At 41.1% G+C, this 60,948-nt stretch overlaps 6 protein-coding genes across 7 annotated transcripts; 3 read left to right on the forward strand and 3 right to left on the reverse strand.

Moving 5' to 3' along the window:
- Positions 1-25,051: 25,051 nt before the first annotated feature.
- On the forward strand, positions 25,052-26,909 carry LOC18052914 (L-ascorbate oxidase homolog). The gene is made up of 2 exons (XM_006445477.2): positions 25,052-26,455; positions 26,571-26,909. The coding sequence occupies exons 1-2, from the start codon at positions 25,074-25,076 to the stop codon at positions 26,872-26,874; spliced, it is 1,686 nt and encodes a 561-aa protein (XP_006445540.1). The 5' UTR covers positions 25,052-25,073; the 3' UTR covers positions 26,875-26,909.
- Positions 26,910-31,695: 4,786 nt separating this feature from the next.
- On the forward strand, positions 31,696-35,530 carry LOC18053612 (ketol-acid reductoisomerase, chloroplastic). The gene is made up of 11 exons (XM_006445478.2): positions 31,696-32,119; positions 32,194-32,483; positions 32,563-32,655; positions 32,802-32,867; positions 33,002-33,142; positions 33,432-33,659; positions 33,760-33,877; positions 33,956-34,095; positions 34,245-34,412; positions 34,557-34,712; positions 34,915-35,530. Exons 2-11 carry the CDS (start codon positions 32,211-32,213, stop codon positions 35,281-35,283), a joined length of 1,752 nt encoding a protein of 583 aa, XP_006445541.1. The 5' UTR covers positions 31,696-32,119; positions 32,194-32,210; the 3' UTR covers positions 35,284-35,530.
- A 2,282-nt stretch (positions 35,531-37,812) lies between these two features.
- LOC18053286 (gibberellic acid methyltransferase 2) lies at positions 37,813-39,992 on the reverse strand. 2 transcript variants are annotated; one of them, XM_024191788.1, is made up of 3 exons: positions 39,980-39,992; positions 39,075-39,883; positions 37,813-38,175 (listed from the first exon to the last, which is right to left on the reverse strand). In XM_024191788.1, exons 1-3 carry the CDS (start codon positions 39,990-39,992, stop codon positions 37,813-37,815), a joined length of 1,185 nt encoding a protein of 394 aa, XP_024047556.1. The 2 variants fall into 2 exon arrangements, with proteins under 2 accessions (XP_024047556.1, XP_024047557.1); XM_024191789.1 differs by lacking the exon at positions 39,980-39,992 and having other exon boundaries at positions 38,162-38,183; positions 39,073-39,860.
- Positions 39,993-43,861: 3,869 nt separating this feature from the next.
- On the reverse strand, positions 43,862-48,896 carry LOC18050429 (transcription factor Pur-alpha 1). Its single transcript, XM_006445481.2, has 5 exons — positions 48,269-48,896; positions 48,147-48,194; positions 44,657-44,797; positions 44,279-44,521; positions 43,862-44,146 (listed from the first exon to the last, which is right to left on the reverse strand). The coding sequence occupies exons 1-5, from the start codon at positions 48,584-48,586 to the stop codon at positions 43,994-43,996; spliced, it is 903 nt and encodes a 300-aa protein (XP_006445544.1). The 5' UTR covers positions 48,587-48,896; the 3' UTR covers positions 43,862-43,993.
- Positions 48,897-49,365: 469 nt separating this feature from the next.
- LOC18050430 (pentatricopeptide repeat-containing protein At5g56310) lies at positions 49,366-57,362 on the forward strand. The gene is made up of 3 exons (XM_024191149.1): positions 49,366-51,382; positions 54,276-54,360; positions 57,305-57,362. The coding sequence occupies exon 1, from the start codon at positions 49,405-49,407 to the stop codon at positions 51,097-51,099; it is 1,695 nt and encodes a 564-aa protein (XP_024046917.1). The 5' UTR covers positions 49,366-49,404; the 3' UTR covers positions 51,100-51,382; positions 54,276-54,360; positions 57,305-57,362.
- On the reverse strand, positions 52,082-58,882 carry LOC18050431 (kinesin-like protein KIN-14T). The gene is made up of 12 exons (XM_006445483.2): positions 58,606-58,882; positions 57,992-58,263; positions 57,809-57,892; positions 57,359-57,526; positions 57,108-57,214; positions 56,639-56,817; positions 56,133-56,294; positions 55,689-55,904; positions 55,285-55,322; positions 54,832-54,959; positions 52,752-54,237; positions 52,082-52,606 (listed from the first exon to the last, which is right to left on the reverse strand). The coding sequence occupies exons 2-12, from the start codon at positions 58,206-58,208 to the stop codon at positions 52,491-52,493; spliced, it is 2,901 nt and encodes a 966-aa protein (XP_006445546.1). The 5' UTR covers positions 58,209-58,263; positions 58,606-58,882; the 3' UTR covers positions 52,082-52,490.
- Between the last annotated feature and the right edge of the window lie 2,066 nt (positions 58,883-60,948).

Consider the following 60,948-nt stretch of genomic DNA (forward strand, 5'->3'; position numbering starts at 1 on the left):
GATGCGGAGACATTAGATGAGAAAGAGGAGGAAAGAAGATGATCACAAAAGAAGGAAAGCACAATCAGAAATGACACAAGTCCTATTGCGGATGTTAGAGCAACCAATGCTGCAGCAATCTGGGAGAAACAAGGGAGAAAATATAGGCGCGGGTCAGCAATGAAATTACAATTTGCATGTTTCCTAATTAAAACACAGGCACGCGCATGGACGTTGTTTTGGAAAACCTAATTTGCAAATATATAAAGGAGGCATGCACCACATAAAAACGGCGATGGAATTAACATTCAAAAATAATTAAAAAGGCAAGAAGAATATCAAGATTAAGGAGGGCTATTCGGCATCATTGAAGCACCAAGGAGGATCCTTAGACTTTCATCGTGCTCAACTCATATTATCTTTCTTCCTTTGATTGATTGGATGTATTCTGCGATCAATATATTTATGTTTATTTTTCTCATTCAGAATATGAACTGAATTTACTTGTAGTTGAGTGACAAATAATCCAATGGGTTCTTGACTGTTCTTATATGATGTTATGATAATGTTGTAGCATTATACTCTAATAGTTTTTGTGATATAATTGTTATTTCGGTTGACCACCCATTTATTAGTTTCAGTTAAGATAGAGCAGCAAAAGGGCATGTCTTAGCGGACATAATTAGAGTATTACTTGTTCTTAACTTGAGTTTCCTGGATTAGGTTATCTTAAATCCCATAAGGGCAAAGCTTGAAATTATGATTTGTGATATCCTAGACATAGGTGTTCACCTTGTAGGGTAGAGAGATTAAAGATCATAAAGCCATACATTAAATTTATGAGCAACTGGTCATTGTTAGTAGATTTAAAGGTATGAGATTTCGAACATGCGATAGCTGTGGATGCAGATTTGTTCTGCCCAGTGCTGCAGCACTTATCATAACAACCAGTGCTAATTCGGTAATCAACAGTCACCCCATTAGGAGAATTTGATCATTCAACTACTATATTCTCAATTGAACCTTGGACACATTTAATTAAGTTTATTTTATTTTGATATTGCTTTAATTCCCATCTCTCACAATTATTATTTACGATAGAATTATTTGGCAATTGTTTGTTTCGGACTTTAGTTGACGTGCATTATTGTGATTGCTTTAACATTTTGAGTAACATCAATCCCTATGGAGACGATCTTGAACACTCATCACTTTATTACTTGTTGTGTATACTTGCACATTGGCATTGATAATAATTGATTATACAAATCAACCAACAAACCCCACCCAAAAATAAGCGCCCGAAGGTCGGGGAGCCAAATGGCCCTAGGGGCCCCATGACGGATGGGCTATAGCCTTGGTGTGGGACGCGGGCGAAGTCCGTCCGCCGATCTGGGAATGGGGCGAGGATTTAGGAGGGGTCTTGAGGTGCATTTTTAAGATTCGTGGGCATAGCCGCACCTAAAAATAAGTGCCCGAAGGTCGGGGTGCCAAAAGGCCCCAGCGGAAAAAGGCACCAAGACGGGAAGCCTATAGCCTTGGTGGAGGGCGCGGGCGAAGTTCGTCCGCCGGACTCGGAATGGGGCGAGGCTTTGTGAGGGGCCTCAGGGTCCATTTCTAAGAGTCGTGGGCACAGTCGTGCCCAAAAATAATCACCCAAAGGTCGGGGGGCCAAAAGGCCCCAGCGGAAAAAAGCCCCAAGACGGGTGGGCTATTGCCTTGGTGGGGGGTGCGGGCGAAGTTCGTCCGACGGACTTGGAATGGACCAAGGCTTCGCGAGGGGCCTCGGTGTGCCAGCGGGTAGTTGTGGGCATAGCCGCACCCAAAAATAAGCACCTGACGGTTGGGGTGCCAAAAGGCCCCAGGGGCCTTTAGACGGGTGGGTTATAGCCTTGGCGGGGTACGCGGGCGATGTTCATCCGCCGAACTCGGAATGGGGCCAGGCTTTGCGAGGGGCCTCGGGGTGTATTTCTAAGAGTTTTGGGTACAGCCGCACTCAAAAATAAGCGTCCAAAGGTCTAGGTGCCAAAAGGCCCCAGGGGCCCCGAGACGGGTGGGCTATAGCCTTGGTGGGGGGGACGCGCGAAGTTCATCCGCCGGACTCGGAATGGGCCGAGGCTTTATGAGGGGTCTTGGGGTGCATTTCTAAGAGTTGTGGGCATAGCCTGACCCAAAAATACATCCCCAAAGGTCGGGTTGCCAAAAGGCCCCATGGGCCCCAAGACGGGTGGGCTACAGCCTTGGTGGGGGGCGCTGGACTCAGAATGGGGTGAGGCTTTGCTAGGATCCTCGGAGTGCAATTCTAAAAGTCACGGGCATAGCCCAGCCTAGAATTAGTGCCCGAAGGTTAGGGCGCCAAAAGGCCCCAAGGGCCTCGAGACGGGTAGGCTATAGCCTTGGTGGGGGGCGCGGGCAAAGTTCTTCCGCCGGACTCGGAATGGGGCGAGGCTTTGCAAGGGTCCTCGGGGTGCAATTTTAAGAGTCGCGGGCATAGCCTAGCCCAAAATTAGTGCCCGAAGGTCGGGGTGCCAAAAGACCCCTTCTAAAAAAGGCCCCGAGATGGGTGGGCTATAGCCTTGGTGGGGGGGCAGACGAAGTTCGTCCACTGGTCTCGGAATGGGATGAGGATTTGCGAGGGGTCTCATAGTGGAATTCTATCTGTCACGGGAACAGCCCAGCCCAATATTAGAGCCCAAAGGTTGGGGCACCAAAATGCCCCAGTGGCCCCAAGAAGGGTGGGTTATAGCCTTGGCAGGGGCCGCGGGCGAAGTTCGTCTGCCGAACACGAAATGGGGCGAGGCTCTGCGAGGGGCCTTGTGGTGCAATTCTAAGAGTGGCGTGCACAGCCCAGCACAAAATTAGTGCCCGTAGGTCGGGCCGCCAAAAGGCCCTAGGGGCCCCGAGACGGGTGGCCATATGATACAGGTGGGCTATGGCCTTGGTGGGGACCGATGGCGATGTTCATCCGCCGGACTCGGAATGGGGCGAAGCTCTACTGGGGGCCTCATGGTACAATTCTAAGAGTCGCGGGCACAACCAAGCCCAAAATTAGTGCCCAAAGGTCGGGGCACCGAAAGGCCCCAGGGGCCACGAGATGGGTGGGCTATAGCCTTGGTGGGGGGCGCAGGCGAAGTTCATCCGCCGGACTCGGAATGGGGTGAGGCTTTGGGAGGGGCCTCAGGGTGCAATTCTAAGAGTCACAGGCACAACCCAGCCCAAAATTAGCGCCTGATGGTCCGAACACCGAAAGGCCCAATGGGCCCCGAGACGGGTGGGCTATAGCCTTGGTGGGGGGCGCGGGCGAAGTTCATCCGCTGGACTCAGAATGGGGCGAGGCTTTGCGAGGGGCCTCGGGGTGCAATTCTAAGATTCGTGGGTGTTGTGCAAATTTTAATGTACTCGCAAGCGCACGAATCTATTGTAGTATAGATCAATGGTGACGAGTGTCGATCCCACGAGGAGGTGGATTTTAATTATGTGTAGAATTAGTTTTGTAAATGGGTGGTCGGATTTGTGGTGGAAATGATTTGGAATATGCTAAAACTTAAAATAAAATGGCGAGAATAAATTCTAAAATTGGAATTGAAATGACAAGAATAAATTGAAGAGAATTCTATTGAGATGACGTACTTGGGCATCTGGATCCGTATCAACATGCATCATGGGCTAAATAATCCGTATTAATGCCAATTAAATCATGAGGGGGGAATCCACACCTCATGAACCACGCTCTAATGAATATGGTGCTAAGGGCTTACTTTGCCAAATAATAATAACCTTATACTAGAGTGCCGGTGAAACCAAGGCGGTACTAGACAAGATTAGTATTATTTGTCGACGAGAAGTCAAAACATCCACAAAAATTAGAGGGGAAGAGAAAATAAATTTACCAAATTAAGCCCATGACACATGTTGAGACTTCACCTTCAACCCAAGCTTGAAAGAAAATTAGCCACTCATAATTGAACTAAGGGCAAAATGGAAATTTATTAAAATACGAAGAAAATACAAGATGGAGAAGGAATTACAGAAAATAGAGTCCAAAAATGGATTCAGATGTATCAAATTAGGGGGGGAGGCCCCCTTTTTATAGATACATTGAGTAAATTGTGGCCATCGAATTAAAAACAGTTTGGACGCTCAGGATTTCACCACGTCATCAGTCAATAGTACGCGGTTTGACCACGTGGATGAACAGTAACACGGTTTGACCCGGGTGAACAGTGACGCGGTTTGGTTGAAAATAATCTTGTGTGATGCATGTACCGTACGCGAGATTTTTGGTCCACTGATATGCTGCCACGTCACCATCAACAGTACATAAGAATTTTAGTCCAACAGGATCGTGACACCTCATCAGTCAATGCCACATCATCGGTCAATGCCACGTCATCAATCCGTCTATGTGAACAGTGCCGTGAACAGTAACGTATACAGTACCGTACATGTGAACAGGCCATTTTTTATTTTATGCTCCTCCTAAGGTTTTCGACCGTCCTGAGTTCAAAAGTGATGTCCGTTTTGCCATCTGATCTCTCGTTTATTGTGAAATGACTACGATGCCCCTAAAATACATAAAATACTTAATTAAAATAAAACACACAGAATTAAATCAAAAGAAGGTTAAATTCATAAAAGTAAAGGTGTTAGTAAAACTTGTAGTGTAAAATGATGATTTTCTCCTTTATAAATATACATTTTCTAACACTCAACAGTGGGCACAGCCCTTCCCAAAACTAGCACCTGAAGGTCGGGGCGCCGAAAGGCCCAAGGGGCCCTAAGACGGGTGGGCTATAGCCCTAGTGGGGGGCGCGAGCAAAGTTCTTTCATCGGACTCGGAATGGTGCGAGGCTGTGCGAGAGGTCTTGGGGTGCATTTCTAAGAGTCTCGGGCACAGCCCCACCCAAAATTAGTGCCCAAAGGTCGGGCCGTGAAACGGCCCTAGGTGCCCCGAAACGGGTGGGCTATAGCCTTTGTGGGGGGCACGGGCGAAGTTTGTCCGCTGGACTGGGAATGGGATGAGGCTTTCCGAGGGGCCTCGGGGTGAATTTCTAAGTGTCGCGGGCACAGCCCCACCCAAAATTAGTGCCCGAAGGTCAGCGCGGACGATAGCCTTGGTGGGGGGCGCGCGCAAAGTTCATCCGCCAGACTCAGAATGGAGCCAGGCTTTAAGCGGGGCCTCGGTGTGCCCACGGAGAGTCAAGGGCACAGTTGCGCCCAAAATTAAGCACCCGAAGGAGGGGTGCCAAAGGGTCCCAGCGGAAAAAGGCCCCGAGACGGGTGGGCTATAGCCTTGGTGGGGGGCGCTGGCAAAGTTCGTCCGCCGAACTCAGAATTGGGCGTGGCTATGGGAGGGCCCTTGGGGTGCATTTCCAAGAGTCGCGGGCACAGTCCCACCCAAAATTAGTGCCCGAAGATCGGGGCGCCAAAAGACCCTAGGGGCCCCGAGATAGGTGGGCTATAGCCTTGGTGGGGGGTACGGGCGAAGTTCGTCCACCGAACTCGGAATGGGGTGAGGCTTTGTGATGGTCCTCGAGGTATAATTCTAAGAGTGACGGGCATAGGGCAGCCCAAAATTAGTGCCCGAAGGGCGGGGAGCCAAAAGGCCCCAGGGGCCCCGAGACGGGTGGGCTATAGCCTTGGTGGGGGACGCTGGTGAAGTTCTTCCGCCGGACTCAGAATGGGGCGAGGCTTTGTGAGGGTCCTCGGGGTGCCAAAAGGCCCCAGGGGCCCCGAGATGGGTGGGCTATAGCCTTGGTGGGGGGCGCGGGCGAAGTTGATCTTCCAGACTCGGAATTGAGCCAGGCTTTAAGCGGGGCCTCGGTGTGCCAACGGAGAGTCGCAGGCACAGCCACACCCAAAAATAAGTGCCCGAAGGTCGGGGTGCCAAAAGACCCCTGCGGAAAAAGGCCCCGAGACGGGTGGGCTATAGCCTTGGTGGGGGGCGCTGGCGAAGTTCATCTGCCGGACTTGGAATGGTGTAAGGCTTTGCGAGGGATTTCAGGGTATGATTCTAGAAGTCGCAGACACAGCCCAGCCCAAAATTAGTCCCGAAGTTTGGGGCACAAAAGGCCCCAGGGGCCCCGAGACGGGTGGGCTATAGCCTTGGCAGGGGGCTCAGGCGAAGTTCGTCCGCCGGACTCGAAATGGGACGAGGCTTTGTGAGGAGCCTCGGGATGCATTTCTAATAGTCACAGACATAGCCCCACTTAAAATTAGTGCCTGAAGGTCGGTGCGCCAAATGGCCCCAGGATCCCCAAGACGGGTAGCCTTGGTGGGGGGCGCGGGCGAAGTTCGTCCGCCGGACTCGGAATGGGGCGAGGCTTTGTAAGGGGCCTCAGGGTGCATTTCTAAGAGTCATGGGCATAGCCCCACCCAAAATTAGTGCTCGATGGTCGAGGTGCCAAAAGGCCCCAGGGGCCCCGAGATGGGTGGGCTATAGCCTTGGTGGGGGGCGCGGGCGAAGTTGATCTTCCGGACTCGGAATTGAGCCAGGCTTTAAGCGGGGCCTCGATGCGCCAACGGAGAGTCGCAGGCACAGCCATGCCCAAAAATAAGTGCCCGAAGGTCGGGGTGCCAAAAGACCCCTGCGGAAAAAGGCCCCGAGACGGGTGGGCTATAGCCTTGGTGGGGGGCGCTGGCGAAGTTCGTCTGCCGGACTCAGAATGGTGCAAGGCTTTGCGAGGGATTTCAGGGTGCGATTCTAGGAGTCACAGACACAGCCCAGCCCAAAATTAGTGCCCGAAGTTTGGGGCACAAAAGGCCCCAGGGGCCCCGAGACAGGTGGGCTATAGCCTTGGCAGGGGGCGCAGGCGAAGTTCGTCCGCCGGACTCGGGATGGGGCGAGTGATAACTCTAGGAAATAAGAGTTATTACATCCTTTCTAGACTTAAATCAAGATCACTTGAAGATCAAATAAGGTGTTTTTATTACATTTTGGTTATATTTTGCATAAACATTCATTTTAGTTGAGTCTTAATAAGTTTTGCTTAAATCAAAGTAATTTGTGTTAAAAGTAGGTGTATAATTTTAGATTTTCAGAAAGTCTTGATTCATGAGGGGATGTTGAGACATTAGATGAGCAAATGGAGGAAAGAAGACAAACGCAAAAGAACTAAAGCACAATCGGGAATAGTGCAATGTGGTTGTGGATGTTAAAGCAATCTTTGTTAAAGCAATCTGGGAACAATGCGGTGAAAATTTAGGTGCAGGTCAGCCACAGAATCGTAATCTACATATTTCCTAATTTAACACATGTACGCCCATGGACTTTTATTTTTACCCTAGTTTGCAGTATAAAATGGAGGAGTGCACCACATAGAAAGGTGGCAAGGGAATTATCAGTAGAATAATTACAAAGGAAGAAAAAGAAGATCATAATTGGGGAGTGTTGTTTCAACAACATTGAAGAATCGTGCAGAATTATTTGGATTTGTCTTTCATCGTTCTCAACTTATAATTATCTTCTTCCTTTAATTGTTTTAATGTATCCTGTGATCAATATATTTATGTTTATTTTTCTCATTCAGAATATGAACTAGACTTGTTTGTAGTTAAGTAACAAGCAATCCAATGGGTTCTTGACTGTTCTTATGTGTTGTTATGTCATTGTTGTAGCATTTTACTTAGGGATGGCAAAATCCTCCACAGGTTTGGGGCCCCATGGAGCCCCACCCTAAATGGGAAAAATTTTGAATAATTTTTGGGGAATGGGGTGGGGAGTGGGGGAAAATAATCCCCAAATTCTTAATGGGGTGGGGTTTGGTTTTGTACTCCCCACCCCACTCCCACCCCAATCCCCATTATATATAAATATGTTTCTAATTCTTATTTAATAATTTTTATTTTATCAATTATAATGTTAATTAATATTTTTTTTTAATTTTTATGCAATATAAACAAGATATGAATGAAAGAAAATCCTATAATATTTTTCAACTCTGAAACATTGTTATATTTTCTTTTCTCTTTAAGGTGTTACGCTCTTTAAATATTTTTCACTTTTATTATCATTTTAAGATATTGTTTTAAACTTTTAGATATTTTTTTAAAAGAATTTAAATACTTTATAATATGATGATTTTATTTTAAGTCTCTAATTTTTAACTTACTAAAATAATATATTTATACATATTATAAAATAGATAAATGGGGAATGGGGTGGGGATGGGGAAATCATTCCCCACATGGGGATTCACCATCCCCACCCCACTAAATTTATTGGGGAATGGGGTGGGGAATGGAGGCAAAAATTTCTAACGGGGTGGGGAATGGGATAGGCCTCCCCACCCCCACCCCACCCCATTGCCATCCCTAATTTTACTCTATTAGCTTTTATGAATATAACTGTTATTTCGGTTGACCACCTATTTAATAGTTTCAGTTAAGATAGAGCAGCAAAAGGGCATGTCTTAGCAGATATTATTAGAGTATTACTTGATCTTAAGTTAAGTTTCCTGGATTAAGTTATCTCGAATCCCATAAGGACAATACTTGAAGTTAAGATTTGTGACACACTAGACATAGGTGTTCACCTTGTAGGGTGGAGAGACTAAAGATCATAATACCATACCATAAGTAGATTAGTGACTGGTCATTGTTAATAGATTTAAGGGTATGAGACTTCAAATATGCGATACCTGAGGATGCAAATAAGTTCGTCTGCCGGGCTCAGAATGGGATGACCCTTTGTGAGGGGACTTAGGGTGCATTTCTATGAGGTTTGGACATAGGCACGGCAAAAAATAATGCCCGAAGGTCGGGGCGCCAAAATGCCCCAGGGGCCCCGAGACGGGTGGGCTATATCCTTGGTGTGGGGAGTGGGCGAAGTTCGTCCGCTGGACTCAGAATGGGGTGAAGCTTTGCGAGGGGCCTCCGGTTGCATTTCTAAGACCTTTGGACACAATCCCGCTTAAAAATACTACCTGAAGATCGGGGCGCCAAAAGGCCCCATGGGCCCCGAGACGGGTGGGCTATATCCTTGGTGGGGGGAGCAGGCAAAGTTCATCCGCCGGGCTTGGAATGGGCAGAGCCCTTGCAGGGGGCTCAGGGTGCATTTTTAAGACCTTTTGACATAGGCACACCCAAAAATACTGCCCGAAGTTTGGGGCGCCAAAAGGCCCCAAGGGGCCCTGAGACAGGTGGGCTATTGCCTTGGTGGGGGAAGCGGGGGAAGTTCTTCCTCCAGACTCGGAATGGGGTGAGACTTTGCGAGGGGCATCGGGGTATATTTCTAAGGCCATCAAACATAGCCCTGCATAAAAACAATGCCCGAAGGTTGGGGCGCCAGAAGGCCCTAGGGGCCGCGAGATGGGTGGTCTATAGCCTTGGTGGGGGGAGCGGGCGAAGTTCGTCCGCCGGGCTCGGAATAGGCCGATCCTTTGCGAGCGGCCTCAAGGTGCATTTCTAAGACCTTCAAACATAGGCCTGCCCAAATATATTGCCCGAAGTTCGGGGCGCCAAAAGGATCCAGCGGCCCCAAGATGGGTGGGCTATAGTCTTGGTGGGCGGAGCGGGCGAAGTTCGTCCGCCGGACACGAAATGGGGCGAGATTTTGCGAGGGGTCTTGGGGTGCATTTCTAAGAGTCATAGGTAGAGTCTCTCCCAAAATTATTGCCTGAAGGTCGGGACACCACAAGGCCCCATGGGCCCTGAGACGGGTGGGATATAGCCTTGGTAGGGGCACGGGCGAAGTTCGTCCGCCGGACTCGGAATGGGGCGAGCCTTTGTGTGGGGCCCTAGTGTACCCGCGGGGAGTCGTGAGTTAAACCACGATCAGAAATAGCATCCTGAAGGTCAGGGTGCCAATGGCCCCAGGGGCCCCGAGACGGGTGGGCAATAGCCTTGTGGGGGGCGTGGGCGATGTTCGTCCGCCAGACTCAGAATGGGGCGAGCCTTTGTGAGGGGCCTCGGGGTGCATTTCTAAGACCATCAGGCACAGCCCCACCCAAAAATACTGACCCGAAGGTCGGGGTGCCAAAAGGCCCCAGGGGCCCCGAGACAGGTGGGCTATAGCCGTGGTTGGGGGCGCGGGCGAAGTTCATCCACCGGACTCGGAATGGGCCGAGGCTTTGCGAGGGTCCTCGGGGTTCATTTCTATGAGTCATGGGCTATGCCCCACCCAAAATTAATGCCCAAAGATCGGGGCGCCAAAAGGCCCCAAGGGCCCCGAGACGAGTGCGCTATAGCCTTGGTGGGGGGTGCGGTCGAAGTTCGTCCGCCAGAGTCAGAATGGGATGAGACTTTTCAAGGGGCCTCGGGGCACATTTCTAAGACCTTCAGACATAGGCCTGCCCAAAATTAGTGCCCGAAGGTTGGGGCGCCAAAAGGCCCCAAGGGCCCCGAGACAGGTGGGCTATAGCCTTAGTGGAGGGCGCAGCCAAGTTCATCCACTGGACTCATAATGGGGTGAGGCTTTGCGAGGGGCCTCAAGGTGCCCGCGGTGAGTGATGGGCACAGACCCGTCCAAAAATACTGCCCAAAGGTTGGGGTGCCAAAAGGCCCCAGCGGCCCCGAGACGGGTGGGCTATATAGCCTTGGTGGGAAGAGCGGGCGAGCTTCGTCCGCCAGACTTGGAATAGGATGAGGCTTTGTGAGGGGCCGCTAGGTGCATTTCTAAGAGACTCAGGAAGAGGCCCACCCAGAATTAGTACCCGAAGGTCGGGGCACCAAAAGGCCTCAGGGGCCCCGAGACGGGTGGGCTATAGCCATGGTTGGGGGAGCAGGCGAAGTTCGTCCGCCGGACTCGGAATGGTGTGACACATTACGAGGGGCCTCTGGGTGAATTTCTAAGTGTCACAGACCAAGTCCCGCCCACAACTACCACCCGAGGGGCGCCAAAAGGCCCCAGGGGCCCCGAGACGGGTTGTCTATAGCCTTGGTGGGGGCGCGGGCGAAGTTCGTCCGCCGGACTCAGAATGGGGCGAGGCATTGCGAGGGACCTTGGAGTGCCTATAGTGAGTAGCGGGCATAGCCCCGCCCAAAACTACTACCCCGAAGGTCGGTGCGCCGAAAGGCCCCAAGGGCCCCGAGACGGGTGGGATATAGCCTTGGTGCGGGGAGTAGACAAAGTTCGTCCGCCAGACTCAGAATGGTGTGAGGTTTTGCGAGGGGCCTCAAGGTGAATTTCTAAGAGTCATGGACAGAGCCCCATCCACAATTAGTGCCCGAAGTTCGCAGAGCCAAATGGCCCTAGCGACCCCGAGACGAGTGGGCCATAGCCTTGGTAGGGGGCGCGGGAGAAGTTCGTCCGCCGGACTCGGAATGGGGTGAGGCTTGGCAAAGGGCCTCAGGGTGCATTTCTAAGAGTCGCGGGCACAGCCCTGCCCAAAAATACTGCCCTGTAGGTCGGGGCACAAAAAGGCCCAAGGAGCCTTGAGACGGGTGGGCTATAGCCTTGATAGGGGGCGCGGGCGAAGTTCGTCCGCCGGACTCAGAATGGGGCGAGATTTTGCGAGGGGCCTCAGTGTGCCTTTAGGGTGACACGGACAAAGTCTCGACCACAAATAGTGCCCGAAGGTCGGGGTGCCAACGGCCCCTGGGGCTCCAAGACGGGTGGGCTATAGCCTTGGTGGGGGGGGGGGCGAAGTTCGTCCGCAGGACTCGAAATGGGGCAAGGCTTTATGAGGGACTTCGGTGTGCCCTCAAGGAGTTGCGGGCACAGCCACGCCCAAAAATAGTGCCCGAAGGTCCGGGTGCCAAAAGGCCCCAGCGGAAAAAGGCCCCGAGAGGGGTGGGCTGTGGCCTTGGTGGGGGGCGTGGGCGAAGTTTTCCGCCGGACTTGGAATGGGTCAAGGCTTTGTGAGGGGATCGGTGTGCCTGTAGGGAGTCGGAGGCAGTGCCTCACCCAAAAATTTCACCCGAACGTCGGGGTGCCGAAAGGCCCCAGGCGCCCCGAGACGGGTGGGCTATAGTCTTGGCGGGGGGCGCGGGCGAGGTTCATTCACCGGGCTCTGAATGGGGTGAGGCTTTGCAAGGGGCATCCGTGTGCCAGTGGGGAGTCGCGGGCACAGCCACGCCAAGAAATAGTGCCCCAAGGTCGGGGTGCCAAAATGCCCCACCGGAAAAAGGCCCCTAGACAGGTGGGCTATAGCCTTGGTGGGGGGCACGGGCGAAGTTCGTCCGCTGGACTTGGAATTGGGTGAGGCATTGTGAGGGCCTCAGTGTGCCAGTGGGGAGTCACGGGCACATCCGCTGCCAAAAATTACCCCCGAAGGTTGGGGTGCCAATAGGCCCCAGGGGCCCCGAGATGGGTGGGGGGCGCGGGGGAAGTTCGTCCGCCAGACTCGGAATGGGGAAACGCTTTGTGAGGGGCATCGGTGTGCCCATGGGGATTCGTACGCACAACCGCGCCAAGAAATAGTACCCCAAGGTCGGGGTGCCAAAATGCCCCAACGGAAAAAGGCCCCGAGACGGGTGGGCTATAGCCTTGGTGGGGGGCGCGGGCGAAGTTCGTCTGCCAGACTCGGAATCGGACAAGGATTTGCGAGGCACCTCGGCGTGCCCACGAGGAGTTGGTACAGAGCCCCGTCCAAATATAAGTGCCCGAAGGTCGAGGTACCAAAAGGCCCCAGCGGAAAAAGACCCCGAGCCGAGTGGGCTATAGCCTTGGTGCGGGGCGCGGGAGAAGGGTGTCCGCCAGACTTGGAATGGGGTAAGGCTTTGCGAGGGACCTCAGTGTGCCCATAGAGAGTCGTAGGCATAGCCGCACCCAAAAATAGTGCCCCAAGGTCGGGGTGCTAAAAAGGCCCCAGGGGCACCAAACAGGTGGGTTATAGCCTTCATGGGGGGCGTGGCCGAAGTTCGTCTGCTGGACTCAGAATGGGGTGAGCGTTTGCAAGGAGCCTCAGTGTGCCCATGGGGAGTCACGGGAACAGCCGCACCCAAAAATAGTGCCCGAAGGTCGGTGAGCCAAAAGGCCCCAGGGGCCCCGAGACGGGTGGGCTATAGCCTTGGTGGGGGGCGCGGGCGAAATTCGTCCACCGGACTCAGAATGGGGAGAGGATTTGTGAGGGGCCTTGGCGTGCCCATAGGGAGTCTCAGCACGCCCCTAGGGAGTCACCTGTAGAGCCCCACCCAACTATTAGTGCCCAAAGGTCGGGGTTCCAAAAGGCCTCGAGCCAGGTGGGCTATAGCCTTGGTGCGGGGCATGGGCAAAGGGTGTCCGCCGGGCTCGGAATGTGGCAAAGCTTTGTGAGGGGCCTCAGTGTGCCCATGGGAAGTCACAGGCACAGCCGCACCCAAAAGTAGTGCCCCAAGGTCTGGGTGCCAAAAAGGCCCAAGGGGACCTCAGACGGGTGGGTTATAGCCTTGGTGCGGGGCAAGGGCAAAGTTCATCTACTGGACTCAGAATGGGGCGAGGCTTTGCATGGAACCTCAGTGTGCCCGCCGGGAGTCATGGGAACAGCCAAGTACAAAAATCATGCCCGAAGGTCGGGGTGCCAAAAGGCCCCAGGGGCCCCGAGACGGGTGGGCTATAGCCTTGGAGGGGGTGCAGGCGATGTTCGTCCGCTGGACTCGGAATGGAATGAGGCTTTGTGAGGGGACTTAGTGTGCCCGTAGGGAGTTGCGGCCAAAGCCGCGGACAAAAATAGTGCCCCAAGGTCGGGGTGCCAAAAAGGCCCCAGGGGCCCCCAGACGGGTAGGGTATAGCCTTGCTGGGGGGCGAGGGAGAAGTTCGTCCGTCGGGATCCGAATGGGGCGAAGATTTGTGAGGGGCCTCAGTGTACCCATGGGGAGTCGTGGCCAAAGCGTCACCCAAAAATAGTACCCAACGGTTGGGGAGCCGAAAGGCCCCAGGGGCCCCAAGACGGGTGGGCAATAGCCTTGGTGGGGGGGGCGGGCGAAGTTCGTCCGTTGGTCTCTGAATGGGTCGAGGATTTATGAGGGACCTCAGTGTGCCCCGTGGGGAGTCATGGGCACAGCCGAACCCAAAAATAATACCCCAAGGTCGGGATGCCAAAAAGGCCCCAGGGGCCCCCAGACGGGTGGGCTATCGCCTTGGTGGGGGGCGCGGGCGAAGTTCATCCGCTGGACTCAGAATGGGGTGAGGATTTGTGAGGGGCCTCAATGTGCCTGTGGGGAGTCATGGGCAGTATTGCGCCCCAAAATAGCACCCAAAGGTTGGGGTACCAAAAGGCCCCAGGGGCCCCGAGACGGGTGAGCTATTGCCTTGGTGGAGGGCGCGGGCGAAGTTCGTCCGCCGGACTCCAAATGGGGGAGGCTTTCCAAGGGGCCTCAATGTGCCCGAGGTGAGTCACGGGCACTACCGCGCCCAGAAATAGTGCCCCAAGGTCAGGGTGTAAAAAAGGCCCCATGGGCCCCCAGACGGGTGGGATATAGCCTTGGTGGGGGGCGCAGGCGAAGTTCGTCCGCCGAACTTCGAATGGGGCGAGGCTTTACCAGGGCCCTCGGTATGCCCACGGGGAGTCACGAGCAGAGGCGTGCAAAAAATAGGGCCCGATGGTCGGGGTGCCAAAAGCCCTCAGGGGCCTCAAGACGGGTGGGCTATAGCCTTGGGGGAGGCGCAGGCGAAGTTCGTCCGCCGGGCTCCGAATGAGGCAAGGATTTGCGAGGGGCCTCGGTGTGCCTGCGGGGAACAATTCTAAAAGTCCAGGGCACAGCACCGCCCAAAAATAATGCCCGGAAGGTCGGGGTGCCAAAAGGCCCCCGAAGCCCCAAGACGGTTGGTCATAGACTTGGTGGGTGGCGCGGGGGAAGTTCGTCCGCTGGACTCGGAATGGGGCGAGGCTTTGAGAGGGGCCTCAGGGTGCATTTCCAATAGTCGTGGGCAGAACCCCGTCCAAAATTAGTGCCCAAAGGTCGGGGCGCCAAAAGGCCCCAGGGGCCCCGAGATGGGTGGGCATAGCCTTGGTGGGGGGGCGCAGGCGAAGTTCATCCGCCGGACTTGGAATGGGGTGAGGCTTTACGAGGAGCCACGGTGTACCCGCGGGGAGTCGTGGACAAAGCCGCAACCAAAAATATTCGGGGTGCCAATGTCCCCATGAGCCCGAGACAGGTAGGCTATAACCTCTGTGGGGGTCGCGGGCGAAGTTCGCCATCCGGACTCGGAAAGGGTCGAAGCTTTGCGAGGGGCCTCGGGGTGCATTTCTAAGAGTCGCAGGCTGAGCCCCACCCAAAATTAGTGCCCGAAGGTCGGGGCACCAAAAGGCCCCAGGGGCCCCGAGATGGGTGGGCTATATCCTTGGTAGGGGGCGCGGGCGAAGTTTGTCTGCCGAACTCGGAATGGGGCAAGGCTTTCCGAGGGACCTCGGGGTGCATTTCTAAGAGTCACGGGCTTAGCCCCGCCCAAAAATACTGCCCCGAAGGTCGGGGCGCCAATGGCCTCTTGTGCCCCAAGACAGGTGGGCATAGCCTTGGTGGGTGGCACGGGCGAAGTTCGTCCGCCGGGCTCGGAATGGGGTGAGGCTTTGCGAGAGGCCTCAGTGTGCCCGCAGGGAGTTGCAGGCACAGCCGTGACCAAAAATAGTGCCCTGATGGTCGGGGCGCCAATAGGCCCCAGGGGTCTAGAGACGTTTGGACTATAGCCTTCGTGGGGGGCGCAGGCGAAGTTCATCCGCCGAACTCATAATGGGGCGAGGCTTCACGAGGGGCCTCGGGGTACATTTCTAAGAGTCACGGGCTGAGCCCCACCCAAAATTAGTTCCCGAAGGTCGGGGCGTAAAAAGGCCCCATGGGCCCCGAGATGGGTGGGCTATATAGCCTTGGTACGGGGTGCGGGTGAAGTTTGTCCACCAAACTCAGAATGGGGGGAGGATTTGCGAGGAACCTCGGGGTGCATTTCTAAGAGTCACGGGCTTAGCCCCGCCTAAAAATACTACCCCGAAGGTCAGGGTGCCAATGGCCTCTTGTGCCCCGAGACGGGTGGGCATAGCCTTGGTGGGTGGCACGGGCGATGTTCGTCCGCCGGGCTCGGAATGGGGCGAGGCTTTGCGAGGGGCCTCAGTGTGCCCGCAGGGAGTCGCAGGCACAGCCGCGACCAAAAATAGTGCCCCGATGGTTGGGGCGCCAAAAGGCCCCAGGGGCCCCGAGACGGGTGGGCTATAGTCTTGGTGGGGGCCGCGGGCGAAGTTCATCCACCGGACTCCGAATGGGGCGAGGCTTTATGGGGGGCCTTTTTATGGGCGACGCAAGGCTGCCATAAAAACATGAGTCATTTCGAAGCCTTAGAGAATTGTTTTGGCTGAATTTTTTTAAAATATTCCAAGAAAAATCTTTTTTCTATATAATTTTTTACTAAATTCCCAAAAAACTTTCGGACCCTTCCTGCGGCGGTGGGGCACTACTTGTGAGCACTCTTGCCGACCCAAGGGATTTCCAAGGGGAGAAACAATAGGTTACTTTTGGAGAAAAGCCCAACTCATCCCCTCAGGCCCCAAGGCCAAAGGCTATAACACACTCGTTTTGGCCTTTCCTCAGTTGCCGCCTTAGGGCTACCTTGGAACTTTGACCCGGCCCACTGCAAGCGCCCTCTTACGGGCGTCAGAAGGCCACCATAAAACATAGTAGTCGTTTCAGAGCACCGGAGTCATTTTGGCGTAATTTTTTAAAAAATTCCAAGAAAATCTGATTTTTTTCTGCAAAATTTTGGAATAAATTAACAAAAAACTATCAAAGGCTCCCCGAAGCGGTGGGGCACTTCTTGCGAGCACTCTCACCAACCAAAGGGATGTCCCATGGGAGAAAAATAGGTTACTTTTAGAGAGAAATTCAACTCCTCCCCTCAGGCCCCAAGGCCAATGGCTATAGCACACTCGTTTTGGTTATTTCTTATAGGCCCCCCTATGACTGCCATAGAACTTTGACCTAGCCTTCTACAAGCACCTTCACACGAGCAACGTGAGTCAGCAAGAAAAAAAAAAAAGGACACGTTTCGAAGCCCCATTGTGGTTTTTTGTGAAATATTTTCTAAAAATTATAAGAAAATTCAATTTTGTCTACATAATTTTGCCCCAGCCATCTGCACGTGCCTTTTTATGGGTGACGTGAGGCCATCGGATAAAACGGTAGTAATTTTGGAGCCTCGGAGTCGTTTTAGCTGAATTTGTTTCTAAAATTCCAAAAAAAAATTGATTTTTGCTGTAAAATTTTGAAATAAATTCCTAAAAGATTATCAAAGCCTCACTGCTCGAGAGCGCTCTCGCGCAGCCCAAGGGATTTCCTGGGGGAGAAAAAAATGTTACTTTTGGAGAGAAACTCAACTCCTCCCTTTAGGCCCCAAGATCAAAGACTATAGGACGCACGTTTTGGCCTTTCCTCAAGACCACCCTAGGGCTGACTTAGGACATTGACCCAGCCTTCTGTACGCACCCTCTTACAGGCAACGCGAGGCTGCCAGAAAAAACAACAGTCATGGGCTTAGCCCCGCCTAAAAATACTACCCCGAAGGTCAGGGTGCCAATGGCCTCTTGTGCCCCGAGACGGGTGGGCATAGCCTTGGTGGGTGGCACGGGCGATGTTCGTCCGCCGGGCTCGGAATGGGGCGAGGCTTTGCGAGGGGCCTCAGTGTGCCCGCAGGGAGTCGCAGGCACAGCCGCGACCAAAAATAGTGCCCCGATGGTTGGGGCGCCAAAAGGCCCCAGGGGCCCCGAGACGGGTGGGCTATAGTCTTGGTGGGGGCCGCGGGCGAAGTTCATCCACCGGACTCCGAATGGGGCGAGGCTTTATGGGGGGCCTTTTTATGGGCGACGCAAGGCTGCCATAAAAACATGAGTCATTTCGAAGCCTTAGAGAATTGTTTTGGCTGAATTTTTTTAAAATATTCCAAGAAAAATCTTTTTTCTATATAATTTTTTACTAAATTCCCAAAAAACTTTCGGACCCTTCCTGCGGCGGTGGGGCACTACTTGTGAGCACTCTTGCCGACCCAAGGGATTTCCAAGGGGAGAAACAATAGGTTACTTTTGGAGAAAAGCCCAACTCATCCCCTCAGGCCCCAAGGCCAAAGGCTATAACACACTCGTTTTGGCCTTTCCTCAGTTGCCGCCTTAGGGCTACCTTGGAACTTTGACCCGGCCCACTGCAAGCGCCCTCTTACGGGCGTCAGAAGGCCACCATAAAACATAGTAGTCGTTTCAGAGCACCGGAGTCATTTTGGCGTAATTTTTTAAAAAATTCCAAGAAAATCTGATTTTTTTCTGCAAAATTTTGGAATAAATTAACAAAAAACTATCAAAGGCTCCCCGAAGCGGTGGGGCACTTCTTGCGAGCACTCTCACCAACCAAAGGGATGTCCCATGGGAGAAAAATAGGTTACTTTTAGAGAGAAATTCAACTCCTCCCCTCAGGCCCCAAGGCCAATGGCTATAGCACACTCGTTTTGGTTATTTCTTATAGGCCCCCCTATGACTGCCATAGAACTTTGACCTAGCCTTCTACAAGCACCTTCACACGAGCAACGTGAGTCAGCAAGAAAAAAAAAAAAGGACACGTTTCGAAGCCCCATTGTGGTTTTTTGTGAAATATTTTCTAAAAATTATAAGAAAATTCAATTTTGTCTACATAATTTTGCCCCAGCCATCTGCACGTGCCTTTTTATGGGTGACGTGAGGCCATCGGATAAAACGGTAGTAATTTTGGAGCCTCGGAGTCGTTTTAGCTGAATTTGTTTCTAAAATTCCAAAAAAAAAATTGATTTTTTCTGTAAAATTTTGAAATAAATTCCTAAAAGATTATCAAAGCCTCACTGCTCGAGAGCGCTCTCGCGCAGCCCAAGGGATTTCCTGGGGGAGAAAAAAATGTTACTTTTGGAGAGAAACTCAACTCCTCCCTTTTGGCCCCAAGATCAAAGACTATAGGACGCACGTTTTGGCCTTTCCTCAAGACCACCCTAGGGCTGACTTAGGACATTGACCCAGCCTTCTGTACGCGCCCTCTTACAGGCAACGCGAGGCTGCCAGAAAAAACAACAGTCATTTCAGAGCCCCGAAGTCATTTTGGTGGAATTTTTCTCAAATTCCAAGAAAATCGATTTTTCAGTATAATTTTGGAATAAATTCCCCAAAAAAAATCAAAGTCTCCCCGCAGCGATGAGGCATTGCTTGGGAGCACTACTGGGGAGCACTCCTGCCGACCCAAGGGATGTCCTGGGGGAGATAAATCAAGTTACTTTTGGAGAGAAACCCAACTCTTCCCCTTAGGCCCCAATGCCAAAGGTTATAGCACACTCATTTTGCTCTTTCCTCATTGGCACCCCTAGTGCTGCCTTTAAACTTTGACCCAACCTTCTGTACACACCTTTCCACACGTGACGAGAGGCCACCAGAGAAAAACAGGACTCGTTTTAGAGCCTCGGAGATCTTTCTGGTGGAATTTTTTCTAAAAATTTTCAAGAAAAACTTATTTTTTTCTACATAATTTTAGAATAAATTCCCAAAAAACTATAAGAGCCTCCCGGCAACAATGGAGTACTGCTTGGGAGCACTTTCACCGGCTCAAGGGATGTGCTAGGGGAGAAAAAAAGGTTACTTTTGGAGAAAAACCAAACTCCTCCCCTCAGGCCCCAATGCCAAAGGTTAAAGCACACTTGTTTTGGCCTTTCTTCATGGGCCTCCCAGGGCTACCTTGGAACTTTAACCTAGCCTTCTACACATACCTTCCTACAGGTGACACAAGGGCGCCAGAAAAAAAAAAAAAAAAGACTCGTTTCAAAGTCCCGAAGTAGAATTTTTCAAAAAAAATTTCAAGAAAAACTTATTTTTTCTACATAATTCTAGAATAAATTCCCAAAAAACTATCAGAGCCTCACCACAGCGGTGAGGCACTACTTAAGAGCACTCCCGCCGGCCTAAGGGATGTCCCACGGGAGGTAACAGGGTTATTTTTGGAGAGAAACCCAAATCCTCCCCTCATGCCCCAAGGCCAAAGGCAATAGCACACTCATTTTGGTCATTCCTCATCGGCAACTCTAAGGCTGCCTTGGAACATTGACCCAGCCATATGCCCATGCCTTCTGACAAGAGACGGGAGGCTGCCATAAAAAAATAAGAGTGGTTTCGGAGCCTTGGAGTAGTTTTGGCGGAATGTTTTCTAAAGTTCCAAGAAAAACAAATTTTTTTCTCATAATTCTAGATTAAATTCCCAAAAACCTATGAGAGCCTCACTGCGACGGGGAGGCACTACTTGCGAGAACTCCCGCCAGGTGAAGGGATGTCCCAGGCGAGAAAAAAAGGGTTCCTTTCGAAGAGAAACCCAACTCCTCTCCTCAAGCCCCTAGTCCAAAGGTCATAGCACACTCGTTTTAGTTTTTCCTCGTGGGCCCCCGTAGGACTTCCTTGGAACTTTGACCCGGCCTTCTGTTCGCGCCTTTAGACGGGTGATACGAAGCCACAATAAAGAAATATAAGTCATCTCGGAGCCCTGGAGTGGTTTTGGCATAATTGTTTCTAAAATTCCAAGAAAATTTGATTTTTTCTACATAATTTTGGAATAAATTCCCAAAAACTAGCATAGCCTCCCTGCGGCTGTTGGGCACTGCTTAGGAACACTCCTACCGGCCCAAGGGATGTCCTATGGAAGAAAAAAAGTGTTACTATTGTAGAGAAACCCAATTCCTCCCCTCAAACCCCAAGGCCAAAGGCATAGCACACTCGTTCTGCCTTTCCTCATGGGCCCCCTTAGGGCTGCCTTGGAACTTTGACCCGACTTTCTACACACACCTTTCCACGTACGACACAATGCCACCAAAAAAAAACGAGAGTCGTTTTGGAGCCCTGGAGTGGTTTTGGCCGATTTTTTTTAACATTCTAAGAAAATTCCCAAACAACTATCAGGGCCTCCCAGCGGCAGTGGCGCACCGCCTGGGAGCACTCCCGCTAGCCCAAGGGAGCAAAACCGAGTTGTTTTTGTAGAAAAACCCAACTTCTCCCCTCGGGCCCCAAGGCCAATGGCTATAGCACACCCAGCCTTCAGCACACGCTTTCCAACCAGCGACACGATGCCGCACGAAACGACGGGAGTTCTTTTGGAACCACATACTGGTTTTGGCAGAAATTTTTTCCAAAATTCCTAGAAAAACTAGTTGTTTTGCCTAATTTTAAAATAAATTTTAAAAAAACTATTAGGGCCTCCGAATGAAGATCGCGCACCACCTGAGAGCACTCCCGTCGACCCAAAGGATGTCCTAAGGGAGAGAAACCAGGTTCCCTTTGCACAAAAACCCAACTCCTCCCCTCGAGCCCCAAGGCCAAAGCCTATAGCACACCGGTTTCGGCCTTTCCTTATGGGCCTCCGTAGGGCTGCCTTGGAACTTTCACCTGGCATTTTGCAGGTGCCTTTCCATGGGCGACGCGATGCCGCCGAAAAAGACGGGATTCCTTTTGGATCCTTTGAGTGGTTTCAGCATAATTGTTTCCAAAATTCCCAGAAAAATTGATTTTTTCTGCCTAATTTTTATTGTCAAAAAACGCCTCTAGTGGTGATGATGCACCGCAGGGAGCACTCCCGGCGGCCTAAAAGATGTCTCAAGAGAGAGAAACTAGGTTGCTTTAGGAGAAAAACCCTACTCCTCCCCTCAAGCCCCAAGGCCAAAGGCTATAACACACCGGTTTTGCCTGTTTCTCATGCGCCTCCCTACAGCTGCCTTGAAATTTTGACCCGGCCTTCTTCATGGGCCTTCTCCTTGGTGATGCGATGCCACCGAAAGAGGCGGGAGTCCTTTTGGAGCCCCGGAGTGGTTTTGGCGGAATTTTTTTAAAATTCCAAGAAAAACTGATTTTTTTTGCCAAATTTCGAAATAAATTTCCAAAAGAACTATCAGGGCCTCCCAGCTAGGAGTGGGCAAAACCGAACCGGAACTGAATAAAAATTTGGTTCAATTCGATTTTTTTTTATTCCAATTCGATTTTTTTATTTTAAAAATTCGAATATAGAAATACTGAATTGAACCATTTAGGGTTATTTTAAAAAACCCGAACAAAATCGATAATATCATTCAAGTCCCTCCTTTTAAAAAATTTTAGTATGACACAATATTTAGAAAATATTTGCATATAGAAATTATGTTATGGCCTAGTATGTTTTGTAAACTTTTCAAAAGGGCCCTTGACCAAAAGTCAACAAGGAAAGATAACATTTTGATCCCTATTTTTTTGATAAATTATATTATGGTGCAAAAACTTATTTTATTTTATTTACGTTTTGAGCCAAAAGTTTTTATATTAAAAACAATAACGATGATTCTAAAAATTATTCAGTTTAGTCCAAAATTTTGTAATTTTTTTTTGGCATATGCAAATTCGTAATTTCTTTTTGTTGATTATATATTGATTATAATAGACCTTGTGTGCAAGTTAATATGAACCGCAAAACAAATTTGTTAATCCAATCCGTTAAGTGAACCGTTATCGAAAAATCAAAACTGAACCTGAACTGAACCTGAATCGAACCGAAACCAAACTCAGACTGAAAAACTGAAACCATCGATTCGGTTTGGTTTCTATTTTCTCTAAAAACCGAATGGATATTTTAAATTTAGGACCCGACCCGAACCGAAATTGAAAATTTATCCCGAAATCGAACCGAACCAATGCCCACCCCTACCCCCAACAGCAGTGGCGCACTGCCTGGGAGCACTCCCGGTGGCTCAAGGGATTGTCTCAAGGGAGAGAAACTGGGTTGGTTTTAGAGAAAAACCCAACTCCTCCCCTCGAGTCCCAAGGCCAAAGGCTATACCGCACCAGTTTTGGCCTTTCCTCATAGGCCTACCTGTGGCTGCCTTGGAACTTTAATAGGCCTTCTGTATGCGCCTCCTACAGGCGACGCGATGCTACCAGAAAACACAGGAGTCCTTTTGGAGCCCCAAAGTGGTTTTGGCGGAATTTTTTCCCAAATTCCTAGAAAATATGGTTTTTTCTGCCTAATTTCAGAATAAATTCCCAAAAACTATCAGGGCCTCCCAACGACGATGGCGGACCCTTTTGGCAAACTCTTTCTGGTCTAAGAGATGTCCCAGGGTAGAGAAACCAGGTTGTTTTTGGAGAAAAACCGGGTTGCTTTGGCCTTTCCCTATGTGCTTCCCTGGGGCCACCTTGGAACTTTGACTCGGCCTTCTGGACACACCTTGCACCTAGCAACACGATGCCGCAGGAAAAGACTGAAGTCCTTTTGGAGCACCAGGGTGGTTTTGGTGGAATTTTTTCCAAAATTCCTAGAAAAATCAGTTTTTTCTACCTAATTTTGGAATAAATTCACAAACTATCAGGGCCTCTCGATGGCGATGGCGCACCACCTGGCAGCACTCCTGCCGACCCAAAGGATGTCCCAAGGGAGAGAAATTGTGCTCCCTTTGGACAAAAACCCAACTCCTCCCCTTGGGCCCCAAGAACAAAGGCTATAGCACACTGATTTTGGCCTTTCCTCATGGCCTTTCCTCTTTTTTTATATAATTTCTATATCATCTAGTTTGTTGCGTGCACCAAATTTCAATTATTATGGCCAACAAATACTAATGAAATTTCAAGTAGAGATAAGTAACAGAGAAGCATATGGACTAAAAAAATAATATATAATTTGCTATTATGGTATTTGTAAGGTTATACTTTTTGGTTATAAATTGATTATTTATTATTTTAATTTTCACTTGAAAAAAATTCTTTGTATATAATGTTATACTTGTCAAAATATTTATTGTAGGGTAACTTTGAAGCCGATATCTTTAATCTACGTCTGGAAGCATTTGAAGAAGATAATGAAAGACAAGTTCAAATGAACTTTCATGACAACTAGAAATGGCATTTAAATTCATCAATAATTACCAAGAACCAAGACAATTAGTAATCCTTTTCAATTTTCTCTTTAAACTATTTTAGGCATTTGATATTTTTAATTTTGTTAGTTGAATTTATTTGATTATATTGTAAATTTTTAATCTACTTTTGTTTATTTAATTTTATAATTATTTGTTCATTTGTACATTCTTACTCATCAGTGCTTGTAGTTTTTTTATTGTTGTTATTAATATTGACAAAATAATTGCCAAAATAAACATTTTGGTCATGAAATTTAATTTGATATAACAAATGAGATTTTGTAATGATAAAAAAAAGTAAGTCACCTACAATCTTAGTAAAAAATACAAGACTATAGTGATTACAACTGAGACAAAGAAAAAAGCCATTGATTCTAACAATTGGGAACAATTAGTTATCATCACTAAAAGTAACATCCAATGACTAGAAATATTGTTACGAATATGTTTTCAAAGCATTATTTTGTCCTTTTTTATTATTATTTATGACTCTTAAAACTTTAATTTGAGATGAAATGTTTAGTCATAAAAAAATATTTTTTTCAATGACGAAAATAATTTTGGTCGCTAAAATCTTTTAAGACGGTCTTTCTACGACTAACAAGTGACGATTTGTCGTAAAAAATATAAGGTGACAAATTTATTATCTTTAGTGACTAAATATTTTGTAATAAGATATCATTTTTCTTGTAATCATATTATTGTTTTATTTTTTAGAAGTATGATGAGCACCAACCAAATTATTTTTGTTTGCGCTCAAACTACTAAAAGTGCCATAGATATTATTATATTTTGATATTTATTTCTAGAATAATTGTAAAGTAAAAACATGTGTACAAATAATATTATACAAGTTAATGTGGCATATGATTAAAGAAAATAAAAAAAATGTGAATCCAAACATATTTTAATTTAATCAATAATCACATACCACATCAATTTATATAAAAAAAAATTACATTAAAGTATTTGTGGCTTCATCCGAAATAAGAGGAGTGAGGAAATGAAAGGTAGAATTTGGTTTACGCGGTAAAATCGATAGCAAAAGAAATTAGAGGAAGGGCGCAATGCCAGTAGACATTTTCGGTTGTTCAAAAGATTTTTAAGCTAATTAAAGGAAAGAGAGGATGAGATGAAGGCTAGTTACTCAATGAGGTGGCGGTGAAAGAAGCCAAAAAAATCTTCTTCCCTTCTGCTAGGGAAGAATAGACATTAATTAGATAACAAGTTTTGAAATTAAGGGAAAAGGCCAGAAGTTAAAGTCATTTTTTGTAGGAATTAACAAAAAGCAAATAAACAGATCATAAATAATTAAGAGAGAGAGAGAGAGATGGTTGCTACTAGGTTGATGATGCTGCTAATTTGCTTTTTGGCAGCAGCAACATCAGGACTAGTTGAAGCTGGAAGTCCTACTTTCTTCTTCACTTGGAACGTCACCTATGGCACCATCTCTCCATTGGGAATTCCCCAACAAGGCATTCTTATTAACGGCCAATTTCCTGGACCAAATATTAACTCCACCACAAATGATAATCTCGTCATAAATGTGTTTAATAAACTTGATGAGCCTTTCCTTCTTACATGGCCTGGCATTCAACACAAAAAGAATTCTTGGCAAGATGGAGTCCTTGGGACTAACTGCCCTATCCCTCCAGGAAAGAATTACACTTACTATCTTCAGGTCAAGGATCAAATTGGTAGCTACATCTACCATCCATCAACAGGATTTCACAGGGCAGCTGGTGGCTTTGGTGGCCTCTGTATTCACAGCCGTTCTGTAGTTCCCGTTCCTTACAACCGTTTTGTTGAGGATGACTTTACTCTTCTTATTGGTGACTGGTACACCAGGAGTCATGTTGAACTGGGGAAGCAATTGGATAGTGGTAAACTTCTTGGGAAGCCAGATGGCGTTCTCATTAATGGGAAATCAGGCAGGCTTGATTACGACAGTGATGGCAAGGGTGATAATGAGCCGCTTTTCACCATGAAAGCCGGCAAGGTTTACAAGTACAGGATCTGCAATGTTGGAGTCAAGACCTCTCTCAACTTTAGGATACAGGGTCACACGATGAAATTGGTTGAAATGGAGGGTTCCCACGTTGTTCAAAATGAATACGAATCTCTTGATGTTCATGTTGGGCAGTGCTTTACAGTGCTTGTGACAGCAAATCAGGATCCGAAGGACTATTACTTGATAGCTTCTACACGATTTACAAGGACAGTGATCACAACAACAGCTATCGTTCGTTATTCTGATAGTAAGGGCTTAGCTTCACCCGATCTTCCCAAAGCTCCTGTTGGTTGGGATTGGTCTTTGAATCAATTCCGTTCATTCCGCTGGAACTTGACTGCCAGTGCCGCCAGGCCAAACCCTCAAGGTTCATTCCACTATGGAGGCATCCCTATTAATCGGACAATCAGGCTCGCTAACACAGCCCACCTGGTGAATGGAAAGGTCCGCTTCGCCGTTAATGGAGTTTCATACGTCAATTCAGAAACCCCATTGAAGTTTGCGGAGTATTATGGAATTCCAGAGGAGGTTTTCAAATACAATGTAATCAGTGACAAGCCCGCAGATGAGATAGAAAATGTTACATTACAGCCGAATGTCATGGATGCGACCTACAAAGCCTTCATGGAGATCGTCTTGGAGAACCGCCAGAACACAATGCAGTCTTGGATCTTGGATGGTTATGCATTCTTTGCTGTCGGGTAAGTTTCTAATTAATTTTGTTGTTTAAGATAAAAATTAAAATGTTAGATCGATAAATCATCTATATATGCGACTTCAAGGAATTTATTAATTAATTGTGCAATATAAATACAGCATGGAGCCTGGAACTTGGAATCCTGATAAAAGGAAGAGCTACAATCTGATAGACGCAGTGAGCAGGTATACAATTCAGGTGTTCCCCAATTGCTGGGCAGCTATATTAGTGTCAATGGATAATGCCGGAATGTGGAACTTGAGATCAAATATCTGGGAGAGAAATTACTTGGGCCAACAGCTCTATCTCAGTGTTAGACTGCATAAACGGTCTCTCAGAGATGAGTACAACATGCCCGACAATGCTCTGCTTTGTGGCATCGTAGCTAATATGTCCAAGCCTACACCTTACAGCCTTCAATGATATATTCAACACATCTTTATTTTAATAAAATGAGAATGCACTAATAAACTAACAAAAATTAAATTTCAATATAAAACACAGTTTTCATGATACTGTTTGATTATCATAATCACGAGGAGATAGTTCGAAATTAAATAACTCTTTCAAATTCCAATCTTTTCAATCTTTTATGTCATTAACTTGAAGACAGTATAACAATTATTTTAATTTAATATATAGTATCCGCTTTAGTTTCCAGAATATGCTGGCTTGTTTAATTTTCTATCTTCTTCTTGCTAATTAATACTATGGAGCGCAATCATCTTAATTATTTAATACTTCCAGTTCATACAACATTTGTGTATATACATTTGGGAATTGAAAAGGTATACTGAAAACGTGGAAAAGATACAGCAAATTAATTATTTTCCTTAGGAAAGTAATAATTCATGTAAATTATATACCGCCAAACGGATTTTTGGATTGTTTGGATTTTCAAACTTAAGCCTATACCCTAGGCTTTTACTGGTTCACAGTTTTATTTATGTCCTGGCATGGAAATGCAACCTCTAATTTTGCAATAACATATATAACCTTTTTTAAATTTATAAAAATTAGGAGATGAGTAAGACTCAAATTAGTTAATTTTTAAGTACCCTATCTTACCCAAGATTTTAACTCAGGTGATCAACCATACAAAACTTCTTGAAAATCACTCGACTAAGAACTAAGAACTAGAGACTATAAAATTTATTAACTTCAAATGTTCATTAATCACGACTCTAGAGTAGAATAAGAATTTTTATTGTTAGCCAATTTAAAACATCTCTTTGTATTTATAACAACTTTTTCAATAGTCTTTCCAAGTAGATTTTCTACAAGTAGGTTTTTAACAAAAGAAAAAAAAAATATTGTTTGGTCCTCATTAAGAATTTTATTAGAAATTTCGAAATTGCTTCAATAAAAAAGTTTAGGGTAGACTCTCCTTTAATTCCTAAGGTTTGAATCAATTGCCTAATTAGTCCCAAAATTCCTAAAAATTACACAAATATAGCTATTGTATATCGATTTTCATTTAAATCTATGCAATAATTATTTTTTATTTTTTCATTAAAATCTGCATTTTCATTAAATTTTGTTTTATTTTTAAGGTCTATAAGGCATAAATATCATTTCACTACTACAAAAATGCAAAACAATGACCCAAATATTGGGCTTGATTGATCAAAATTAAGGGTTGGTTTATAATAGCCCACTAAAATTAAAGTTAAGTTTATCCCATTAAAAAAAAAAAAGTTTTGTTTGATTTGTGGGCTGGTTCGTAGAGAGAGCAGTGAGAAACTTAAAGGAGAAATTTTAAGAATTATTTCTATTCTCTATTACCATTCCATTATCGGAGAGAGAATAATGAGAAACTTAAAGGATTATCTAGGAGAACATATAGATTCGGAAGGCCAACCATACAACCCTAGAGAGTAATTCAGCGTTATGGATTCAAGTACGCTTTCATATAATTTTGCTATTAATTCTTGGTGATAGTCCTGAGTTTATAGGTGATGATTTTCACCAAAAGATTTCTTGTCCCAACAACTAGCTCAATAGAAAGTTAGGCAACATACTTGAAAAAGTAGAGTATTCTAGACTATTTAAGGTCGACTATTCTTGCCTCTTTACTTGACTTACTTGAAAAAGTCGAGAATTTTTCAAACAATTTCTTATTTTAATTGCAGTCGAGTATTCCCGACTATTTACCCGACTAACATGAAAAAATCGAGAATTTATGCTGAATTATTAATTGTGTATGGTTTGGTTAAAGTCAAGTATTCTTAACTATTTACCCGACTTCAAGGATATGGGTTCAATTTTATGAAGATTTAGTTGTGCTTATTTTTTTATTTTCTCTAGTTTTTTTTATGTGTAAAATTTAAGAGTGTTATAATTTCGAGCCATGGGGGGTCCCTTTTTCTGTTGCTTTTTTTATTTAAAAATTAAAATAATGAAAAGAAAACATTAAATAATGAAAAGAGAACCAAAAGTAACGAAAAGGAAATGATAAAATAAAAAAGTTATGACAAAAAGTTAAAATCGCCATTATCCCTCAAACTAACGAACTCATATCTGCATTTGCAATAACAGAAGAAAACTGAAGTAAAATCAACGGTCATTATCCGAATATTTGCATTCAGTGATCTGAATGTGGTACCAAAGACTATGCCAACAACGTTGATGAAATTGTAGCCAGATAATTGGTAACTTTCACTTTCTCATTACATTAAAATAAAATTAACTTTTGGTTGTGTTCTATATATTTAAATTGCTAGAATTTCTTTAAGTTTAAATTGTTAGAAAGTGAAGGATTAAATTTGTAAAAATTCTTGGATTCGTGCGTTTTATATGTTTAAACTGTTATGAATTTTTATGATTTTTTTTGTTTGAATTGATAAAAAGTAATGGATTAAATTTATAATAATTTCTGGATGTGTTTTATATATTTAAATTGTTAGGATTTTTTTAATTTTAATTGCTAGAAATAATGGAATAAATTATAAAAATTTTGGATGCGTTTTATATATTTAAATTGTTAGGATTTTTTAATTTAAATTGTTAGAAAGTAATGGATTAAATTTATAACAATTTCAAGATGTGTTTAATATATTTAAATTGTTAGAATTTTTTTAATTTAGATAGCTGGAAATAATGGAATAAATTTATAAAAATTAGTGGATGTGTTTTGTATATTTAAATTGTTAGGATTTTTGTTATCGGACAAAAATGTAATAAAAATTTATAATTACTTATTCTTAATACAAATGTTAATTATTTTGTAGAAATGGAGAATTTGGAAAATGGGCATGCATTTGAAGAGTTACAAGAAACAGGAGCCAACAATGCAATTGGAATTGTACATCGAAAAAATATGAGCCAATAGTTGGAATGTTATTTGATAGTAATGAAGAAATGTTTGCATTTTACAAAGCCTATGGTAAACAAGAGGGGTTTCCAGTGAAGGTTCGAAGTACTAAAAAATGGACTGATGGGATTGTTAAATATGCGACATTTGCGACTAATGGAATTGTCAAATATGCGACATTTGCGTGTGGCCGTAACGGCAAGTCAGAAAGTAAATCAACTAATGCATATTTTCCCTTTTCGCATGTTTCCACAATAAATTTTGTACTTTCTAAAGTATTGGATGTCTCTGGCAATTTTTCATGCATTTGTTTGTCCTCATTGTATGTTGTTTCGGCATCCAACAAAGATTTATAAGATTGATAAGCATTCCCTTTGAATTTATTTACTTGCTTCTGGCATTTAGGCCAAGAATTATATATGCTCGGCTTTTGTCCTTTGAAAACAACATAACAGTTTTGAGTAGGCATTTGGTTTCTACATTGGAAAAATTCAGATCAAATATAATATGCCCAAATTACTTCTTGCATTCCTAATCCTAATTATATGCAAAATGCAAAATATTAGTAAGAACTATGTTCCTTAAAATTAGTAATAAATTTAAATTTCTAAGCATGCATCTCAAGATCCTATTAATATAGAATTGCTAGAGTGAAAAGTTCAGTAACTATCCTCTTAATATGTATAAACAAAACAAATCATCACTAATTACTTCTTAATAGGTATAAATTGATCAATATCAGCATTTAAATTAAACATTATGGAAAATGCAAAACTAATATTGAAATAAAATATTATGTAAAAATTCAGTGCATTTTAGAGCCAAAAATTCAATGCATTTAAGCATTAATATAATATTTTCCAAATCAACTTATCACACAAAAATAATCACAAATCACGTAATTAATATACATACATACATACATACATATGTGTGTGTGTGTGTGTGTGTGTGTGTCCACACTAGTTGAATGGACCGGTTGGGCTGAAGCAAGTTGATATGGGTTAAGTGGAAATTTGGGTGATGAGGAATTTGTGTTAGGGGTTGGTGACGTGTTGTTCCATTTCGTAAAAAATGATGTACTGTTTGACCTCTTCAGCACGCGCTTCATAAGCGCGAGCTAATGCAAACGCCTCCATCAAAGAAGAAGGCCGAGCAAAAAGCAACTCACGACGAATATTGGGTTTCAATCCCGTGATAAAGAAACTGATCAAAAGTGGTTCTGAGATTCCAGTCACTCGATTCATTAAATCTTCAAAAGCAGTTTGAAATTCTACCATTGTTGTGGTTTGGGTTAATTTGGACAAATTTCCTTGAGGATCTTCATAGAGGGAGGCACCAAAGCGATGTTTAAGATTCTGCAAAAATTCTTCTAAGTTATAAGCAGGCTATTCATCTTCATCCATTGATACCACGCTGCCGCATGTCCTTCCATATAAAAAGAAACAATCTGCAAACGAAGAGGTTCTGATGTACTGTGAAAACAAAGAACTCCTCAATTCGAAAAACCCACCCGTTTGGGTCAGATCCATCAAATTTAGGAACCTCCACGTAACACTGGCGATATCTCAGTACCACCAGAATTTACCTCAGTGGAATGAAATATTGGGTTGGGTTAATGAAGAGCTCTACCCGAGTTGTTTGAAGATCCATGGATCTTGAACGCAAATTGCCAAGGCGAGAATCCACCGTTGCCATATATTGTTGCAATGTTTGATGCAACGACAATGTTTAGCTCTCGAACTGCTCTTGAATCATCTTTAACACCTCAGAATCCGCCATGATGATAGCAATGAAAGCACCAATGATACACCCCCTACAACCAAAGGCTGTATCGGTTAAGTCACACTCTTTGACCAAGTGTCGGCCCCAAAAATTCAAAAAGAAAGAGCAAGATTGAAGAGAGAAGTTGAGAATAGAAGTAGAGTCGAGAAGGATAAGAAACAATTCAGTTCCGATGCTTTACAAAATTGATTACGCTCTACATATACCCCTCTGTCTATAGAAGTTTCAATACAGCTTAGCAACAACTTGTGACAGAAAAATAACAGCAAAAATAAACCAACAAATATAGAGCCCTAAATAAATCAATTCCACTACACGACATAGTCTTTAAACCACCGAGGGAGCTTTTTTTAATCGTGTGCTTTTCTGTAGTTCATTACAAGCTGCTTCATCCTCAACATGTGACATGATTTCCTTCTTGGGCTGCTCATAATTGGACTCATGAATGGGCTACTCTTCTTGTAAACATTCAGGTTAGTCCAACTGAATTTGGAAGGTTGTGTCAGTCTCCGTGGGTCTCTCCACAGCTGCCGTTGTATCGTCTTCGACGGCTGCCATCAAATTCTGAAGGTAATTTGCTTCAATTTGTTGCATTAATTACAAATTCCCCTGCTCCACTATAAAAGCTAACTTAACATTGCTAGGTGAGTAAAAAAAAAAAATGGCGGCGGCTACTTTACCATTTAGTCGCCCGATCCCCAAATTTAGTCCATCGCCGTCGTCCGAAACCCTAAAAGAAGCACTCAAGCATCTCAATCTAGCGTCTTTCTCATCCACCGCGAAGTCCTTGAGAGCTCTCAAAACTACTACAGGCAGGGGCTCAGCTCTCAGCGCTTGGATGGCGTCCGAGACAGCTCTCAAGACACCTTTCTTGCTGGATTTTGAGACATCTGTCTTTAAGAAGGACATGATATCCCTGGCTGACCGCGATGAGGTTTTTTTTTTGGTGTAACGCATGTCGTTTTGTTATCATTATACATTTTTTTGTTTATTAATTTGGAAAATGTTTGTAGTACATTGTGAGAGGAGGAAGGGATTTGTTTAACTTGCTGCCGGACGCATTCAACGGGATTAACCAGATTGGGGTGATTGGCTGGGGTTCCCAGGTATATTTTTTCTCACCGTTCTATTTTTTACTCCACTCCTTTTATCCACCAACATTTATGATGCGTGTTAGTAGTGCTTAATCTGATGAAATGTGGTTTTCTCACTTAACTGCAGTATAGACAGCTTACATTCTTCTTTTGTTCAGGGACCTGCCCAAGCTCAGAATTTGAGGGATTCCCTTGCTGAAGCTAAATCTGATATTGTTGTCAAGGTCATTTTCATTTATTTTTAGGCTTCTTTCAGCTGAGTTGGATTTTTTATTTAATAATTAATTTTGTACGTGTTGATCAATTTGTGGTGACTGACTATGTTTTCCTTGCTGGTTGCTTCATTTATATGGTATAGGTTGGGCTTAGGAAGGGCTCTCGTTCTTTTGCTGAAGCTCGTGCTGCTGGTTTTACTGAAGAGAATGGAACTTTGGGGGATATATATGAAACTATTTCAGGCAGTGATCTTGTGTTATTATTGATTTCTGATGCTGCTCAGGTTGGCTCAGCATACACTTGAATTGTGTACTACGTAAAATGTTGGCTGATTTTGATGGGCTTATAAGACTGGGCATTTCATATATGTTCTTCTTCTTGTTTTTCATTTGGATCTACAGTAAATCCCACAACTGTTTGAAGGAAATTTCCATTATTCCTTTAATATTTTAGAGGGATCAGATGTAGATTGTGGGTTTTTATTGGATGGTTCTACAGTTGTGCTCTTGTTATGGGCTGTTTTGTTTGCCTTTATCATTTTCAGAGGTACTGATTTGAGTCTTATGCTCCAGGCGGATAATTATGAGAAGATATTCTCTTGCATGAAACCAAACAGCATCCTTGGACTTTCCCATGGGTTCCTTCTTGGGCATTTGCAGTCAATGGGACTTGATTTCCCAAAGAATATCGGTGTGATTGCTGTGTGTCCCAAGGGAATGGGTCCATCTGTGAGGAGACTCTATGTTCAAGGCAAAGAGATTAATGGTGCTGGAATTAATTCCAGTTTTGCTGTCCACCAGGTGCTCTCTGAACCTCTATTTCACTTGTGTGTTGGTCTCTTGTAGTAACCAAATCGATTCAACAGACTTTCTGATCACTGAATATTGTTCATGCGTGTAGGATGTTGATGGAAGAGCTACCAATGTCGCCCTAGGATGGTCAGTTGCCCTTGGTTCTCCTTTCACATTTGCCACCACATTAGAGCAGGAGTACAGGAGTGACATCTTTGGGGAGCGTGGTGAGTGCTTCCCTGCATCTATAATTTTGTAGTGAACTTAAACCTTAGTCATTTGACTTCTCATTCTATGATTTATAGGCATTCTACTTGGTGCTGTTCATGGAATTGTGGAATCCTTGTTTAGAAGGTTCACTGAAAATGGAATGAATGAGGATCTGGCTTACAAGAATACCGTGGAGTGCATAACAGGAATTATATCAAAGATCATCTCAACTCAGGTAGCCAGAGATTAAATTATGAATTCATTTTCACCACATGTTTATCTATCTGTGTATATCTGTACATGCACACCCTGCTATTTTATTTCTTCAATGGAGGTCTGCTTCCATGGTTTAATCTTTTCATATTTTCTATCTTCTGCTAAAAGGGTATGTTGGCTGTCTACAATTCCTTCTCTGGAGAAGACAAAAAGGAATTCGAGAAAGCTTATAGTGCCTCATATTATCCGTGCATGGAAATCTTATATGAGTGCTATGAAGATGTGGCCGCTGGCAGTGAGATCCGCAGTGTTGTCTTGGCTGGACGTCGGTTTTATGTAAGCTCATATCGTCTTAGAATTTAGAAAATTGAATATCTTATGTTTATTTTAAGGTTTTTTTATTCAGTCTACTCTTCAAGTCATTAATTTAGGCCAAGTAATAATCATGTGAGTGATTTTGGTTATACCTTTTGTTTACAGGAAAAGGAAGGTCTACCAGCTTTCCCTATGGGAAAAATTGATCAGACTCGCATGTGGAAAGTTGGTGAGCGAGTCCGATCAACACGTCCAGCAGGTGACTTAGGCCCATTACACCCATTCACAGCAGGTGTTTATGCGGCTCTGATGATGGCCCAGGTATGAAGCTTCCTTCTTTTTGAGTAAATGGTATGTCAATTTTAAGGTACCTGAACAGAAGGATGATGGTGATCTGCCCCGTGCAATGAAATAATTCACCAAATCTTTATATACTGAACTTTTTGAAGTGATTCTTGTGGGATATAAAGTTTGTAGACTGAAATCCTTCACTTACCCTTCTTTTTGGATTTAAAAATTCCAGATTGAGATCCTGAGGAAGAAAGGGCACTCCTATTCTGAGATCATCAATGAAAGTGTGATTGAGTCAGTGGATTCATTGAATCCATTCATGCATGCTCGTGGAGTTTCATTTATGGTGGACAACTGCTCTACCACAGCCCGTTTGGGATCAAGGAAATGGGCCCCTCGTTTTGATTACATCCTGACACAACAAGCCTTGGTGGCAGTGGACAATGATGCCCCCATCAATGGGGATCTCATCAGCAACTTCCTTTCTGATCCAGTCCATGGAGCCATTGAAGTCTGTGCTCAGTTGAGACCAACTGTTGACATTTCAGTGCCACCAGATGCAGATTTTGTGCGCCCAGAGTTGCGTCAGGGTAGCAATTGAGTCCTGGTGAGTCCTTAATTTTTTTGTTTCTAGCCCAAAAAATAATTCCCCCTAGGGATATTGGAGGTAGAGACTTTGCTTAGTCGTGTGAGTTGCCGCTTATTTATTTAGTGTGCTGGGCGAGTGTTGCACTATGTCCGGTTTTGTTGAAGAAGACATGAGAATATGCTTCTGGTTTTTGAATTTGGTGGAATAATAGTATGTTTCCGAGGAATGCGCTGACAGAATACATCTTGTTTTGATTTTATGCGCATGTGTTAGTCCACTGAGCTATCTGATAAATTTAAAATGATAATTAAGTTTGTGCATCACCAGGCTTAAATATTTAAAAGGCAATGATAACAGTCTTTTAAGGTTTAAGTGGCGGATCTACACAATGTCTGTTAATTTGACAAGTGTAGGCAATTTGTTGGTTACTGAGATACGAACAAGTAACTGAAAGTGTCCGGAGAGATTTTATATGTATAACAATGACTCTTACCCTACACAGATAGCAATTTTGATATTAAGGGGTTAGACGGTTAGTTACAGGTCTTCACTTGCATTAACATCTCTTTGCTCCTTATCCCCGTTTGTGATGATTCTTCACGCAAAATGCAAGGTAGCACGACTACCTAATGATCACTCACTCCAAAACCAACAGCATAGACTAAGGTTTTGGTATTGAGTTGGCTTAGATTTTAAGGCACAGTTGTAGTGGAAAAAAAAAACTGTATTTCTGTAATAAAAAGCTGTACCTATAAAATAATAATTAATAGTATATAGCAAATATGATTTTTAAATAATAAATTTTGACAAAATTAGTAAAGGTATAATAATTTTTTTACCATGCAAGTGAAATCAAATCAACTTACCATCTAAGGTATAGCAGTTGGGTTTTATCAGAAACTCCTCAATTTCAAACGGGCTTAAAGTTCCTTATAAAACTGTGAAGTGTTCAATTAAAAATCCATGTAATCTTTAATATGTTGTCAAAAGCTATTATCAATTTTTATTTCATAACCAAAAGTTTAATTTTAAAGAGTTACACATACAGCTAATGGAGGCTGAGACAAATTAACCGACAAATTAAACCAAACTTTGTACGGAAAGTCAATAACGGTTATTTTTCAACTCTAATTATAAATAAACTCAATCAAATTCAAATATAAAGAGATCTACGAGTTATCATTGAGTTTGCTACTGAGCATAAAACTATTATTGAGCTTTGACAACATATTATATGACATATAAAACTATTATATGTCATATCTACATAAGCTTTAATGACATATATTGACAAAAAAGGTCATTAAATATATAAATATAATGACGGCTATTTTATTAAACAACATTATTTTATCATATCTACTTAAGTTTTAATGATAGTTATTAGAAAAACTATCATTAAAAACTAACATTTTAAATAACCTCATGAATTGCGCTTTCTCATTTATTTCTAATGGCTGTTTTTAACAAAACCATCATCATAGGTTTCTTTCCAATGATGTTTTTTTAAAAACTATCCTTAAAAAGCTGCTTTTTAATAACGACTCTTACAAAACTATCATTAAATGTGGTTTTTTAGTGTGGTTATTTTACTATACATTCATATAATGCTATTCTTTTAATAACTTTTATGACAATTTTAAAGCCGTCATTATAAATACTTATACCATGATCAATTATTAAAGAAAACGTAACAAAGAGTGGTAAAAATATTGAAATAATAACCAAGCAACCCAAGGGGGGTGAATTGAGATTCTAAAAAATTAAGCAAATAAAACTTAATGCAAATTAAACTAAGCAACCAAATTCAAAATAAATAAATTTATGTGCAATGAAAATTAAAGATGTAGGGTAAGAGAGAGCAAATACAATGATTTTTACGTGGTTCGGTAATCTCCGCCTACGTCCACGCTTCCAAACAAACCAAACTTGAGGATTTCACTATCCAAGCCTCCCAATACTTCAAATGCTTACAATTGACTTCCAAAGTGTCAATGAACCTTTACAACAAGAGATTATCCTTAATCTCTTAACCCAAGTGTATCCCAACACTTACAACTTTTTAGTGATAAAGATTAGAAATGAATTTTCTTTCACACAATGTGTTTGATTACAAATGAATGCTTAATGTGTGAATCAAATAAACAAAAACAAGTTCAAAGCTTAACTTAACATTTGGATCGTTTGCTACAAATAATTTGTTCCATCTCCATATCTTGCAATTTGTACAAGAAGATCGCTTGGAGACAATCATCATAAACAAAATAGAAGAAAATAATAATTATTATAATGTTATCATATCGAAAACATCCGTACAAGATGATCATATAGAAAATATTGAGAAGATGAATTCACTAAAATTGGCGTTAATTTTTTATTTTTTTTTTTCTAGTACAGAGTTCCTACCTTTTGATAAAAATACAGAGATATTTCAAGTGATTGCAAACATTCCCCAAAAAGATTGTTGCTTTGATTTTCTCTATCATTAGGTGACAAAATGAGAAGAAACTGAAAGGGTTTTTTTAGTTTTGTCTATATATGTTAAATCCGGATAGCACAAACGATAATAACACCATAAAAACAAGTTTTATGAAGAAGATTAAAATCAGAAGAAACCCGAGTCTGAAAGCGGTTGAAGAATTGATCACAAAGATAGGGGCCAATGTGGGCCTCAATAATGGGCCTGAGAGTAGCACGGACCAGGTTGGCTTTGGCTCTACCGTAGGAAACAGGATCCATAATCCACTCTTGTTGCTTCTCCTCTGAATGCTCTACAATTCTCTTGTACTCCATTCTCTTTATCTCGAATCCACCACATTTGTTTATTGCATTTTCAACCTCCTCCTTGCTTCTCATATATGCTGGAATGTTGAACATATCTCTTGTCTCCTCATCTATCAAATCCTTTTATATATTTTTTAGGCAAGAATTAGAGAAGATCAATAGAAGTTTTGAGTAAACCATGAAAAGATTATGCATATTTGCCGAGTAAGTAATCATTAGTCTTATTGAGGATAGACTTAAATGGATAAGGACCATCATCTTCCATGATCGAAGCTCTCACATTAACAATTATGCAGTTAATAAAAAAAAAAAAAAACAATATTTTATATCAAGATCCTTATTGAATTATTTGAATTATGATCATGTAAAATATATAAACAAAATTGAATTATTGTATATTATTAACTGCTACATATACAATGGTGAAACCGAACAGCTCTCCCCACTCAATGAAATCTGTTTCTCAAGTTCATAAATTTTTTTCATTAGCCCTTATTGGGATTATGAGATCCATATTTATATTCGAACGTTATCAAAATAATCACTTTAAATAAGCAGGTTAGATGATAAAAAAACACTTAAAAAAGATACCAAATTATTAAGAAAATCAAATTTGCCCCGTACTACACGTCTATAGCCTATGTGATTTATTGTAATTATATATATTGAATTTGAAGCTTTCATTGTACACATGACCTGCAAAGAGACTAGAGAGCTTTACATGCACGTCTAATATTTTAATAGTCTATTGCAAATGCACGTCTAATATTGTACACATCTGAGCATGTTATATATTCAAGAGAACAAAGTGAGGACGGCAAATGCAGAGATGAAGGTACGTGACGCATGACATTATGGTGGGTCGAGATCGTAACTGAGATGGAGCATTAAATTATTATTATTATTATTAGGAAAGGGAGCATCAAATTATTAACGTAAAAGAAATGTTTGTGTGTGTACACACACATATATATATACTATGTATGCTAATGGACAACGACATTTACAGTGCAGAGTACCTCATCTAACAAGTCTTGCCAAGCTTGATCCATGGAAGTGGTGAAAGGATGCTTAGCTCTTGAGTCTGCGTCATCACCCAGCTGATTCTCCGGTGGCTGCGATTCCGGTCTTCCTGCCATTAGTATAAACAACATTCCTCCTTTAGCAATTTCTTCTTTCCTGCACACCAAGAAATCTTGCAAGTCCTTTTCTGATTGCTTTGCGTATGCTTCCACTACTTCCTTATTGGCTCCCTCTATCCAAGCTCTCCCTTTGTTCCATGCTGGTGATGTCTTATCTAACACAACCTTCGGTATCTCGGAGAGCCAGTGCAAGGCACTTAAGCTAACAGCAATGTGCAGCTTTGATTTTGGAAATAGACGATGATAAAATGATCCGGGGACACCGGCAGCATAATACTTGTTTAGGGTTTTGTTATTGTTATCAGAAACAGAATCAAACATGGCAGTTAACGAACGGAACAGAGAGTTAAAATCATTGGAAGGGAGATCAGAAAAGAAGACCTCGAATTCAGGGTCGAAGCCACACTCATTGAGATAACGCTTCCTCAAGCTTCCAACAATCATGTCAATGGTGGCCAAGGTGTTGTACCCAGTTGCACAACCCAAGTCAGCAATTCTTATAGAATCATAATAAGCAGTATCAGAATCACCTTCATTGGTCTCGATGAAGAAAAGTTTCATTGATTGAATAGCAGTTAAAAGCAAGGGTTTGCATAAGGTGATAGCGGAGGCGGAAGCTTGTGAGTTCTTAGCATAGCTACTATCCTCATCTCCGCCTTCCATACACAGCACTTTGTGGAGACCTCCTGCCTGCCATGTTTGCCAGTACTCCTTCATCACCATGTAATTATTATTCTCTCCGGAGGCTGATGATATGCTTCTTGTCGTCACGGCTGATGAGCTCGATGATTCCATCGAATTAATTTTTTTATATATGTGTATAAATATTGAAGGAGAAGATTAATTATTTATATTATAGAAATGAATAATGTAAATAGATTAATTTCAAAGCGGGGAGAGAGAGGATCGCTATATATATGTATACATCTTGCGAGGCGTTAAAAGCAAGAGAGCTGGCTTGACTGGTATCATCGCCTGCCCACGGGAATGAACAAGAAGGATTTGTTAGGAATATATATTATTGACGAACTAGTAAGATGGTGAATGACCCACAGAGGGCAAACATAAGCTTTTTACCGTGCTTCGCCTCTTGTTACACTTGAAATTGTTTAGCCTCTATCATTGATATTGTATAGTACTCTGAAACCCTGATCATTTTCAATAATAAACATCCAAATTTCATATATCTTCACATATATACATCGTTGGATTTTGTATATTTAAATGGAGATAGAACCGTATGCGTGCATTAATTATTAAATGAACAATATAGTACATTAATTTTGATAAACATTATAATACAATGTATATCAATTTTGATGAAATTCTGCTATATTCGTTTATGAAATTACAAGTCCAGTATCAACAGCAGTTGTAAATAATTGTATTAATAGTATTCATTTATTGTAATTGACATTCACAGCTCAAAATCAAACCAATTACCCATAATGGCCATTTACATATAATATGGCCGCAGTTACCATTTAAGAATAAGAACTTCTAACTAAGCTTAACAAATTTGAAAGTATTCCTGTTATTATTCGAACTTGAACCAGTGATTGGTGCCGGTAGCTCGTGAGCTTCCATTTACAAATTAGCAAGAATGATAGAATTTAAATATTGTACCAAAAGAATGATTAATCGTTGGTGGTACACACACACGCAATTATATGTATGAACAAGTTTTTATTTTGCGATCATATTAGAGCATATAATTCTAAACTTAAAGCAGTATATCATGCAACTCACATCTTTATTCCACCCTCTTTCTTGCACATGTGTGGCTGGAGAGAGGGAGCTAGCTGGCCGGAGACATTCGTTATATGAATTTGGAATGTTAATAGCATTTTCTTTCTCTTAAGGCTCGTTTCGTATGCCAGATTGAATTGGATTGGATTGGATAACACTGGATTATATATAATATTATGTTGTGTTTCGTGCAATATTGGATTGAACTATAAATAATAATGTTTAATATTATAATATTACAATTTACAAGTTATTATTATTATTATTATTATTATTATGATTATAAACTAAAATTTTGTATTATTAATTATACAAATCAACCTCAATGACATTAATGAAATATAAATCATAATTTAAATAATTTTTATTTCGTTAAATATATATATGATATTTTTATTATTTTTATTCAATAATCTATTATTTTATAAAAATTTATCTTTTGAATATTAATTTAATAATTAATTTATAATGTAAATTTGAAATTATAAAAATATTTAATAATTAAATAAATTAAAATAGAATTTTAATTTAATGTGAAATTAATAATGATTTTTAGTATAATTTATTATTTACATTATTAAAATTAATATTTTTTATTACATTTATCACATATTACTATAATTTTAATATTTATAAATTATTATGTTTAATTGAGTTATCATGTAATCCAACACTAACTAATCTCATCGCCCCCTTTGGGATAATTTCCTTTACAAAATTAAGATTAACTTGTGGGCTCAGGATAACTAAATTTTAATACCCTTGACAGCACCAAACATGAGAAAAGGATAAAATGAAAAAAAAAAAGTTCAATCCCCACTTTTAATCCTACAACCAAACGAGCCCTTAGTGTTTAGAAGTTTACAGCATCTTGGGAGCTCACTGCAATTTCGGTAATGGGGACCCAACTTTCCTTTTCCTACTGTCTGTCACTAGTCAAATAATTAATCACGCCCCATATGAGATCCTAAGCTTCCTCTTCCACTCGTATTTATGGTCATCCTTTCAGCTATATTATTATTATTGCATTAGAAAATGGCAATCAAATATAGACTTACATTTGATAGTGCTAAGACATAAAAAGAAATGGGGATTGCAACAATTGACAAACACTAAAAAATAATTGTAACTTCGTTTTCGAGAATTAATATTATTGGAACATAACCTAAATTTCCACTTACAAGCAATCTTTATGAATTTGAACAATATTGAGCAAGCAAGCATGGATTTATAATGCTGATCGTTCTAAGACATCATAGCTAGCTCCTCTATTACATTGATTAATATTCCTAGCTCCTAGCTATAAGCTATCTATCTAATATGTCTGTGAACTGCTCTTTATTTTCAACATATTGAAAAGGTGAGTAGAAAAACTTTTTTGCGTTTGATATGGATTTGGTTAAATAAGAGCACTAGTGGTCCAAAGATCCTTCCTCTTAAGCAAAGAGTTGTCACATTCTATGTAGGTAAGTGGGATTAAGCATTATCATGCATCACATTAGAACATGTACACACACAGTGGTCCACCAGGGAGCCTGGGACACCTTCCACAATCTTCTCTGCAAATCAATGACCTAACTCTAGCTATCTAGCTAGCTAACTATAGGGTCACTCTTACTGTGTAGCAAAGTAGAAGTTAAATTGCAACTTGTACTTGTCAGTTTTCGTGTTCTTGCATGAATGGCTAAGCAGAGTAATTGAGTGTGCCTTATGCCCTTTTCTTTCTTGATTTAAGCATATATATGATATGAAGAATTCATCAGTAAGAGAGAGGAGAGGACCCCTACCTATCTTTCAGTCGAGAAGAAAACGTGGTAGCAGGAGAGGAAGCTTTATCAGTTTCGTGCATTGATGTCACTCAATCGGGACTAACAGTCTTGTCACACACACAAACACAAACACAGAGACCATGCTGATCACAGAACCCCACTAGCTGCATGTGTGAAATGACGGAAAATCCAGTTTTAATTTTACCGTTTATATCATACCTTCATCATGATCATTCAACTACTGAGTACTGGCTAGTGTTAGTGAGACCGTCTTTTGAGTTGTTGCTATCGGCATTGCTGTGTGTGACCCATCCAGAACTTACCCCCACACCCATCATCCTTCTATACATCTTTTCCTTCTCTTGTTATTTTTTTATTTATTATTTTTTCTCAAAAAATTATCAAGGCTCTCTCTTTTTTCAACAAGATAGAAATTGAAAACAACCTGTGCACATTTATTTGTATGAATATGATATCTCTTTCCCTTTCTGTTTGTCATATTTTATATCAAAATAATGCAAATAATGTAAATGACCATTCTACTTGAAAGAGAGGGAGTGAGAAATTTCTGTGCCAACTTTACTCCTTTCCTTTTCAACTTTAGTTTCGAATACTGAGATTGAAAGGAATCTTGAGCCTTTGACATGGATATATATATATTCGTCGGCCCCCTAATTCCATCAGGAGTCCATAGACCCCAACCTCATTATCACACGTCAATTGCTCAATTGTAAAGGAAATGCCAACTGAGAATCACGGTAGCATGATTTTTGCAAGGGCAATTGGACAGCTACTTCCTAACAGTTGAGTAATTGATGAGGTTTCTAATTTCTAATTGATCAAGGTCAATATCATTCTTACAGTTGGAGAAATGAATCGAGGTGGTTTGTGGTTGGGGTGGGGGGGGGGGGGGGGGGGGGGGTGCTAGATATGAAGAACCTTTTAACAACCATTTTCATTGAAACTAAGCAAAACACATTTCGATGAGTATTATTAAAACCGTAACTTCGCTGCCACACTATCAAACTAACAATTACAAATATCTGGCCTTTTCTTGTTCTTGTTATTATCTATCCGAAATTATGCTTGGCAAATATTTCCGAAATTTCTCTGCTAACCAAACAGATACATCGGATTATTTTACTTGAATGTGAGAACGGACGGAGAGGGACATAGCAGAGCACAACTAACACAATCAACAGCCCTAATCAAACACCAATCTGTAACAACCTTGCATTGCCAATTATTTGTTTCACCAAACACCTGAATCAACTAACTTCATCTTTGAGGGGGATCCACTATCCGAACACTTGCACCAGTCATTCCTTCAATTCGATCTTTGGTGATCTCCACAAAGTGTCCCACTATTTCATGAAACTGCTTCAGTCCAGACAGTGGGAGTATGATGGAGGAACGATCAGAGCCCGCTACCTACGTATTGACACCATTACAGAAAAAATAACTACAAGAATTTTAATTTACAAAGAAAAAACTGTTTTAATGTCCAATTTAACTCTCAAAACAGACAAACTAAATCAAATATTAAGTCATCCATTGACTCACCTCAGATATCCTCAGGAAATGACCTCTGTTGTTGCTCCCAAGATCAAAGAAGAATCTCTTCTGATCAGCTCTGATCACCTTTGAAACCCCCATGTTACCTATTTCATCTTGTGCTGGCAAATCAACTGATCTGTCCACATTCAGTTCAGAAGCAGGGGCAGGTTGGCTACCATGCCCAGATATGAAACCAGCCCCTACATCATCTGAAAGCCCAACAAGATGTTCTGACTGCTCAGATCCTTGCTGTTTTGGTGCACATGCAATAAGGTGAGGACAAAAGCAAAGAGGGAGAAGTAAGACCTATGATAAAAGCAACATATATCTTTTTCAGCGGCACAACATGAAAGCAAGGATTTTACGCTTGCAATACAAGGACACCTGATTGGGCAAAATCAAAAGTCGTGATGCTTCGTTAATCTCTGCCAATATGTTCCTGAATGCTGCCCATCCTTCATCCCGTGAACTTCCAGCAGGAACTATGATGGTACTGCGGTTTCTACTAACGGATGCTTCAGAAACCTGCAGAAATAAATTTATTAATGCAATAAAATCATGAGAACAAAGACAATCTAACCTTTGGTACAGCCTTAATCAGATGACACTTCTAAGTCATGAATAGAAAAAGCTAGAAAAATAAAGCTTCACAACCAACCAAAGGAACAGTTAGTGAAGAAAAAACATCTCTTACCATCATTTGTTATGATAACACTTGAGTGAATTTAGTTTAAGGTGTTTAATTGTTGATGGAAGGAATCATGGAGTTCTCCAGTGAGAGTTTAGGGTTTAAAGTGTAGAGGTGTCTTGAATCTAAGAGTTCGCTAAAAAGAAACTGGAGGATTGAGCAGATAGATCTTCTTGATGTACAACAAGATCCCAACAGAACCCAAAGAATTAGTCAGAGAAATGGGAATTACCACCACAAAATACACACATGTGAAAATGAAAATATCCATATCCGCTCCATTTGATGCAAACTGGATACAGCCAGGTTTTCTTTTTTCCCTTGCATTTTGCCAAATGTATAAACAATACAAACTCACGATTTGAAAAATAAATGTAATAAAAACAAGGATTGGAAAAAATTACTAGATACAGAGGAATTAATAAGAGAAATATCTCATAGATTCTAGAGAAGTTTTCAGAGTTCTGGGAGACAGAATGACGAGATTTTAAGATAGAAAATAATAAAATGAATTGCAAAAAATTGGGCTTTCAGACAAAGCAGATGAGAAGTGAACAGGCAGTTAGCATTGAACTCCAAGGCACTTCAAACCACAACCCCATCAGTTAGAAACTCTAAAACCTTTCATCTTGGAGTAAATAGCCCATCTGTTTATAGTTCTTTATGACTTGGGACTTGACTGGCTACATCAGTTACTTCCATCTCAGAAGACTTTTGTCCTCAAACCTACAAGTCAGAGCTCAACAAAGATTTGTTTGAATCAAAAGGATGGTACAATTGATATTTCTTCACAAATATTTGGTGGCTTATTCCAATCAACAAATGGAAGTAGACTAATGGATTCTATTCAGAATTCTGTCATAGCACAAGCTGACAATAAGGATAACTAACCCTCAGAATTAGTTGAAATAGGGAGATACAATCAGTAATACTACCAATTGTTTGATTATCAAGTACAGCATACTACTTAAATCTGCAAGAAATCTTAATCTCCATAAAAAAATGCATGCTAATATCATATGGCAATTAAGATTGATTCAAATTTTGGATGGTAAATGGCTCTTGATGGTTCAGGCTTGGACTAGGGTTGAATGCTTGCTTCACCATCACTATCAACTGCAAATATGACTGGACCACAAACAGATTAGTTCAGTCTCTATGCATGGCTTGCAACTTCTGAAATCTTTTGTCTTTGGAGGATGTCAAGTCACAGAAGTACAATGACTGGTAAAGAGTGTCAACATAATGGGACCTTATTCAATCATTCTCAGTTAAGCAATGAGTTAACAACAAGAAAGTAAACACTGCCTTCCAGATGGATTAAACACACTGTATAAGACCTAGCATTGTGCCAGGCAGTTTCACTATCTTCACTCGTTTTACCAGTACAAGTTGGAACCATTGTTCATTCAAATGGTTACATAAGTGCATCCTACCTGAGAAACCTCCAAACCGTCTTTTAAGCAATCATTAGTTGCTTCAAAAAGCTTTCCTACCAAATTAGTAAAATGAGATAAAGGTAATCAAAGGTTTGACATAACTTAATCCAAAATTTAACTTTTTTTTTCGGATTATCCAAAATTTAACCTTTTTTTCTTTTTTCAGACTATAAAAAGAATTGAAGTATCATATTCCTTCTTGCTACTGTAAACTCTTCATGCAAAATGTTCAGCATAGATAATTTCCTAAAGTAGCAAGTCCAAATCCAATAATAACGATCTCACTTAAGATTTCTACAAGAGTATGAGACAACCGATCCAACCAGGCTTCTATGTGCAGTATTAAGAAGCTTTGCAAGATTCATTTTAAACAGAAATTTCCACACATTATTTTTGTTTTCTATTGATACAATTAAAGATTATAAACATTTAAAGAAAGAGAATTTTGGGTACCACGCTTAAACCAATTGAACCAGTTACTTGGCATGCTTCGGAGATCTTGATTGGTTGGATAGCTTAATAAAATCAGTCTTCTGAGGCTCTGCCTCCAAGCTGAACAGGTCTAATGAAGCAAGAAATTTTGATGAAGAAATACAGTGGGGGAACATTTATGCATATCAAGTTCATTAACCACATCAGTAAATCATCTTGCTTACCATTGGAGCTTCTTATGATCTCCACAGCACACCCAATCTCGAGGGAATCCAATCTTGCATTTACAATAGTTCTTACCATCTAGGCAAAGCTAAGAAAGTGCATCACCCAAGGTTGATTTTCCAACAATCAAGTTAAACTAGCTTTGTGATTGACAGTTTTCAACAAACATGTGTATTTTCATTAAATTCAAGACAGTTCATATGTTTGATAATAATATTAAGATATTGTTTCACTATTTATCAATACAGATAACTTTAAGCAAGCATAATAAAATAATTGGGAAAAGGCTTCAAACCCGCAAGTTAAAATGGCAGGCAGAAACTACTTCAAGATACACAACTCTAGGAAAGAAAAACTGAAAAACTGCATAAGCTTGCAGGAAGCTCCGCAGAGAAGATTCACGAATGCAGAAAGTTCCAAATGCAACAAGACAAAGACAAAGATCACTGTACTTGAATGTTGCAACTAAAACAGATAAATGACTTTGGAAGCTGATTTGGAGTAGCGTGAGCAACAACACACACAAGCACCTAAATTATGTGTCCAACTAGTGCAATACATCTGAAAACAACAGCGAAATGTAGCATTTCAAAGCCAGAAGAAAAATTACAAAGAACATATTTTCTCCCGTGTTCATGAAAATTTAAGTGTGAGAGTTTTTGATTTTGAGAGGAAGTAATTGAAGAAAAATGGATACAAAGGGATAATATATTGTTGCATAGCCTATTGTCAGCAATGCAATTTTACCTTGTGGCCGCAGCCACAAGCCCTTAAGATATTCTATATACACATTTCAGCATTACGAACTAACAAGCAGAAAGAATTAAAAAATCTACTAGAGACCAATAAAAATGTTCAAATAACTTATCGTTCTTGTAAAATGAAAAATGTAAATTATGGAAATTGAAAAATTAGAAAGAGCAAACTGGTAGCCTGTCGACATGAGAAAATATCTTCATGCTTTGAATAGTCATATAAGCAATTCTTACAACAATGAAGACACATAACAATATAGCAATTAAAACATGGTTAAAATAGAAAACGTTAAACACTTTTTTAAAGTGGGGGGCAAAGCCGATAGCAAGCATACCTTCAAGAAACGACCCCTTCTGTTTTCGCCAATGTCAAAGTAAAAAACCTGTTGAAAAAAAAGGAGAGTTAATAAAACAAAAATTTAAAAATTTGAGAGTGAGAAGAAGGAAAGTTAGTAACCTTAGAGTCGAGCTGCAATTCCTTGCTGAAGAGTTCGTGATCATCTGAATTGACATAGTAGTTAAAGAGATCGAGGAACCAAGAAATGCCGGAAGAAGGAACAATGATAGTGGACCTAGTTGCTGAAGTCTTTTCAGAGATTTTCAAGTAACGCCCACGTGGGTTCTCTTTGAGATCGAAGTAAAATAGCTTATGCTCTACCTGCAATGTCTTGCACACAAGTTCCACGTCATTCCCTCCGCCGCCTCCTGCACCACCACCGGTAACGCCCCCACTCCCTCCTGCTCCTGCTCCTCCTCCGCCTGAATTCCCTTCCATCCTATTGATATAAAAAGAAAATGAAATGGCTCCAATTAACTTTAAAAGGTGTCTCCTTCACTTTGAAAAAAAAAAAAAAACTGGGTAGGTTAGATCTGAGACTGAAAGGCGATTTGAAGTGTTTTTTTAATTTTTTTTCCCCTTTGAGTTTGTGCTATTGTAATTGTACCGCCACGGTGGTCAGGTCAAGAAAGTGGTTGAGCGTAATAGGGATAATGGGAATTGACTCACTACTACTAGTGGTAATATTTCTGTCTCTACCCATTTTCATTTCCATGCTTAAATAAATAAATGAATTTCTCTCATTTATTTATTTATTTATTGGGCAATAAGTGCCACTAGTTCTTCTAAATTCCTCGAAAACGAAGGACCCAAGTCAATAAAAAGACTCGAAAACATTTTAACCTTTTCATCTTCTGACTGACAGCAATTACTTGGTACTAACAACACTTTAAACTGACTCAAAAGACCAATCTTTTTGTATGAGTATGACATCTAATCAACTAACCAACCCAACCCCATCGCTTGAAATTCAACTTGGAAGAATCATCTTTGGACTTTGTGCCTGCCTTTTTAGCTTGTGAAAAATCATTACAAAAACCCAGGCCTAACTGTCTCTTTTAGTAGAACGTGCCACCAAAATCAGGAGTACTGTTTCGTCTCATTGTGTTCCAAAATTTAACTAATAAGCTCTAACCTCGATACACGCACGCGCACACACCCACGCCCATTAACAAGAGTTCAAGATAATAGAGGCCTGAAATTGAAAAGTGGACTTTTTGTGCGCATAACAAAATGACATAAGAAGAGCTTTAAAGATGTTTTCTTTACACAAATCCTCTCTAATTCTGGGCAAATCAATATCACTTTCCTCTTTACGGATCATACACAAACGTCTCATTTGTTGTACAAGTGCAGCAGACCTTGTCACTTTGCTAAGTCAGTGCAAATGCGCAGACATCAAACACTTGTTTGCAGCACATGGGTTTATGATCGTTAGAGGCCTTGATCAAAATAATCACCTGCTTAGCCGATTCATCGACTCCTGCTCTTCTTTGGGCTTCTCTGATTATGCATATTCAATCTTCACCCACAAATCCAAACCAGATGTATATCTCTATAACACCACCATCAAGGCTCTCTGTCAAACTGACAATCCCTTAAATGCAGTCATTCTTTATAACAAAATTCAAGCCAGCGCCTTGCGTCCTGACAACTACTCATTCCCTTTTGTATTAAAGGCTGTTGTTAAGTTATCAACAATTGAACTGGGGAGAGAGATACATTGTCAAACAGTAGGAACTGGGTTAGACTCTGATGTTCACGTTGTCGCGGCTCTTATACAAATGTATGCTTCCTGTAAATGCATTTATGATGCTCGTAAAGTGTTTGATGAATTGAGTCTTAGAGTGTGGAATGTTGCAGTTTGGAACACGATGGTTGCAGGATATGCAAAGGTTGGTGATCTGAACAATGCTCGGGCTCTATTCGAGCTCATGACTGAAAAGAACGTGATTTCTTGGACTACTTTGATTGCAGGGTATGCTCAGATGGACCAACCTAATGAGGCAATTACTTTGTTTAGAAGAATGCAGGTTGAAAATGTGAAACCTGATGAAATTGCTATGTTGGCTGCACTCTCTGCTTGTGCGCAACTGGGTGCAGTTGAGTTGGGAGAGTGGATTCATAACTATATTGAACAATATGGATTGAATACAATTGTTCCTCTTAACAATGCACTTATAGACATGTATGCTAAGTCTGGAAAAATTGGTAAGGCTTTACAAGTATTTGAGAACATGAAGAATAAGAGTGTTATCACATGGACTACAATGATTGCTGGCCTAGCTTTGCATGGTCTAGGAAGAGAAGCTCTTGACATGTTCTCTCGCATGGAAAGGGCTAGAGTTAAACCAAATGAGATTACTTTCATTGCTATCCTTTCTGCTTGTTGCCATGTTGGCTTGGTTGAATTGGGTCGCCGGTATTTCAACATCATGAAATCAAGGTATGGGATTGAACCAAAGATTGAGCAATATGGTTGCATGATAGATTTACTTGGCCGTGCTGGTTACCTCCAAGAAGCCGAGAAACTACTTAGAAGGATGCCATTTGAGGCAAACGCAGCTATATGGGGCTCTCTTCTTGCTGCTTCTAATATTTATGGTGATGTGGAGCTAGGAGAGTGTGCTTTGCAACATCTGATAAAGTTGGAGCCCCATAATAGTGGAAATTATGCAATTTTGTCTAATATATATGCTATTCTTGGGAGGTGGAATGAATCTGGAAAGATAAGGAAAGTAATGAGGGACATGGGAGTTAAAAAGATGCCAGGTTGCAGTTACATTGAAGTGAGTAAAAGAGTTCATGAATTTGTAGCAGGAGACACATCCCATCCTGATTTTGATAGACTCTACCAAATTCTATGCAAGATAAATGGACAGATGAAGTTTGCTGAGCATCTGCAAAATGAATTTTCTGGAGTGCTTGAATCTGATGTGGCCAGTATGTAATTCTAGTTCCACTTACACAAGCAGCTCTAAATCTTTAATGCAGTGCAACCACTTAATACATCATAACTCCCTGATCAGTTTGAAAGACCCTACCTAATGACCTTGGATTTAGTTTGTATCTTTCTTTCAGACCCAGATTCATTGGCAGACATGATTAAAGAACTAACCAAGAATGGGGTCCGTTCTCTCATCCTGATATCAAGTATTGGCATCACTTGATATTTTGGTCATGCACAAAGCTTTATGTGCATTAGAATACTTGTGACAACTCATAAACAGCCAGGTTTGTTCTTGATAAATGTCTCTTTTAATTACTGCTAATAGCTTTATTATCTTTAGCCTCTTTTACTTTCCTCATACTGCCCCCTCTATTTCAATTTCCTATTAAAATTTTCATATGTAGCATACATGAATATGCAAGTTTAATTGTAATTTTCAATTCATTCATGGGATACCCATTTATAAATAAAGAGAGCCTTTTAATTTGAAATCATGTGTTGATAATGATAATCTTTATACATTTAAGGATACTTGTTTATCAAACAGTTTCTTTTCCTCTTCATGCTGATTGCTTAACGTACTTCTTTTTGTTTAATCTGTCAGTTAGTGTACTAGATGCTTGTGTCAATCAGTTTTCTGTGGATCCTAATTAATTGTTTGTTTTCTGTTCCTTACCAGACATATTTTCCAGTAAGTTGCTAAGCCCTTTCAAGTCCTTCATCATCTTCAAAGCTGTGTTAGTTGCAATGTTAGCTCACTAGTGAGTCTTTAAGCTGTGCATAACCTATTAACGGTCAAGCATTTTGTTTTTTTTTTTAAGTAGTACTTTTGTTGTTTCCAAAATAAAAGGAAAATCAAGAAGATAAGAAACAAAAACTGCACAAACGAAGTGGTTGACACTCTCTTTCCAATCTCTAAGAACAGTTGTCAGAATGATGCTGCTAGACTCAAATTTGAAACATTATCAACATAAGATGCCCGTTTCATTGAATGGACCTTTTCCAAATTGTCTCCAAAATTCTGTGCTATAGAAGAATCTAAGCGACTACTACATACATACATTATGAAAAATAGATATATGGGTGCATATATACAAGTTTGAAGTGCCAGTTCAGCCTGCCTGATAGATCTCTGTAGCCTCATCATTCTCATGTTTACAGGATTGGCACAGAGCCACCAGGCCTTTGAGATTAAATAAAATAATATTTTTTTCCTGTCTAATCAGACAGATATAGAGATTTGGCATTTTTTATTCAGTTAAAGCTTTTTCCCTAAAAAATTGGTGGGAAGGGTTAGTGAACAGAGAATATGCAAGCATTCAATTCACACTCAACCCAACCGTTATGCAGTCAAAATTGCTCAACTTCTTTCTTTCCTTCAGTAGAACTGCTTCAAAGCATTAAACCATGGAAGAAGTCGTTGTCAAACCCTAAGTCATAGAGTCCCAATCCTAGAAGAGCACTGGCAAATAATATCTGGATCTTCTTTTTGAGGACATAACATGTTCCTGCCCAATGTGCAATAAAAACAAGTTGTAATATTGTGAATGAGAATAAAAACAAGTTGTAATATTGTGAATGAGAACTACTTGAGAAACAAAGAGCTTGACCAGATAAGAGAGTAATATTTGATTTAAATATGAACATTCTCACCTTCGCTATGTGTACTTCCTTGTGATAGGATGTATGGCATATTTAGATCCTTCTGATGCATATTTAGATCCTTCTGATTCACTTCATTCATAAATAGAGCTCTTTGGGATCTCAGTGTTAAGGGGCTGGGTCTTGTTTCCATTGGAAAGGGTTCAAAAGAAGCATCCAGTTCTTCCTCTTCATTATCGTTTACACCTATTTCTGTAGACGCCTGTTCACAGAGCGAGTCCAGATCCGATATTGAGACAGAAACACCCGAATCTCCTTTTGATCCAACGGTACTATTATCTGATTCAGACGGAGAAAAAGTGCACCCACCATTCCTTAGCATGCTCTCTGAGCAGTACAATTCACCTTTGACCGGCTGCATTATTGACATTGTATATAGTTCATCATCATCTCTATATTGATTCAGTGTACCGCAGCAAATATCAGGTAGGGAAGGAGTGCTAGATGTATTATTATCATCTATCAACAATCTATCCCTAAAATCTTGCATTTGTATCACTGTTTGCCCTACTGTTGTATGAGATGAAGAAATGAAATCCAATCTTGAGTCCATTTCAAATAAATCCTTCAACATTGGTAGAGGTCTTTCGGTAATTACTTCTGGGATGGACAGTTCATCTCCTTTGACATCAAACTGTTTCTTCATTTTATTAAGGCTGGCAGTATTTTCTGCAGTAAACTCATATGCAGGCACTGGGCCATTACATAATCTCTCTGCTGTGCTTGGTTCTCTTCCCCTATGTTTCTTCCCTGGGATTGGAATAGTTAGTACTCGTTTACTTCTGTGTGTAAAACCAGCGATAGTGGGTTCATTTTTATGTAAAAGCCAGTCATCAACCTTTGAAAATTTTTTTGTGTTGAATTTTCCAGTCTTTCGACTTCCACATTTCTCAAGGTAACCGGGGGGAGCTCCTTGTCGGATTGAAGTCCTCTGTGATCTGTCCTGCTCAAGAAAAGTTTCAATTTTGACATCACAGTCTAATGTCTCTTGGCTGTATTCTGTTTCATAGTCTGCACTATTTTTCACGTTCAAACCCACCAAACAGCTAGATCTTGAAATACTATGCTCTGAGTTGTATTCTGATTTGTTTTTCACCGGGAACGTCACAGACTCAGCACGATGAGATGATGGCCTTTTTCTCCGAATGGCTCGGTCTTTTCCTTCTGAATTATGAAGATGAATTCCAGACTTTCTTCTGCTGCAAAGAGTTGCACTCATAAATCTTGGTAATTGTGACATAGGAGCTACTTTGACATCGTCAACCTTATTCTTCTTACATTTGAGGTTAGATAGTGGCTCTTCAGATGAATGGGAAACTTCTAGTTGCTCTTGAAAAGAATGTGCAGGCCTTGTCAGAGCTTCTAATTTCTCACTTAAGTTCTCAATTTCTCCTCTAACTCTTAGGCGCTCTTCTTCAATCTTTTTCATCTTTTGCTGCAAGTTCTTCATTGAAACTTCTTTCTGGTCTCTTGCTTCCTGAATATTAATTATTTCATCTTAATTATGAAATGCAGAAGTTCAGTTTGTAATGAAGCAGAAGCAGAGGAACCTTAAGCATTGTTTGAGGAGATTATCTGAGATGGCAGTTCAACAAACCAGGTAATGCACCTAACAATTGCATTATCTTATTTTCTTTCCCAAAAAAAAAAAAAAAAAAAAGGTATCATTTATGTAGACGAATTACTAGCCACTTTTCTGTATGATTTGTTCTTTTTTTTTTTTTCTTTTGGTAGCAGAATGCTTGCTGTAGCTAAATAGTTGTTCCTTCTTTTCTAAGTTTGTGTATTTAGAGATATTCTTAGGCAACTTCTTGATAATCATTCTATGTATAAAAAGTTATAGTCTATATTGCAAGTGCATGATAAGCAGTTTCTTCGGTCACTTTCAGCTTTCTTTTGACTTATAGTAAATTTTGATATCGTTCACTGCATATCCATGTGATTCGACCAATTTACAGGGAACAAGGTGCCTTTTTTCTGTATTTCATAAATTGAGATCTCATTGACATGCTACCAAGCTAATTAAAATATTTAAATTGCTATATGAAGATACAATATTGCATCTACTTACATTTGAATCCTCATGCCCAAGGTGAACGCTTTTTACCCTCGTTGCAAAATTTAGAGAACATATTGTCTCACACAAATCGTCTTCCTTGGGGCTGACATGGACAAGCATCAGTGTCTTTGAGTCCTCACCTGGAAAAGAAAAATGGCCAGATATAACCTACATAATATGAATAATTAATTGGATCATATGTCTTCACTCTTATGAAAAGACATTCACTGGGACTTCCATAATCTTTAGAAACCATGAGGAGATGATTTTGTTTTAGTTTGGTTTAAAAGCATTTGATTAGTGGTACCACTTGATCGGTACAAATAGACCTCTGGAACTCTGTGTTTTGGTTGGTACAACCTAAAGTAGGGGAAGTATATATATATATTTTTTTTCATTTTTGCTATGTTATTTGATGTGTATCTTAGAAATAACAGAATATGGGAAAAAAAAGAATAAAATTACCTAGGGAATCTTTAAGTACTTGCGTCAACTTGCTATTCCTGTCAAAAGAAAGAAATTGTTAGCTAGGTTTCTGTCTATGACCATGTTGCAATCTAATGAATTTAGAGATTGTCTGCTTCTTCTGGAAGTATTGGAGACTGAAATCTCGAACTTCACTCAATTCAGATTCTTAAGTTCTAATTCCTTGTTACAAACAAAGGGTTAGCTTAGTTTGAGGAGTCTTTTGTTGTATTATGCAGAAAATTACTAATCAGTATTAGCACTGCAATGAAAAAATCTAATGCAGCTCATTCGATTCTTGAATGGAGGATAGGGCTCTTTATACAACTGAATTCCAAAAATGATCTATGCAGCTGAGTTCATGTTGTTGGGATGGGCTGTGTTGAGTTGAGTTTCCTATTTACCTGTAAGGTACATGGCGCTTTCTCCTTTGAAGGGCGTAAATGACATCTCCAAGAGCAGAAAGTGACAAATTAATGGCTTTTCCTTCATCAAGCCTTCTCCCCCGTGCTTTTGTCTTCAGCACACGCTCACTTCCTCCTAGGTCGACTAACCAAATTTTGTTTTTTTCCCGTCGCCTCTCAGGAGCATCAAAGCAGGTTATTGATATGCGAATCATGCTGTTAGAAGTATTGAAAAGGGAGGCATACTTAGAACGTAATAGATAATGTTGCCAATATTAAGCAGTTTCTAAAAATTTGCATTTGATATTGCAAATATTAAGCAGTTGCCAAAATTGGCAGTCAGATATTGAAGTGTTTTATGATTCCTAATGAGTCTCAAGCTTCACTTAGCTCTCTGGTAACCTAATTCCACAAACGATTTGAAAAATTCTTAGAAGTAATTACCAGTGAGATCTGCTAGAAGTCCTGTTTGAATTTGTAGAGGCAGTTGATCTGAACCGGCAACCTAATCTATACAGCCTCAAAGCTTGGTTGAAGTCATTCACTTGGATGGTCACTAGGTTGTCAATTTCAATCCCTCCCTTTGGTTCTGTATGAATGGAAAGGCTGCAAATACAGTGGATTATGTTAGTTGGAAAGGTATTCTTGTTGCATATAGGAAAACAAAAGTCCAACTCATTTCAAGATTTTTCAAAATAGTGGATATTTTTCAGTTGAAATCAGAGAAAAGATGTACTCCTACTGATCTTTCTGGTAAAATGGTGGATGAACATTAGTTGAATTACTGTGAACATCCAGTAGAGGGGAAAATTAGGCTCTTCATGAAGTTGACAAAAAAATGATAGGGTTTGAGCATTGACCTTTACAATGCTGTGACAAAATTAAGGATCTTGAAGTTGACAAGAACATCTTAATGAAAACAACTAGCATCGTACAAAAAGCAGACTTACCAAGGTGGCAAAGGATCAGTTGCTTTTGTTGGCTGAGTAACAAGCAGGTCTTTCAAACTTCCCAAGTAAATTTCAAGCATACTGAAACTGATGCGAAATGCATGATTGCTTTCCATTGCTTGCTTAAATATTGCTTCAATTGCTCGGGGCACTATGCCAGGGGAATCTGGAGTACCTTCCTATAAATTATCAGTGGAGAGAGGTAGACTAAGAAAAGTTACATTGATTCTCTTGATTTTGGTAGAGATATACGTGTTCACTCCAGATAGGATTTGATTCACTTAGTTTATGAATGACTATAAATAGTGTGGCCAGTTAGTTCTTATTTGCAGTGCAAGTGATTACTCATTTGGATAATTTCTTAATTAAAGATAGATTAGCTAAGCAGCTGATTATTTGGTACGTCACTTAATTACACCTAGAGCTTTTCATGTTACTTGATGCGGTTCCCATATCGTAAGGTCCTTACCATTGTGAAACTTTTTCCTGTGCCTGTCTGCCCATATGCAAAAATGCATGCATTGTAGCCATCCAGGACAGATTTGATGACTGGTTCAACTTCTGAAAAGACTTCATCTGAAAAATTACAACCATAAAACTCATTTCATAACTTATAACCGTATAATTCAAGTTGGTGGCTCATAATACGTCTGCTTTTTATTTCAGGGCTATACATGAACGAAATGAAATCACAGAGAGAAGTTGTACTAATTCAAGCACCTTGTGATGAACCTGGATGGAAGACCTTGTCAAAACTGTAATTTTTACTCTTATTATCAGCAAGTTTCAAAAGAACATTGCTTGAATCTTTAGCTATAACAGGTCTTAGGCGTCCAAAATTCTCCCCCATACTGATGGGTCTTATACGGCAAAAGACACGGATATTTCCTGCAATGGCCGATACAATTAGCATATGACTAGATTTATTTACAATGACTTTTCAGGTTGGATGCAGCAAATTAGTAAATGATATCAAACACCATCCTGCATATGACCCTCAACCTTGACAGTCAAACAGACTTTTGCTGAGTTCAAAGGCGGATTCAGCATGATCTTGATTGTTGGACAGAGGGATAAAGGTTTCTTTGTAACATAATGTGATGTAATTTCGTATTTTTTTTTTTTCCTCGGCATTGACGATCGATTTTTTCCAAGTTTAAGATAACTAACCTTTCGAATCTAAAAACTCATTTAGGATCTGCCTTCTCTGTATGTTCAGTTGATTTATGCATGCAGATAAAGTAGCAAGTTCATCTGTTAAAAGTGATACAAACAAAGGGTTTATATCAGAATGAGGTAGTGATTTATGAAAACAATGAAAACAACATGCACGTCCTAATGCGAAGCGCCAACCTTTTATTCCTGAAATGGTCGGTCCTGAATCAATTTCTTTGATTTCAGAACACTGTGTCTCTAATTTTTTTCCTTTTATATCAGTGGATGGTAGGTTTTTTACAATATCACAAACCGATTTGACCCAGGAAGACGTTAAATGTGCCTTTAATCCCAGCAGGGAATGAATCGTTTCACCAAGCTTATGAACAGATTGCTTCGAGTCCATATTCTTCATCTCCAACCAGTGATCTCGTACCCAAAATTTTTGCTCTCTAATCCATGTCACTAAACTGCATCATACTTTTCACAATAAGTAGGCTGAAAAATATGGGTAGAATGGTTAGCTGCTGAACTGTATACTTGCATACACGCTTCAGCAGTGACCTTCAGCAGCTGAAATATAAGCTAAGTTTCTTGGCCCAAAAAACAAAAACAAGGAAAAAAAAAAGATCAAACATACAGCTTCAATCTGATAAATCAGACTCTTTTTTTCTCCTTTTAGTAAAACCAAGAATAGACTGTGGACAAAAATATAACAACGAGAATCTATGCAACAAACATATGATTACAAATGCAGCGCCCCTTTTGCTGCAAATCTAAAAATGAAAAGTTTCGGAGAAAAGAATCAATACCATTAATCTTGTTCTTGTTCAAAGGCTTACTGCATCATTGCTTCAAAGCTCCTGCGTATTAATTAATCCTGGAGCAAGATAAGACCAGACGATATGTTAAAAGCTTTGAATCGGTACAGCCTTCGGCGGCGAAGAATTCTTGTTTCAATAATGGTATAATCATGATTCAACCTAAAAAATAGAAGAAGAATCAATGACAGAGAAATGGTATCCGAAATTTCACAATTGTTTTAATGCTGAAGAAAGAATTTATGTTTTTGCTGTTGCAGAACACATAGAAAAGAAATATATTAATCATCAAAAACACTTAGTTAAATGAAAAAACAACAACTCCATGTGAATGCATCAAGTAAAACAGCATTACTTCCATATGTTATAGAGATAATTTGTTGTTGGAATCTAGCTTCTTGACAAAATACCAACATTAATTTCTTTTGCATGATGAGTGAGACTTGGCCCCATGCACTAGCAGTATCCAGTATTAATGTACACTCATCATTTTTTTTTCATGGACATGGTTAGAGTAAAAGGCTCAACTTAATTAATTCCTCACTGTCAATTGTTTCTTCTCTTTGTAAATTCATTTCATCAGTTTTCAGCTCACCAAACACGACCTGTTCACAAGCTCCAAATCTAGATGGTCCAATAATTAATCTTAGATTTCGTGCGATATTATTTTATGTGTGTAAACTAAGCAAACATAGACCTATCAAATGGACCTAAGAAAACTCTATTCCAACTTTCGACAATGACTCAAACAACAAGGTATTTAAAATATCGATTATTCAATTTAATTTCAGTTTTTCTTACCATGTGAGTAGAGCTCCATTAATTTGTTTTGATGTAGTACCATGAATATTTGGAAAACAACATTCAATTTATTTTCCTGTGAACCATGTTACCCAACCTCTGACAACATTCATTTGATGGCTCGATAATACTTTTAGAATCCCCAAAAAAAATAATGGTCAAGCACAAGAATCAATGATAAATTATTGATTCTCGATTTACTTAGCTTGCTCTATTTCCCAAGCATGTGAAATTTATAAAAGTTGTAACGTATCAATAGCTCTAATGGGGAACGTGGTTGATAAAACATATAAAGGACGATAGAAATTTTTTTCTTTTTTTTTAGAAAAAAAAGGACGATAAATATTAGTTGTTATAACTTATAAATGAGCAAAAAAATTTTATCATGCCTAATATTTGTTTTTTTCATATGTGGGTGGGTATATTTATGGTTGTGATAGCATAGTTTTGGTAGGCAGGACTCAAGACGAAAGCCATTTGTTTGGTAGCTCTTAATGGAAAGCTTTACTTTCCTTTTTAAAAAAAAAATACCCTGAAAAATAATAAAAACATAAATTATAATTTTTCTTATGAGTCCTACTTTCATACCAATGTCTCGATTTTTTATACTAGAGACATAGATTAATTCTTAGCAAGTGACTAAATTATATTACAAATTTTAATTCGCTGTACAAAATGGATGGGGAAAAAAATACGTTAAGTGCGCACCTTTTTTGTTCCCCTTTTAGATATGTTTTCTGTTTATATTTTTAAAATAATCAGATGTCTGCATTTATACAATTTTTATCGTATTACAATGTAACAAATTTAATTTTATTCATGTGTGATAGAAATTCTTCTTTTCCTCCCGTTCAATGTCTCCATTTGTACAATTTCCATCGACTTGTAATATAATAAATTTAATCTTCTTCAAGCGTGATAGAAATTCTTCTTTTCTACATGTTTAAAATGTGCACATAATTTGAGCCTAAATTTAATCTTGTCTGTTACTACTGTAAATGTCTGAAATAAGCCAAAATATCTCAGTCCTGCTACATTTTTTTATCATTAACTAGCTCAACAACCTCTAAACAATCTAATTCAATGCTCACATATGAGAGTTCAGCAGTTTTGGCTACATGTAAACCCCACTCCGCTGCCTCAGCTTTTGCAAAAAGAACATCACAATGAAAATTTATGCTCTTGACGGCGGCTGCTACAACTTTCTTAGATGTACCTTTAGTAACAACAACAAAGCCTGCCATTTGCTGATTTTTTTAGATAGTAGCATCCACATTGATCTTGTACTAGCCTTGAGGTGGAGGTTCCCAGTGTTGCTAATTTCCAGATTCTGTTTGCTCCAATTGCTGCTATTCAGGCTTTTTGACTCTTTGATAGGCTAGTTTCTATAACTACACTGGGCTTAGCTATTGATATGGCAGGATCTGAGTTCTCCTTTAAAAACATATTTTTCTTCTGGCATTCCACACCATCCACCACACAAAAGTTACCAGTTCAATCTCCTTGGTAGTTAGCTTTTTTATCAAGCATTGC

Source organism: Citrus clementina, unplaced genomic scaffold, assembly GCF_000493195.1.
Source record: "Citrus clementina cultivar Clemenules unplaced genomic scaffold, Citrus_clementina_v1.0 scaffold_2, whole genome shotgun sequence".
NCBI classification, from domain to species: domain Eukaryota; kingdom Viridiplantae; phylum Streptophyta; class Magnoliopsida; order Sapindales; family Rutaceae; genus Citrus; species Citrus x clementina.

Excerpts from the sequence above, each read along its gene's own strand:
- LOC18052914 (XM_006445477.2), top strand. The coding sequence starts at position 25,074 with ATGGTTGCTACTAGGTTGATGATGCTGCTAATTTGCTTTTTGGCAGCA. Across the intron at positions 26,456-26,570 it reads TATGCATTCTTTGCTGTCGG|CATGGAGCCTGGAACTTGGA; the intron begins GTAAGTTTCTAA and ends ATATAAATACAG.
- LOC18053612 (XM_006445478.2), top strand. The coding sequence starts at position 32,211 with ATGGCGGCGGCTACTTTACCATTTAGTCGCCCGATCCCCAAATTTAGT. Across the intron at positions 33,660-33,759 it reads CCAGTTTTGCTGTCCACCAG|GATGTTGATGGAAGAGCTAC; the intron begins GTGCTCTCTGAA and ends TCATGCGTGTAG. Across the intron at positions 34,713-34,914 it reads CGGCTCTGATGATGGCCCAG|ATTGAGATCCTGAGGAAGAA; the intron begins GTATGAAGCTTC and ends TAAAAATTCCAG.
- LOC18053286 (XM_024191788.1), bottom strand. Across the intron at positions 38,176-39,074 it reads GGCAAGACTTGTTAGATGAG|GATTTGATAGATGAGGAGAC; the intron begins GTACTCTGCACT and ends AATATATAAAAG.
- LOC18050429 (XM_006445481.2), bottom strand. The coding sequence starts at position 48,586 with ATGGAAGGGAATTCAGGCGGAGGAGGAGCAGGAGCAGGAGGGAGTGGG. Across the intron at positions 44,798-48,146 it reads GAAGGGGTCGTTTCTTGAAG|GTTTCTGAAGCATCCGTTAG; the intron begins GTATGCTTGCTA and ends TTATTTCTGCAG. Across the intron at positions 44,522-44,656 it reads TTTTGATTTTGCCCAATCAG|CAAGGATCTGAGCAGTCAGA; the intron begins GTGTCCTTGTAT and ends GCACCAAAACAG.
- LOC18050430 (XM_024191149.1), top strand. The coding sequence starts at position 49,405 with ATGTTTTCTTTACACAAATCCTCTCTAATTCTGGGCAAATCAATATCA.
- LOC18050431 (XM_006445483.2), bottom strand. The coding sequence starts at position 58,208 with ATGAAGAATATGGACTCGAAGCAATCTGTTCATAAGCTTGGTGAAACG. Across the intron at positions 57,527-57,808 it reads TGAGTTTTTAGATTCGAAAG|GAAATATCCGTGTCTTTTGC; the intron begins GTTAGTTATCTT and ends CGGCCATTGCAG. Across the intron at positions 55,323-55,688 it reads AAGCGCCATGTACCTTACAG|GAATAGCAAGTTGACGCAAG; the intron begins GTAAATAGGAAA and ends TTCTTTTGACAG.